The sequence below is a fragment of the Balearica regulorum genome, chromosome 1 (assembly GCF_011004875.1).
Source record: "Balearica regulorum gibbericeps isolate bBalReg1 chromosome 1, bBalReg1.pri, whole genome shotgun sequence".
NCBI classification, from domain to species: domain Eukaryota; kingdom Metazoa; phylum Chordata; class Aves; order Gruiformes; family Gruidae; genus Balearica; species Balearica regulorum.
In genome coordinates, this window is record NC_046184.1 from 29,491,492 (window position 1) to 29,563,580 (window position 72,089).

The following is a 72,089-nucleotide window of genomic DNA, read 5'->3' on the forward strand; positions in this document are numbered from 1 at the left end:
GGTCACAGGTCTGACAGGCTGTGACGTTATCTAATAGATAGCTTTTCCTTTAAAGCTGCAGACAACCATTTTGTGAGCCAGTAGTTTTTCTGAGCACTGTCCCCCAGTTCCCTGACTCACACCGTTGACATGATGGACCCAAAGTAGTGATGAAACTTTGTGAGAATGCAGTAGCTCAGCTGCTGCTTGTGCCAGGTCACTGCCACTCTTCTCCTTTTTCCTGTCCTCCTGACTGAACAAGGTTTTTGAGAGGCAGCTGGAGCCTGTGATAAACCAGAGTGTGCAAGCTCATTGATTTGGGAACGGACAGATTTTCAGCTCCAGCCTAACCCTCTTCACCCCATTTTCTGTCTTTTCCCCACTGAGTAAGTGTCCCTGTCCCTGCCACAGGCTCAGTGCAGTGGCTCCATCTGTATAAAGCTTGTTTGTCAGAAGTCCTGTTCTTGGTTCCCCCAATTCCCCTTACGCTGACCATGCTGTGCACCCATCTGATAACTGCAAAATATTAAAAAAGAAAAAACAATAGAAGCTTGTGAAGCCTTTTGAATCTAAGTCCAAAGTGAAGAGAAATTCTCAAAGACAACAATTCAAAGGACATAGAAGGAGGAGGAAGGGCTTTTCCCCTTTCCAGGGCCTCTTTGCGGGCAGGTAGCTGCAGGGAAAGGATGTGCTGCAACCAGGACTGGAGTCCTGCCATGGCATGGGAAAATGCCGCAAATGGCCAGAAAGATGCTAAGGTAGCTGATGAGATAAAATACAGGGAAACTTTTCTGAGGAACATGCACCCACGTGCTGCTGTTGTCCTCTGCATCTCTTCACTTCAGCATCCCTGGAAAGTCACATCAACCTTGACTGTCACTGGCTCCATGCTACAAACTTGAGAGCATTTCTTTTGTTATCAGCCTTCAGTGCAGATGCTGTCCTTCTCTTTCCCTCATGATGTGCCTCCTCTTGACTCCTCCAACCAATCAGTGTCATTCGGTGCCATTTCAAGATTCTGGCCAGATCTGAAATATCTCCAAGAGGCCGGGACAATAAACATCTGTGAGATGTTCTACACTGAACCAAGGCTAAAGCATTTTGAATCCTTCTTTTATTCAAAATTACGGTGTTGGCACTTTTAGGAAAATGGAGATTGTTTGTTTCAAGTGTCAGATCATATGTTTGATACTCTGCCACACAGTTAAGAAAACATACAGTTCTACATAGCAGGTACAGTAAACTCTTCATTTAGTCTGTCTCCTCTTGTAAGTCACAGAACACAAAAATTCCTATAAGTGTATTTGAAACAAATGTCTCACATAGCCACGGAGGGCCAGACTTTGTGTGATCACTGGCATACACCCTGCAGTAAAATCCTGGACACCATTATTTTACAATAGGTTTGCTTATGTCCTTTGCCTGGAAGAGTCAATCCCTAATGTAGATAAGTCTTTGGTATTTTGTTAAGATACTATATATACGTCTGCCATCCTGTAGACAAAGGGGTAATTTTGCTTTTCAGAGCAGCTGCTGTAATAGTTTTCAGAAAAAAAAATCTTTTAAAAAACAAAGTTCTGTTTTCAATTAGAATTAACATTTTGCTTTTTCTTTTAGTATTTGTCCCTTGTAAGGTACTGTTTAAATCACAGCATAAATTCACAGCAACATCCGCTGGCCATGTTAAGCCATATTTCTTCATTGGTCTTTCAAGTGAGAATTCTATTGAAGTACAGGTAGAAAAATTACCCTTTCCAGTTGCTTTTCACATGTATACATCAAGCTGCCGTTCTAGGAAACAATTCGTTGGCCTGGCACGCTGGATCTTGGAAACTTGTCTTAGCTTTTGTTTGCTAACAGATTGCTTTGTTAATTCCAAAGGTTTAGCAAGCACCTTGTTTTTCCCAGCAGAGTTTCATTCATCTGTTCTTGTTCTATATGAATAGTCTCTCTCTCTTCTGGTCACTGAGAGATAGGACTTTGCTTTCACATTCATACATTTTCCCCTGGCTAATTGTTTGCAATGTTTGATACCTCGGATGTACAATCATTGTTCTCTGCGGAGTTTGTCAGACTGCACATTGGTGATGTATTTAAAAAAATACATTTAGACACATTTTGAATCTGTAAAACAGTGTGTTCACTGTAATGCATTGGGCCTGTTCTCTACTGCCCTTCACAGTCATTCACATTAGCACAAAAACCAGAGCTGACTTCCATGAGTTAAGGATCAGGCTATTAAGGAAAAAAACTAAACCATAATATATATTTGACAAATGGAGTCCCAGGTTGTTTTCTCATAGTTATCATGACCAAAGTGTTTTGTTTTTTAATTTTCTATTGCTTAGATTCTTTTCTTACCAAGCTACAGTGCTACCAGCAATCTCAAACACTCACAAGTCAGGTCCCCAGAAGACCAGAAGATTGTCTTGAATATGGTCCATTTTGAATATAGTCTGAAACAAAGAAGAAAGAGAATCAGAGAAAGGACAAGAATGAGTGAGAATCTGGCTTTGTGAGTATGTTGATGAAACTCCTTCAACAGGCAGAGAAGAAACTCTTCTCCAGATCCTGACCTACTGTGTATTTGTGGTAATGGATGTGCTGCTGCAGGGGCTGCATCTCAGACTTGCAGGAAGCTGCCCCTTGCCACTGGGCTGTGGGACCGTATAATATCTAGTTAAGCTCTGACTGATTGTGTGTTGTGTCGCTTTGCAATGCAGAGAGGAACAGCTTCACCAGGAAGATCAATGTGCCTGGGAAATATCGCATGACCTGTTGGGTGGTGCGTGTTTCTCTAAACTGAGGTTCAAATCTTCTGGACATACAAGGAATGCAGTTATATGCTTTGAAATTGGTAGAACCCAAATTTTTATTTTTAATTTAAATAAATACACACCAAAAAATAACATTGTTTTCAGCTTTAAGATACAGCAGGTTTAGCTGAGTCTCTATGCTTGTGGTGCACAATAGTCATCAAGCTGGCGGCTGAATTATTTCCCTATAAGATCATTTAACTTCAAAACTTGGTATTATACAGGTCACATGTTCTGGTGATATTCAGAAGGGAATTGTCACTTTCAGACAACTAATATCAGTCATTCTTCTATCTATATTTGGATTGCAGGCTCAGGAAAGTGTGATGGCAGTTATTAACTGCTCTCAAGAAATCCACTTGCAAGATGGATTTATTTCTTGATTAATGATGGAGATTATTCAAGTATTAATTCCAGTTTTTTATATCGCAAACTTGATATCATCCTTGTTCTCTCCACCCTTAAAATTACTATGATTACTCTAATTGTTAGAAAGCTATTATTTGATTCAGATTTGCAAAGTAATTATCAGCTAGTAGCACATCTGCCATTTCTTACTAAATTTTGGTATGTATTGTTGTATCTCAATTAACAAAAGATCGACTAACTGAAGCATTGCTGCATGAATTCTAGTAAGGCTTTCAAGCATGACATAAATTTTGTCCTGATTGATTCTGACTCTTACTGTGTGCTCTTTAATTTGTTGCTTTGCATTTCAGAATTGTTCTGTGAACCCAGTGCTTGATGTTTTATACAATGATTTCTTCGTCTGCAGCAATCAGATGTACATCTAGAGGTTTTAACTGACGGAGCATCCTTTATGACATTATTTTTACTTCTGATTTGCAAGTTGTATTCTCATTACCTTTTTTCTTTGATTGTGTCACAGGCTACAGGGATTAAACAGAATTACAGTTTTTAATCTGATCTTTGAGATGGTACTACTAACATGATGGGATAATTATCTCCACATGTCTGGCTTCTCCTTCATGAATATGAGGAGCAGTGAAGGCAGAAAACATACCAGCTATTAATACTGGAGCATCAGTGATTTGCTTTTTACACCAGCTGTACTTCATATATAAAGTTCTTCAACTTGTTGCAAAATTATAAACCATTTAAGAATGAGATTTTGAGCATTCATAAATATGCACACGTGCTTATGTACACAGCAGCGTGCGTGCATGTGTGCACGCGCACACGCACACACTCTGCAAATGCCTTTGAACATTTCTGTATTAGATAAACAATTTCAACAGCTTACTACTGAGCTGTTTAAAATGTGCCTTGTACAGAAAATATACTAAGAGTTCAGTTTATGTACAACATTACTTTCTTAACACTGTAAACTATTCTGCATTATGAAGCTCATCTTATGTATGTTTTCTGTAAAAATACTTTCACAACCTTTTTTAGAAGCTATTATCAGACAAAATCCATTTCAAAGTGTCTGCAGTTTTTCCTCAAACTCCTTCTACAGGCTCCAGATTTAGAACGATCTCTGAATACAATGGTTTTCCTTTACAACTTCTTATTTCAGTAAATTTACTTACTGGTTTTACACACAATGATAGCCATGAAAATATTGATTTAAAGTGCAAAGTTAGAAAGGAAATTGATTTAATATGTGGAATCTGTATGTAGGTTGGGAAGAGTGGAATATATGCTGTTTCAGTTGTATTAATGGCTGCTTTACTTGCTTATTTAGATAATTTTATTGTCCTTAGTATTTACATGTATTACTGTCATACCAGGAACCCTAGCATCTAGCTTGTGTATTAGAATGACTAAACAATTCTGAAACCCTTGAACAGACTGGATTGTGATCCACAGTTTTAGAATTTTTATGGAAGAGGAGCAAAGAAGGATAATAACATTTTCTCCTACAGTGGTGCTGTATATCCCAGGCTACAGAGACACTGCTTTTTTGAACCAGTATCTAACCTGTTTATAATTATAAGGTTTTGAAACAGTACAGTATTCTAAGTTATATATTTTGATTTTTAATATACTTATTTTAAAATTTGAATTGCATATTCTATTATTAAAAAAATCCAGTCTGCGCATATACAGTTAAGTCTGATCTGTTTACGGTACAGAAATACATACATATCTGTCAACATCAACCCTGGAAGAGCAGAGTATTTGAATTGCTTGGAGTAGAATGCTCTAACACTAGTTATTTCCTTTTAGACTTGCTGTGGAATTGGTTTCTGCCACAGCAAAATGCTTGAATTATGTGTTAAATCAGGTTGTTTAGGGTGAAATTCACTTATAATCACATTGCTGTTTCTCATGTCCAAAATTCTGGTGTCTAGCTGTTTGGAACTGTGCATGGAGAGCTGGGCTCTCCTAGGGAAAGCCAGCACGGGGGGAGGCGCTGAGGGTCAGGAGTCTTCGATTTCATAGTCCTGCACGACATTCAAGAGCTGCAGCTTCTGTTACAAGTTAAGTGGCCCCCTATTCTCTTCTCTCTCACAAGTTGGAAAATCAAGTATGTGCTACCTGATAGAAAGGGGGGGTGTTATTATTATTTTTATTATTTTTTTATTCTGGCTTTGTTAAGTGTCTTATCTTTAGTAAAGCTTTCTCTTACACCCATTTGGACAGCAAGGAAGCATGAAGACATTTTTCCAGTAGGCAGATTAATGTCTTTTTTCTTACTAATGAAAGTGGGGAAGCTGTTCTGTTGCAACGCATTGCTTAAAAAGGCAAATGTCTCCTTCTCCAAAACAAAGCCAGTATTCTCTAAATGAAGGCTATTCTCAGGTTATTTTTCACTACAAGTTCAAATTTATCTGATGTTTTTTTCCTGGTGCTGAGGTTTCACCCATTATTTTTCTACTCCTTCACTTGGAGAGAGGCAGCCATTTAAAAGTCCAGCAGGCCTGGCACTTTGTCTGGTTTCTACCTGATCAGATCTTCATTCACAGCTCCAGACATACCAGACCTTAGATGCACTAACATTTCACAAGTGTAGTGTAAACTATGCACTGTCTTCAAAGAGCACAAGTAGGTAAGATCTATGTGCTGAAAACACAGTACTAAAATGAATCTTAAAACAGTTAAATAAAAATGCTAAGTGTTGAAAGCTCCGACGGGTTTTTGAATAGTTGACAGGTCTATCTGGAGACAAGAACTTCCCAGGAGCAAGTCCTTTAACTGAGACTTTGCTTGCTGAGCTATCAGGTTGAGTCAAGTCTACTAGAGATTGTGCTGAGAAATCTGTCGGGTGCACAGGAAAATTAGTAAAGTATGGTCTTATGCTAGAAATAAAATCTGCAAGTCTGAGTTTTACTAACTTTATGCTCTGTTGCTGCCAATGAAATTAGGTTTTGTTTCCATGATTGTTGGTAGGATGAGAATCAGGCTCTATATCATCTTTCTACACTGTTCTTATAGTAGTTGTTGCAGTCTTATTCCAGTATGTTGACCTAAGCTTCGTTCTATCTGGGAATATTGGGATTCAGGGTTCTGCTTTGACAGTGTTGGCTGAGCCATACAGAAGCAGCTAACAGAGTAGGGCCACAGGAAAACTTGAAGTGGGAAATTAAAATTGGAACTGGAAGACAGTAAAGTGAATGCAGGCACAGAAGGATGGAGTAAACATTGGAGGAGGAGGAAGAGAGGATGAAATGATTAATGCAGCTGGCCAGGTCCTCAGTTGTACTAGGAACAGGTAAGATGCAGAGGAGCTATTCATGGACGTTATATCCAATTTCCTACCTAAACATAGTGTAAGCGTAGACTAAACTAGCCTTAAAGATCACAGGAGCGTCTGACCTCCAACTTCTTTCAGCCACATCCTCCATGCCAAACTACTGTTGAGGCAAGGTGGTATGTGGGTGCTGTGGTGGTTTTCAGTCATTTGAGGTGGCCCTTCCAAGGCATTTCTCCGGTGCTTGGATGCACCTGGTCAGGAGTTTGTGTTGGCAAAAAGGCTCAAAATTTGGTTTATGGTAAAAAAATTATGTAGTTTGAACCATGTCCACACGATCCATTTCGCTCAGTACTACACCTTATTAACACAGATTAAATTATTTTGTAAGTAATTATCACTATTTGGCATATAATATAGATTAGAGATGGTACAATTGTTCAATAGTTTTAACATGCACAGGCCAGATAATACAAACCTGGGAATCATAGAATCATAGAATGGTTTGTGTTGGAAGGGACCTCAAAGATCATCTAGTTCCAACCCCCCTGCCATGGGCAGGGACACCCTCCACTAGACCACATTGCCCAAAGCCCCATCCAACCTGGCCTTGAACAATTCCAGGGAGGGGGCATCCACAACTTCTCTGGACAACCTGTTCCAGTGCCTCACCACCCTCACAGTGAAGAATTTCTTCCTAATATCTAATCTAAATCAACCCTCCTTCAGTTTAAAACCATTACCCTTCACCCTATCACTACATGCCCTTGTAAAAAGTCCCTCTCCAGCTTTCTTGTAGGCCCCTTCAGGTACTGGAAGGCTTGCAATAAGGTCTCCTCAGGGCATTCTCTTCTCCAGGCTGAACAACCCCAACTCTCTCAGCCTGTCTTCACAGGAGAGGTGCTCCAGCCCTCTGATCCTCTTCATGGCCCTCCTCTGCACTTGCTCCAACAGCTCCACGTCCTTCTTATGCTGGGGCCCCCAGAGCTGGACGCAGTACTCCAGGTGGGGTCTCACGAGAGCAGAGTAGAGGGGCAGGATCACCTCCCTCGACCTGCTGGTCACATCTCTTTTGATGCAGCCCAGGACACGGTTGGCTTTCTGGGCTGCAAGTGCACATTGCTGGGTCGTGTTGAGCTTCTCATCAATCAATACCCCCAAGTCCTTCTCCTCAAGGCTTCTCTCAATCCATTTTCCTCCCAGCCTGTAGTTGTGCTTGGGATTCCACTTACCCCCATGCAGGACCTTGCACTTGGCCTTGTTGGACTTCATGTGGTTCACACAGGCCCACCTCTCCAGCCTGTCAAGGTCCCTCTGGATGGCATCCCTTCCCTCCAGCATGTCAACTGCACCACACAGCTTGGTGTCATTGGCAAACTTGCTGAGATTTGCCTCAGCAAACCCACTCAATCCCACTGTCCTCAATCCCATTGGGAAGATCCTAGTTAAAATTACAAAGGCTTAGTATGCATAGATTTGAGTGGTTATACAGCTTGGAGGCTTCTTTTTCTACAAAGTTTTCATTTGTGCCCATCAACAATGGTTATTTTCAATATGAAAGAAGTCAAGTCTCAAAGTCAACAGTTGTGCTGGGCAGCAAATGTATCAGAAATTAAACTGTATACTAACTTTCTGGGCTTTATAGGCTGAGACATTTAATTGAACTTTTAGAATAAATATTTGTATAAACTGGTGAAGGTCAGCTGTAAAGGCAATGTTATTATCTGGCTTAAAATGATTACCTGCAAAGTGTTGCTAATAAAAGGTTCTCATGTTCAGGCCTAGTTCTCTTACTGCTCATCATTAAGATACAGTTTACTGAAAGTGTAAGCAAGTGTATGGTTTAAACATAATTTCATTATGCAGAAGTCATTTTCTTTACTGCAAAAAAAAAAAGAGGAGAGCAATTGGCAGCATTTATTTATGAGAGCATATGTGACCTCCATTCCAGCTATTTATGTCATACACTGGCATTTCATCTGTGTACTCCCAAAGTAGATCTGCTGTAGAAAGATGACCTCTGTCTTATTTATGGGCAGAACAGAGCTGACGATGGTCAAAATGCTGAGATTCTGACTTCCTGATGTTTTTATCAACCCTCGTAATGTATTTCAGCTGGAAAATGCTGAAGTTGTCAACATGCAGTTTTTGGATGTTGTGTTTATGTTAGATTTTCTGTAATGCAGCATTTGTAACTGTTGTTTTTACTTCTAAGGGAGTCTCTTACATCACATGCACTGCCTCAGACATTCCTGTACAAGCACGTAATTCATCCGTTTAATTTTCAAGAACCTTTCTGTCTTCTCATTAAATGGTAATTTCCTGTATCAGAAATTTAATGTCCTCTCTAATTGTAGGATGATATTTCAAGATCAGATTTTTTTTTTTTTTTTTAATATGCTAAGTGGATTTGGGGGGTTGGAATTCAGGTAAAATACGTAATTTGATTTTTTCCTTATTGCTTTTAAATTTTTACTTCAGGTTGTTTGCAAATTAGTACTTTGACATTTTCATCACAAAATGACATACTAACCCTACCCCTTCAGCTGTGATGAAAAACATTATTAAGATTGCAATGTCAAGCTTTCAGAAGCTAGGGGGAAAAGAAATGGCATCTTGTCTAAATTGTGCATTCCTAACTTGGCCCTTACTTCAGTTGAAGTCGTTACAATATTGCCTCCAATTATATGAGAAGGTCTATTTTTTCCCTTGCCTTATTTAATATCCAAAGTAGACCTGTGTTGTAGATTAATTAGAATCACATAATGAAGAAATGTTGGGGTTTGGTGCAGAAGTTGGAAGGTATTTAGTGAACTCAGTTGGGGATTACAGGAAGAAAAAGGTTTGTCTATATTATGTTGGTTGAAGTTCGCTTTAAAGAGATGGATTCCTTTCTTTCACCTGCTGCAGTATTTCTGGATAAGTTATTGAAATCAAACTTTTCACAGATGGTCACTGGTTTCCTTGTTGCTCGGGGTCATTGCAAATGTTCTGAACACTCAGCGCTGAAAGCCGGGGCAAGGGGAGCACATAAAACGCTACACAATGATTTCGCAAATGTGATGTCCAAAGTGAGCGTGTACATTTGACCTCAGTCTGTTTAAGCCTATGCTTCAAGATGTTCCTCATCTCTCAGGATATTTTGAAAGTAAATTATCTTAATTTTCAATAAGATAAATAATAAAATAGTGGTTGGGTAATTTTGTGTTCAGAGCAGTGTTTGAACTACAGATACCCACTGAATGATGAGGACAAAATAAATAGCTGCTCATGACATGAAAAGAATCCTCCTCCACCGTGGCATGCAGGTGCTGTACAAACAAACAAAAAGTTAAAACACATTGAAAAAGAAAAACCATAAGAAAGCATGCTGACAGCTACATAATCAGACTGGAAATATCTAAGATGGGAGTTCTCAGGCTATGGTATGTGTACCACTAGTGGTATGAAAACTATTTCAAAGTGGTTTTCAAATAAAATCTGAGCATCTGAGCAGAGGAATGTCTCCTCTGGTGTGTGAGTTCCTCTTACCGCATTCCCACAGGAAACTGGACGAAGATCTGGAAGAATGCGTGTGGCTTGGTACACACGACATTTCCACCGCCATCACTAATCTGGTAAAATGCAATTCTTTTTCCAGAGCAAAATAAATGGTTACTCCAGGCTTAAAGGATGTCCAGTTAAGTGATAGGTCACATATTACCTCAAACAAAGTGCCATGTTATACACTTACTCCCCTCCTCCAATTCTTATTTAACATGGAAGATTAAGTCAAATGGCATTGTGTCCTTCTAGGAATATCCTCAGGTGCGCTTCATGAGCTTTTGCCAAGTAAGCTAATGGAGCCAGTGAGAACACGGGTAACTTGTCTTGTGTAATTTTAAAGTAATTTGCTGACAGCTAAAGAACGGTGAGTATTAAATTACATCCCAGGCATTCTAGTAGAAAACTATAGCAGGTAGAGACTTTTCCCACCTGCTACTCCTTAAACCTGCCCTGACTCTTCTTATCCTTAGCTTTCATTCTCATCTGATTATAATTGCCTAGCATTCAAAGTTTGTATTCCTCAGGCTTCTCAAGCTCCTTGCTCAGCACGTCTGGGCTCCTTGTCCCAACCCCAGTTATCGCTGTCATTTCCTCAGCCCGTTCTCCCCATCCAGAAGCCCACCTTCCCCCATCTTTGCCTGAGTCTCAAGTTTTGTCCACACACTAGGGCTCTTCGAGACTAAGGCACTGCAGAGGCTTTAAGGCTTTGCTACTCAAATTTGTATTTTCAGTGAGCAAATATTTCCAAGAAAGTTTTTCTGAAAGTTTGTAACTTAGCAAAAGCTGGATGTTTTCACTGGAATGCTTGCTACACAATTCCTGATTAAAAGTTCCTGTTACAATGAGGTTGTTGAATAGATACATACATTTAACAAGTATATTTGAGTACTTTATATCATTGTGTGTACTTTATATCGCTGTATACTCTTTTAACTATGTAAGCAACCATGTACATACATATGACTATGTAAACTAAAAGTATAGATATAAGCTTAAGCAATTTTGTGCAGGTGACATTATCTGAAAAATGAAAATTTCTTGAATGGATTATATGCAACTAATGGGTAAACTTGTAATTAGTCATGCTGTCATTAACTAATAATTTAAGTAGGTTAAATAATATGTGTCCATGCATTTAAGAACCAGATTTGAAATTTAAAAACATATTAAATATAATATTGCAATCTATTTCACTTGAAATATTTATTCAACTTAACATTTATTCAAACAGAAGCAAGTATCCACTTAACTGTTAAAGATACATAAATGCACAGTGATTGTTGGATCAATACAATGCATCAAATTTAATAGTGCCAACTGAGTCCTAGCCAATGTATAAAATTAAATGATTAGAAGAATAAGTCATTTTTAGTGTTTCCAACAGTATGGGAGGTGAAAAGATGCATTTCCAAGACATTCACAACTGACAAAGGAAAAATGTATTATCGCTTCCTACTCCCTGTCGTATAGAAGTAAATATATGGGTGTACGTGTTTGAATATATAGTTATAAATACACATACATGTGTATTAATTTGAATTTAATACAGCAGTAATATACAGTAATATGATTAATACAGGAAAATTTAAAAATAATTTTATTGGGCAATTAGCGCTAATGGATTTACTCTTATACTAAATAATCTATGCACTGCCATTGACCAGTAGCATTATTAAAACCAGTACTCATTGTTATCATTTCAAAGCTAATACACTTAGGAATCATTGGGAATCACTGGCTTACATAAGTAAGCAAGCTTGCTTGCTGTCTTTAAACATATAAAACCATTCAAAACTGTGCAATATATATTAATATTTTCTGTCTTGACAGAGTCCCAAACAGAGCTGCCTGCGAAGTTACTGCACTTCAGGTACTTTCTAGTACTTACAGATGTGTCTGAGTGCTTCACTTTGCTGCTGCTTCGGAGAAGAGGAAAAAAGGGAATTAGGGAATGCCTGTTGAATGTTTAGGAAAATATTCTGCTGCATAACTGAAGTAGCAGGAGGTCCATAAAACCAGTCCACAGAAATGCTGTGTGGTTTATCACTCTGCAGTGAAGGTGAAAACTTCCCCATGATTAAATCACTGTTTACATTCCATTTTTGAGATTCATGCACAAACTGCAGTCTGTCAGCATACAGCATTTTCCACAGAGGATCCAGAAAATAGTGTGTTTGGTAAAGCCAGTTTGGTGCTGGGTAGGAAGGATAGCGTCCCCATGGCATGAAATAATTCACAGCAAGGCAATGCTCTAGCCCGTTTTGACGCCCTCGCTTTCGTGACCTTCGGTGTTGCCTGAAGTCCCCGTGAACAAAGTCATTTAAGTTTGATGGGTGGATACTCCAGTAGTTTCCTTTGCCATCCTCACATCTCCCCACCTTGATGAAACAATCATTTAGTGAAAGGTTGTGCCTCACGCTGTTTCTCCAGCCTCGACCTTTGTTCCTGTAGAAAGGAAAATTATCTTCAATATATTTGTAGATAGCAGCTAAATTCAGTTTATTTGTAGGGGAAGAAAGAATTGCCTTTGCAATTAAGGCTATGTAAGATAGGGGTGGTTTCTCCAGAAATCTTGCTTCATCCACACTCACAGAAAGACCATTTTTGGTGTGTATGTGAGAGCTGGGAATCTGGGGTGGAATCCTTTGAAGCAGATTTCCTTCTTCTCCTCTTACAGCACGGATGTCTGGACTTCCTTCATTGTTTTCAGAGAAGTCTTCACTCATTATAGCAGCATGAAGTCTAGCATTTATTTTAAGCGTCCTGATATTTTACTGCAAGTATTCAGTTGAATAATTGGTTCGCTGAATATAACCAGCAGGAGGAATGAAAGTTGGACTTTAAGTGTGCTGCTCTCACGTACCTAGATTCCTATTTTATACTCTGTTAAGTCAACATCCTTAACAATGAAAACTGAACTGCCTATGTTTACAAAAGTCGAGGTGCGAGTCCTAGCTGAATGAAAAAAAATACAAAATAATTATACTATGTTAAGTATGAAGATAAACAGTCCGTGACGTTAGCCTCTCACTTCATTACAATCTGAGAAAACACCCTTCAGTGTTCCCCATTGAAACATAATGATTAATGAAAAATTGATGGTGGCTAGATAGAATTGTGAAAGGATTAGACACTCCAGTGATATGCAGAACAAATTGAAACCAACATGTTGGTTCCTGTGTCCTACACTTAATCAAACATGTTGTATTTAGTACAATAAACATTTATTTTACGCGCTAAAAGAAAGTACTGTGTGAAATGAAACTTGCTATCAAATTTTGTAGCTGCAGGGTATCTGTTCTTGGTGAAATTGAATTAAAGCACAAAACCCCCTCAAATTGTTCCCCTTTTGTCTTATTAACTCTCTGATCCCAACTGTGCAACTAGTTTTCATGCCAAATATGCATGTGACTGGTCCTGCTGACCCAGGAAACCACTTGAGGGAGCAAGTACCACTCAGAGCAGGGGAGCGCTGTGCACTGGGACCCTCAAAGCATGAACGGTCGCTTGGGCTTTGACATTGCCCTCGGCCTCCTCAGGTCTGACAGTGTTGAGGGCAAGATACTCATCTCATGTGATTAGTCAAGGAAAGTAATTAAGTATGTTTAAATATGTTCTAAAGCAAACCAAAACAATATGGTAGAAGCTTTGAAGCTTTTTCAGTCCCTTTTGATGTTCAACATATGTATTCCAAAATGAGATCTGTATTTCAAGGTATCAACAACAGCCTTGAGGATTCAGTCTTATGAGGCTGAAGTTGATGTTGTTGTTCAGGCTCTGAGGGATTCTGAAAATAACCCTTGGTTGCTTCCTTCAGATGCTAATTCTGGCAAAGAGAGAGAGAGAGGGAGGGACTAGGGCACCCATTAAACTGATCCCTTTCCCTCTGAGCTTGAAGTTCACGTTCCAGGTGATCATCTTGATTCGGCACTTGCAAGCTTTTTCTCAGGCTTTCAAGTCCACTAGCCTACATTTGAGCTGGTAGCCACAATGTTTTTAGATCAGAAACAAGGCTCATAATTAAAGCTGTTGTTCACCTGGGTAGGTTGTTAGTTACCCAGCATTTCTGTGTCAGAGCAGAATTGCCATCTACTTGCTTGCAAGATTTAAGAGGACTTTTCCACTAACCATCGTGAATGGGATGTACCTGGTATTGTATCAGCGACGTCTGTTCAAAAATTCTAGTGATTACATGATGAGCTACTACTAGTTTTTCCTGGGTCTAAAGTCTCAGCAAGGGCTTCTTTTGAAGGCATTCATTTGACCTGCTCTATCCCTACCAGAAATTCTCTGCCTGGCACATCCCAAAGTTACCATCATCTTTCAAGCACTGATGGCTTTTCATAACCTTCTGGTGACTAATTTACCCAGTTTGTTCTCCTCCTCTCTTATTTGCAGCTGAACAGTTGCCAAATCATAGCAGAAATTGTTGAGATTAGCTCTGAAGTGTGTGATCTGGCACTTTATTTATTACAAATCATCCCATTTCTGTTGCTGCAACTGTAAGCAGGTCATGCCTACAGGGGTTCCTACAATAGTAACATCAAAAGTTTGATTTCAATTCAAAAAAATGGATTCGCTATAGATTATTAGGTTATTTCTACTGAGATTTGTGTTTTTATGGAACAATGCAGTTGCAGACTGGAGAACAAATGTCACTTACTGTGACAAGAACTATATACTCCTTCCCCCATGTCTCCAACAAAGTAACACAGAATCAACCATATATTCTGCTATTTTAATACCGACTTTGTAAATGGAGAGGAATTTAAAGAAGGACTAGGCACACAGACTAGACTTTGAATGCCTACAAATACCTACAAATGCCTACAAATTAAATTAAGAATAAGCAAAACTATCTTATTAAGATTAAGGCTTTCAGTTTTAAGGGCAAGTTTTCAGAAACTGAGGCAACTGAGGTTTTTAAAGGGAACCAGACTGAAGAGTTTAGAAATTTAAATGTAGTAAAGCCCCAAAAGTTGAAAGCACAAAACTTGATGCAAGAAGAAAAAAATGTGTAGGAAAAGGCTCCATACTTGAACAGATGAACAATCCTTTCAGTAAAGGAGGTTTCTACAGGGAATAAAAGATAAAAGGGTGAGCAAAAGAGCTGCATTTGGAAGGACTGAAAGCCCTGATCTCTGAGATGAAGATAATTTTTTTTTTTTTTTTTTTTCAGATATGCCCTCAAGGAAAATATTCATCCCATGCTTCTGGGTATCTTGCTTGTTCCTCCTTTCTCCACATTATTTCTGGAATTACCTTTGTTTTCATCTGAGTCCTATCTTTAAAAGTGAAAGGGTGAAAATCTCTCTCCGCAAATCAAGGTTCCTTCTAAAACATATAAGGGAAATTCTCTGTTTTATCCTTATTCTTTGTGGGAATCTTCTTGTCACTGCATGAAAAGTCTGCAAAGCTTTGGCATTAGAGGGAGAACCACTTTCGCTGGCTCAGTGTCCAGTTTTATCTGAAAAGAAGAATCAGAGGCAGGGAAAGCATACTGTCTACTCTCACTATACAGACTTTTTCAAACCCGGGGAAGAAGATTCTTCTTCAAATATCCACACGTACCTTATTAAAGCAGATTTTTGTTACTGCATTTTCTACAGTGCTGCTAAACCATCAAATTGTTAGAAATCTGAGATTTCCCACAAAACACCACAACAAAGAAGGGGCTAGCTTTATCAGCCAGACTAGTTAAATTGGTTTTCATTTTGATTTGTCAATGAATGAAATGTTCTTGAAAAGCTGAATGGGGAAACCAGAGTGTTTGGAAAATCTGTTACTGTAATATAGTCTGTTCTGAATTTTCACTGTGCGATTTGTCTTTTCCTCTGTCAGTGTTTGGTGCTCTGTCATCAGTTTAGGTTAAAGAGAGTTTTGTCAGTGACTTAGCTGTAATTGTATGAATGCAGGCTATCCCCTTGCAATAATACTAATGTTTCAATTTTTTTATATTTACAGACTGCAATTTTTCCACTTGACACTATGAAAACAGCCCAAATTTTAAAGAATGAGCTGGTTTCTACTCTGGGTCGCAGAATAGACCAGTTGCAGCCATAGGACAAAGTTTCATAAAAAAAATAATCTAACAGTGCATACAATCTGTAACTAAAAGCAGAAAACAACTGCGGGCAGCTTTTGTCCTCACTCAGTCTTTATTACTGATATTTAACTTAAATCATGTGTAATTTAGAAAGAATATCTTCCTTTAGTGAAATGCTGTGCTATCTTCCTTAGCTCTGCATACTTTAAGAATGAACTGATGTTTCAAAATACCTCTTGCAATATGCCAACAATGTTTTTTTCTGAAGGATATAACCTTTAAAATCTTTCTTCTACCTCTTGTTCAGCACTTTTGACCATTCAAGAGTCAGCTAGAATAGTGTTCTCTGCAAGGAGAAAATGTTTTTATGCTTTATACTAATAGATTTATTTAATAGTAGTGAAGTTAGTAATACATCTCATACTCTCAGCTGAAGAAGTACAGTTTTCTAGGGCCCTAGGGAATACACTGTTAGGAAGCCAAGTGGAACCAGATTTTATACTGTTCATCTTTAGTTCATGCTTAAGACATAATTGTTTTTCAGTTGACACAGAAAGGTATATTCTCTCTCCTTCCAGTTAAGACCAAGAAAGATCAGCTGGTCAGTGCCAATAATAGATATGCCGAAAACATAGGCAGGTGCAAGTATTTTTTAATTAAAGGTCTATTTGACTATTGCTTTTGTTGCTCTGCTGTCTGTTTAATTAAGTCCCAACCTTGCTAACTCTGTGTCATTCTTCCCTGTGATGTTTACTGTGCTGTTCAATAGAGAAGCTATCCCATATAGAGCTGTCTAATTTTCTACACAGTCTTCCTCCATTCCACCTGTTGTTTCCACTGTCACTTAAACAGTGTTTAAGAACACCTGGAAACCATTTGCCTTGACCCAACATTTGAATTTGGTGTGTTCAAAAACAGTAAGGCTTTAGAAAAGAAGCAGTTGGAGAAGTTGTCCCATTAAAATATTCTAGTATTACCTGTTGCTTTTACAGTCTGAAAGGAAATAGTTACTCTGTCGTCTCATTTAGGTATTTCTGGGCACTGTTTTGCAAGATGCAGAGAACAAACGATATTATTTTTCATTACAATATTTTCACAGTGTTAATGAAATTCTTATATGTATAGCTATGCTTGCATAGGTGTAACTTTATATACACTTTTGATAAAATACTTGCACTGCCATGAAAAGTTTAACCCAGTACAAACTGTCCAGACAAGTCCTAAATCAGGTGGAGAACAGACATAAACCTCTACTCCTCACCACTGAAGAAGACGAAGTTTATGGGTAGGAAATTGCTTTCCACAAGAGTGTAGCCTTTGTTCTTGTTGGTTTCCACTTTTATAACAATTGGTATTTCTTTCTTATGCAAAGGCAGAATTTTTTCCCTCTTTTATATGGTTTATTTCTTACATAGCGTTTTTCCGTTTCTTATTTTAAATGACCTTACTAAGTACATGCTGCTTCTCTCTAGATAATGGCGTGAGACTGAAGACTTTGTCACTTAGTGGTAGCACTTATGCTAAACAGCTAAATAACCCCTTGGTTCCCAGCTCCCATGTTTCTTTACATCCAGTAGAGAAGCAAAGGATTTGAACTCAGTGAATGGCAAGACGGTTACAGGTGCACAGAATAATCTGAGTCAATTAAAGTCACTGATATTACTTGGTTTAAAATAATAAATATTTGAATATATCCTTGTTTTCAGAATATCGTGCAGCCCTGGTCATGGCATGTAGTGATTTGTTTATGGCTTGGGCAGAATGTGTATCCTAGTACCTCCTGAAGCCAATGGAAAGGGTCTCCTTGACGGAACTGGTGCTGGACTGGGCCAAGACAAAACACTATTTGGTTTCAGCAATCATTAAGAAAACTAAAATTTCAACAAAAATAATCAACAGATCAAAACCCTCTTCAACTGAACTTTATTTTCATACAGTCTAGCAGAAATACTAGGTTCCATGGTTTTTCTTTTTCTGCTTTTCTCCTTCCATTTTCAACTAGAAATTAACCCATTCTCAAAGCATGCCTTGGTCTGAGATACATCCTTCCTTCTGCTGAACGCAGTCAGTGGGCATCCCTCCTCCTTCCTGCACCTCTTACCTCCATGACCTACCAGAGTCCACCAGGGAAGACCTTCCCTTTTGCATTTGTCTACACAGCTTTTTGTAAAGAAACATACAGAATGAAAAAGGGGAATTGGCTTTTCACAGAAATAGGTGTAACTATTACAGTAACAGTGTCATAAATAAGTTCTCCTTGTTTGCATAACTACCACAGCAATATTTTCTTAGATTGTGTTGACAGAAGAAATTGAGTTGCCATTATAGCAAGAAGCCTCATTTCCCAAACTGTACCTAATTCACTTGATACAAAGCCAAAACATGCATGCATCCAATCAGTTCTGCAGCTGTGTAATGCAGAGCAGCAAGTGGGAGCGGGCAGAAGTAATGCTTCTGGGATCCCACTGAGAAAAACTTTGGACTCTTCTGTTGGTGGAGCTCTGGAGATCTCACTCCTTTCTTAGACACTCATGAATACATGACTGGGTAGCACTACCATCTAGCTTTAAACAAGAAATCTTGAGTGCTTTTACTGTTGGCCCATGTTGAAAAATACAGCATCGTACAGCACTGTTCAAAATCAGCAATATCCCAGAAGTTTATAGGTTATGGTAGGGGTTATGTATTTTATGGTAGAAAGCTATTTTTTAAATCTCTCCTTATATGCCATTGCCTCAAAGTATGATGGTGCTAGGGAAGTATGAATATTTGTGCAATAGCAGGTGGGATGGCTATTGAGAAGTTAGGACGGAAAAGCACTGGAAAGACCTGAAGATGCTCTCATGGAGTGGGAGGATGCCTCATCAGAAAAGGGGATGCATGGTAATGTGTGATTTATCTTGTTGTCTGGTAACAGACATACCCAAGTCAGCTTTAAATTACCAGTGACACTGTAACAAGAGGGAGAAGAATTCAAAGTGGCCTGCAAGACCTGAGCCATTTGAAAATGTGAATGAATAATTAGGTTTCTAGCTTGTGCTGAGATCTGTGATGATGCCACTATTGCTGTCAGTCTCTGACGTGGCTAATTCCAACTAAGTCCTGTTATATACTGCACCATTAGATTATAGGGTAGGCTTACCCTTTGAGACAGACACATGAAAAATAAGAGAGGTTAAATAATATGAAGGTGACATTTTGAGTTCATGATCTTCGTCTCATAAAGACTGCATCTTTCCACACGTGGAATGCCATAAAAGTAAAAGCCAAATGCTAACTGATTAAGTTGATTGAGAAGCCATCATTTCATTTCATATCATGGGAAGATGTCTTGCACAAAGGTTGAAAACCCTTTAAACAGTGCTTCTTCCTCCTGTTTATAGCTGTGTGGCACAGGGTTTGTGTTTCAGGGTTGGCTGCATGAGTTAATTCTGCAAGTTGCTTTTCTCTCCATTTCTCTCCATTTGGCTGGATGACACTAAATGCAGTCTAGCACTAGATGATTTCATAATCTAATTAGTGGTGAATCCAGTCATATTTACAATGGTGCATTACAAGTTCATCTTCAGTGTACTCACTTCAATGTTTTATAGCATCCCTGGTTCATCTAAGTTGTGATGGCTAATCCTCACCTAGAAAAAGCTGGCATAGTCCTAGGATCTGTCCCACTGAGTTAGCATGGTATAAAGCCAGGGCAGAATGTGACATTGCGCTTTTACATATGAAAACATTGTAAAAAAAATTGGCTTTGAAAATATATGCAGGAATGGTTTACAATATAGAAACTATTTACCTGATGCAGTGTACATCCTAATCAGAGATGAATAGCTCCTCCTCATTTGTGCAACGTAATGAATTTGTTGTGCAACGTAATTCGATCATCTAAAAATAGACCCATTTGTGCAGTTTAACAATGCAAAGAAGTTAGGTTTTAAATACTATTTTTCTTCTTAGCACATAGAGCCACATAAAAATAGGAATGCAATATTTGAAATGTATCATTGAAATTATAACACCTAATACTGTCAGATGGACAACAGGCCAACATAGCTCACACACCATAGCATCTATTAATAGGCCTGACTCCCTTTTGCAATGTCAGCTGTAACATTAATCCTTGTTTTAAATCACAGTGTCTCAAATATCAGCTGCTACTAGTTGTACAGTTCTCTTTCAGTTTGTATCAGAGAGCCCAATGGAGTCTTTTGAAAGACCTAGTCAGGTTAGCACAGCTAACTTATTAGAAGTCCCCAGTGTAATTGATTTCTCTTCAGAGGACGAAGATGTTAAACCTGACATTAAACATCGTTTCTCTCCACTTCCCCGAAGGCGGAATTCTGCTTCTTCAGACGAAGAGGAGGCAGATATCCCCACCACCATTGCAAGAAAAGTTTCATTTGCTGATGCATTTGGGTTTGATCTTGTGTCCGTTAAAGAGTTCGATACCTGGGAAGTTCCAAATACAGGACAAAACGATGACATAGAAGATGAAGTTTTCCCTCAGGAGGAATATTTTTTCTCTCAACTGTTTACACTACCTGCTTCGCAAGAAGAACTTTTGCAAAAAGTGCGAGAGCAGAAAGTACTATTGGAGTCAATCGTGTTCTTGCCTGGGATTACCTGCATGAACGGTATTATACGAGTCCTCAATGTATCCTTTGAAAAACTGGTGTATGTTCGAATGACACTGAATGACTGGGTCAGTTATTATGACATCCTTGCAGAGTTCATGCCTAATTCTTGTGGTAGTGAAACCGATCAGTTCTGCTTTAAGATTTCTTTGGTGCCTCCTTATCAGAGAGATGGAGCTAAGGTGGAGTTCTGTATACGCTATGAGACATCGGTTGGTACCTTCTGGGCAAACAATGACGACAAAAATTACACACTGATTTGTCACAAGAAAGAAACTGTGCCCAGGGTGGATAATAAACCACACAAAGAGGTTACTGATAGACATCTTAAAGGCTGCTTAAAGATGACACAAAGCAGGTATGATTACACTTTAACTTTTGGTAATTTCCAGTATAGCTGGCTGATTCTAACGTTCTATGTGTGCTTACTGGAGCTAACACTGTCCGTACTGTTTTCTTCTATTGTTTTTTTTTTTTTTAACAATAAATTAGACCAAGATTGTTTTCAGTAAAGCTCTTGTATGTATCAGCCAGTAGTTTTCTGCAGACAGATTGGTTTGGATCATAGTTTTAATATATGGCGTACATGCCACTCATTGGAAAAGTAGTGTGAGCATCTGTAAATTATGGGCTGCGTACTGATTTTGATCTCTGTAGGATATAAATTGATCTGATATCAGTGAGAGCTTTGCTCCAGACTGAGGTAGCTGTACAGTTAAAACACTTTACATCCGCTTCCTTGGTAAGTCAACAAAAATTTTAAAGCAAAACAAGTCCTGGGTTTTTACATGATTTATTTCATGGTTCATTCTCTACATGCAATTATTAAAACAGAAATGCCACTGGTGGTTCAGGAAGCTGATAACTCAGGGAAGGATTCTATAGTGCTTAGACTAGCTGGTACAAACTTTTCTGCAAGTGGTTTGGTTATTCTGCAAGTTGTGTATTAGGGTAACAACTCATTTTTCCTGCCACTGGTTGATGTTTTCATTTCACAAATGGTGAAGTGAATAATGATTTATAAGGCAGAAGTGATAATATATTAAAGAAAAAAGATATATAGAATTTATCTCATATATATTATTCTAATTATATGTAGGCAAGAACTATGTTAATTATAAAGTAGCAGTGGTTAACTTATAACTTAACCCCACATAAAGAGAGACACTCAGGAGTAGTAACTTTTGGCTTCTTGCTCTGTTTTTAACTTCTTTCTGTAAGCAAAACAATGTTGCCCATGAAAATCTGATTCTCAATTTTTTGCTCACCAAATTTGTAACCAAACCTGTATTTTATCTGCAGTGTCTTTTGCAAAGCTTAGATCTCAGAACTGAATTCATGTTGAGATTTTAGTTCCTATACTCTTTCCAAGTAAGGCAGCACCATTTGATTTCCCTGGTGCTCTTCCACTGGACTGAACGGATGGGGAAGGGGGAACAAAACTGCAGCAGTGGTGGGAGCTTAAGGAGAAGGGAGACAACCAGGGCTTCCCCTGTGCAGAACCTCCCTTCCCAAAACTTGTGTACTGAGAGCTTCTGCCAGCCCTAATCGCACGTCAGCCCTGTGAGGAGAAGTGTGCAATATGGCTTGGTGCCTGCATCAACACCATGGTGTAAGAGCAGCCCTGGGGCTAACCTGAGGCCCGATTCATAGCCAGTCCCCAAAGCTCTCCTCCTAAGTGTCCCTTGGGTCAGGTCTGGGAACCACGATGATGCTTCCATGGGGGAACATCTCGGTACGTCAGAGCAGAGGGAACGATACCTTTACCTACCGTGTGGTCAGATCCTGACATTTGTGGCTGGTTCTGTACGTTGTATCTGTCCTTCAAGAAGTGTCACACGATCCATTCTGGGTAAATAAGATAGCCTAAGGTCCCCTGCAGAAGGGCCGTGATATCAAATACCACAGGCATATGCAGGCAGTGTGACTTCAGCCTGAGTTCAGGTAGCCCACATGGAGCAGATGAGGGACACAGTGAGCCCTGGGCTTCCAGGACTGACCTGCAAATTTAGATGCAATTAAGCATCTGAGGTCGAATGACTCCGAAGAGTTTAATTCCCTGAAGTGTCCTGTGACATACCTAGTGCTAGCATAAGTTGTAGAAGTGTTTCTTCTGGAGGATCCTCTTTTACATGTATATGCTAAATATATTATACATGGCAGACAGAGAGGCATTTTAAAAAATTGGAAAGGAGATGTCTACTCCTTAACATAAAATTAACTTGTCTCTAATTAGAGTGTAAAGTTGTGTCCCTCCATATCAGGCTGCAGCAGAATGTATGTATGTATATGTGTGTGTGTATACATATATATATGTGTATATACATATATGTGTGTATTTGTTCATTTATACATATATGTATGTTTGTGATATTAAAACCAAAGTGGTCAGATTCTTGTTTGCATTAAGATCTGTTACACATTTTTGGCAAACAGTTAACTACTGCACTTCTGAGACCCTCTTTAGTGGCAGAAGGAGGTAAAGAGACCTTACAGTCAATGCGAAAAAGAGCTGAAAGTATGTTTGGAATACAGTTTCAGTGGTTGTGAAGGCTTCTGAAAGACAGTTCTGGCAGATTGTAATCCAGGACCAATTTTATGCTACAGGGACTTCATTGACTTCACAGGAGTTACAGCTTTCACCAGTGTAAATGAGGTCAGCATCAGGGCCTTTCGTTTCAAAAGAACGAAGATGCCAACCTCCGTTGCTCACTTGTTTTTCAAAGTGTCTTTGTACATGTTGCCCCTTTGAGTGAGGAGGAACACCTTGCAGACATCTGCAAAAGTACCTCATTATTCTCCTTCAGACCCTCATTAAAACTCCTTTGCTTTGATGTCTAGAAAAAAGTGCAAGAAAAACAAACCCCCCAAAATTGGCAAAGTGAGGCTGCTGGTGTGCTATGACTCCTTCATATCACGTTGAACAGCGCTGCCTGTTTCCCTGCTCTCCTCCACCAGCCCGTCTCTCTCTCTCTCACTTCTTGTTTTATATTCACATGATAAACTCTGCAGCATTTATATATACTGTGCTGGATGTATATAGAACATATAGCAAAGTGGGGGTCCTGGACCATAACTAACTTTTCTTAGGAGCTGCAGCAATGCAAACAGATAAACACAGAAGTAATGACAGTTTTACCTACGGTTCACACAATAAATATGCAGGTAAGGAATATTACTATCCATGCCCACAAGCCGGACATCTTAAAGATTTCTTTATAGCAATCTGAATAGAAGGATATTTTAACAGGACACTTATTTAGGCCCCTATTTCAAATTTAGAAACCTGTTATACCTTTTTTTTAAAAAAGAATCTTGGATCTGAGATATTTATGCTTTCTCTTAAAATGTGCAATTTACCTCTTCAGTTAAAAAATAAGACTGTTAAAGAATTATGTTTTTTAAGCAGAGAGTCTGATCCACTCTAGGGCATACTTGTGTGGCTCATTAAATGTCATTAGTGAGGATTAGTTGCGTTAGTTAAGTGAAAGGAATAATATGCACTTTCAGAGGATGTTACTGAGGAAACGCAGTAAGACTTTATCATGTTTCCCGTAAGAATATGAGCCAAGACAAAGTTGTGTGAATGAGGGCAACGAGGTGGCTTCTGACAGCATTATTAAGAAATAAAATAAAAATGGACTTAACCCTCAAAAGTTGCACCTGAAAAAAATGTTTGTGAAAAGCAAAACTGCATGGAGTAATTAATGCTGAAAACTGTCTAGATTTGGATATTCAGAACCACATGTCTTAAAATCCTGCCTGTTCATTACATGTTTCATTTGCTTTTGCTTCTATGTCTAGGCATGAACACACAGTCTCCTCTTAATGTTTCTTAACGTATTTGCTTCTAACTGTATTTTTCCAAGCTACAATTCTTTCCAACATAAATTTTAACAACTTTTGTGTTTTTCAAAAATCTTGAAAGGTTTCACAGGTACAAAATGTGGTTTGAAAAAATAGCATTAGAATGAATTTGTTTATGTTTTAGTCTGTCTGGAAGTATGCACTTAACTCATAAATATACTTTGGGGAAAAAAATTAACTCCTAAAATTTGAAGGCTGTCACTCAAAAAGAGACAGCTTCTGTCAGTAAACAACCCTGATTTCTATTATGTATATACATCTAAACATTCAGAAAAATGTAAATTAATTCTATCATCAGCTCCACTTTTTTGTCTTTTTGTTTGATTTTCATGCTTTTGGGACATGGATAATGATGCTGAACACAAATTTCTCCTGGTCCTCAGGTTTGGACCACATGATTTTGTTGTGGACCTAGGCTCCTACATCCATCTGATCAGACAGGGACTAGTTGTGTGTTGCATGAGACAAACTCCTGTAGATCATGCTGCACAGCGCAGTGATAACCATCTGCAAACCATTTTCCCTGTCACTGGTGAGGCTGCGCCCCATTTCTGTGCTTGGTCCTGGTTTGCCATCTGTCGAGAGAGCGGTGGGAGCAAGAGCACAAGGAAAATGGCTGATAAGCATGAGAATTGTTTTACTGAAGAGTAAAACGTGTATTTTTGACTCCTGTCCTCTGACAAGGAAAGGGGAGGCTAGTATTTTTATCATAACTGTTAGTGTTATTGCCCTCTTACCTCTCTGAGCCCACAAGTGTATCACTCTGAACTGATGTTGGTCCTGTGTTTTTTTTCATAATTGCCAGACTGTACGTTTCTTTGAACGGTAGTACATCAATTCACTTCCCTCCATGCCACCTTAAAACAGAACACAAAATAGGGCGATGTCTCCTACAAGAGCTGCTCTATGTACAATGAGCAGTGAGAATGAAGAGATTAGAAGCCCTGTGTCTGTGGGCCGCCAATGCCAACTTCAGCAGCATAAATACTGAATGGTTTTAAAGCAATTGCCAGTGAGAAAACTTCTTCTGTGCATGAGTACTACCCCATCTTCAGCTGCAGTCTCATCCCCTTTCTGATGGAAGGCAAAGGAAGTAAGCTGCTGAAGATCCTGGCTGGCAGGACGGCACTGTGCTCGGTCAGTGTTCCCCGGGCAGATGGCAGACCAGTGCCTAGGTTGCCTTGAGAAATGCAGTTCTGCATCAGCTCCTCTCGGCCTTTCCCACAAACCAACGATGTGATTAAAAAATCAAAGACTTCTGAGGAAGATGTTTGGAAATAGCTTCACATGTACTTTGCTATGAGGAACAACTGTATTATTCCCAGCTGGTCCATTTAAAATATGGCATTTAAATTATGTTCCCTTTTAATCCTTGTTCTTTTGATTATTGCACATCATAATCAGAAAGGGAAAAGGAGAGCAGAAAAGGTGTTATAACACACGTCTTCTTTGTGTACTGCTATTTAATCTCAAGGTTGTTTCTGGCATCTCAAGTCACAAGTTACACCTTGATCAGCATACAGATATGGGATTTGACTAAAGTTTCTTACTATTATTAGGAAGTGACTGCAGTCACCGTTTTTACCAGGAGAGCAGCTGCTAGAGAAGCTATCCATTCACAGGGAGCCAGCTAAAAGCAGCGCTCCTCTGCTGTTCAATCTGACCTAGTATTCCCAGCCCTTCTCTTGCCTCCTGGTCATTGCCAGTCTTTGCCACCTGTAGAAGTAGGTAGCACTGGCACCAAAGTAAGACTTCTCCAGGTACTCGAAGACCGTGATTATCAGGGGCACGGGTTAATTATTTAAGGTGGTCTAAAATATATTGTTCAGACAAGTAGGGTAAAAGCAAGCTGTGGAACTGAGGCTGAGTATTAGGACATGCTTCTCAATAGTGACTGGAGTTATCTTTTAAGGAAATTGCTGCAGCCTTACCCTCCAAAGTAATTTAAAGTAAGTTAAGATAATCCAGTTGAAAAATGTTCTACAGGGAACATTCCTACTTGGCCAGGAACTACGCTCAATGGTCTTTTTTCTATCTGTCTAATCATAATATTTCAAAATCCTGGCATACTTACTATTTGAATTATGAAATACATTAAAGACCCTAAAGATAGATATCTAAGTTAATGGCATAAGGCTTTGAATGCTGTCACAGAAAAGCTGAAGAAGCAGGTGGAAGTTACGGATGAGAATGGCATGCACAGAGCAAATAGACACTTGCTAACCGTATCTATGTTCTCCTAACTGGCGAGTACCTGCAGACTAAAAAACTGTCTCATTTTTGCTTTTGGTTATCGTGAACTGTGCTACCCATGTGCCAGCCATTTATTGCACTGGAAATATTAAAATAAGCTTCTAAACTTTTAAGTAACAACATATGAAAATAACACGTTGCTTTGCTGGCAATCTTAGTGTAGTATTTACTCTGGATCTAATTAGTATCAGTGGTTTCTCACTCACTTCCATAATCTACTGTAGAAACTGCTCTCACTAACATTACAGAAAAGAAAATTGTGCTCTAACGTATGGGAAATATTGGTTGCTATAAAGCTTTTTTGCTTGTTTGCATAAAAACATATAAAACTGATGCTTTGTAATCTGAGTATCATTTCTCAACCATATGATAAGTAAGTACTTGTAATTATACATGCATTGCTTGGCTTTACACTTGTAAGATTTTTTTTGCAGTTGCTACAATTTCATCAGTTTATTTAAATATGCCAATACTGTAACACTATTACAACTGACTCGGAGCTCTTTAATGCAGCAACTGGCTTGATCCTGCAATAGGCACAATAAATAATTTAATGGACATCAGGATTCTCACTGAACTTTATAGAACTCTACATGTGTAAAACTATCCTTGAATGTTAATATTTACAGGACCAGAACTTATTTCTACGCTCTTTCAGATCATTGATTAAGGACCTTTGGACAAATAGAAATATATTGTTCAAGAAACCCCTGTATTCCATTGTTCAATGACTCTTTCTTTTAGTGAGATATCTGTTTTGCAAATTGAACCAGGCTGGTAATGACCATTTCAATACTCTGTCTCCTGTCCACTGTTCAGGTATCACAGTTCATAAATGTTCAGCTGGAAAAAAAATTATTCCATTACATTCACCTTGACTTGGCTAAATGTTAGTCCTAAAAAAATGTTTAAAGTCAGTGAAACATTAACTGAGAGCACTGGAGTCATATTTAATCAATGCATTCACTACCAGTGTCATTTGAGCTGTTTATTCTGATTATGAACTTTAAGCCATGATCCAGCCACAGCACTGCGGCTCTGAAATTGAAGCAATTGATTCAGCTACAGTGTGAGTCCAGAGAACCAACCGCCCATCATATTTTTAAGATAAAATATATATTATCTTCTCATTTACAAAAGGTAGAGAAAATGGTCCAAACAAATACTTTGCAAGCTAAATGCAGTCCCTGCCTTAGTGGAAAGGAAGGCGTAAGAACTTTTAAACACCTTGGGAGCATGTTAGAAGTGGCTATTTGATCCCTAGGCCTTCAGTGACACACAAGAAAATATTAGTTGATATGCCAAAGCATAATGGGGGGCTTGGTTTTCTGACTGTCCCTCCACTCTCCTCCTGATCTGTGGAACCACCTGATACTCTGACACTAAACCCAAAGATTTATTACCGCTGGTAACTAATACTGGTCCTAAAGAACACAGAAGAGCACTGAGCTACACAATTGAATGTGAACTAGGTAAAGCTGGCAGGTTTTTCTTACCTTGCACTTAGGTGCGCCAAGTAGAATTGAATTTACATTTTGCTTTGATGCATAATAATTGTCCCTGCAATACTGTTTATGGCTGCTGGACATTAAGCATAAGATGTTCAAGCCTGGAAGACCTCATGTTGTGGTAGAGGGTTGGGGAATTAGTCAGTCTTTCTCTTTCCCCAGCTACCCTAGTAAATCTGCACCAGTGTCTCCTAGGTTGTATTCCAGGCCACCTTGGTAGAAATACTGATACGTATCGCACAGCTGCCTTCTTGCTGTGTGGCAGTAAGACAGCATGTGGGAAAAAAAAAAAGTTATAAAAGTCTCTTCTTGTCATGACAAAACCTGGGAATTTTATCCTTTTGAGATACTTATTGAATTTACAATTGCTTTCCAAGATTTATATCATAGTTGTCCTCTCTCAAGAATGACTGGCTAAGGCTTTTTGTGGTCACCCATTCTGTTCTCCTCCCCAAGGGTGGTATCTTTGTCTCACCTGACTGCCATCTGTCTGTCTACAGTCTCTCTAAGGCATCTGTCACCTTCTTGCATACGTGCCTCAGCATACTGCAGTCAGCCCCTAGGAAATGACACCCTTCTGACATGCCAGTAGGGGACTACTCCTCTATTTTTTTCCGTGTGAGATCCAGGAAAATACCAGGTGCCACATAAGCTAAGGTCTTTTTCCTCTCAGATATGTCCAAAATAGATACAAACCGAGAGAACTTCAAGACCTGTTGATGGTACTTGGCTTACTCTCCTTCAATCTTTTAAAACAGTGGGAGAAAGAAGCAAAAGAAGAGCAGAGGCTCTACCCCCAACTCCTTTCTACAACACCATTTTGATATTTGGTCATGGGCCTTCCAGACTAAATAGCAACCTAAGAAGTGTCTCATCTGACCTCGGGCCAAGCTTAGCCCTTAGGAAACTTGGCTCCTAACTCATGTTTTCCTCTTTTTCAGTAGCCTGGCCCTGGAGATAGGCATCCCAATAGTAAGGTGCTGTATTAGTAATTCACAATGGAGCTGGCAATAGATCTTCTGACCTTGTCCAGGGAAGTCTTTCCTAAAGAATTTCCTCGTTTCTCAAATAGCCCATTCTGTTGTGGGATTTATGCAATATTCTGACCAATCTGCATACAAAACAGCTATGTAAAAAGACTTCTGAACTGGTTTCTTTTCAACATTGTTATGAGTATATCATAATACGGTACAACAATCATAACAGAGCTATAAAAGGGTCTGATAAAAGTTGCAATCTTCCTGCTCATAGTTTCTGTAGCTTAATTTGAGATATAACTGACTTATTATGCATGGGTTTTTCTGCAATCTTCATACGTGTAGTCATGAGAATTGGGGATAGACAGGGCTATATTAAAAATTCAGGCCTGGCACCAAATTGATGATGGGCTCCTGGTTCAGACTGTATGGAACTAAAATCTTCAAATGGGCAGATATACATCTATATTTTCAAAAAAATTGTTCGAATGTTTTGCCATTAGAAGTCAAGGTCTTTTTTAATGAGCTAGAAAATAAAGACTAATTTCTTGGGACTCTGTTTGCTTTGAGGCTATGATTATTCTCATCCCAAACCAGGCCAATGCATTTTGTTCTGTGCCACCTATGTCCCTGCTTCAATCATAAACTAAGACTGAAAAATGAAAATATTAGTAATTGGAAAATATAATCCCCTGGATACCACCAATCCAATAATCTTAATAAAAATAGGTTTATTACAAACATTGCCTGAAGCCTACTGGGAATTATCTTTTCAGAAAAAAACACTTAAATTCCCTTACAGATACTCTCTTGATCAATTGTGCCCCTCGATACTATTAATCATCATACTATATACCTCTTATTCTGAGCATCTTTTTCCACTTTGCTTCCTTTCCCATTTCTCCTTGCTTAGAAGCTACTGATGGTCCTTCATTGTCCTTTTGCAGGCCCTTTTCTGGTGTCAGCCCCTTTCTTAGATGAGATGACCAAAACTAAGAGGTATTTCCTCAAGGTGGGGAAATACCACAGATTAACATTCTCTTCCTCAGATTTCAAATATTTAAGTAGGGGTTCTTTGTGGCTCTGTTTTTCTGCACAATGGTTGCTGGACTGTCTCTCCTGATAATAGAGTCTTCTATTCACATCATAGTCTCAAAATGGTAGCTGCAGTACAAACCTCCATTGCCATGCCAGCGTGCAATATCCTCACCTACTGCTCTAATGATGTGTGGGTCACTCCGTCGCCATGTCTCTATCCTCTTCGTCCTGACTATCAACAAGGGACCTAATTAGTGTCAGTCCTGTTTGTTTCGTGACACCTATTTACTAAGAACTAGATTGAGCCTTCTCTAACACCACTGGTAGTTGAAGGTCATATAAGAAAATCAATCATCTTGCCTAGATTTGTAATAAGGGCTCTGATTTTATGTACAGGTTCATTCTAATAGGATCACTTGCAATGACACAATATTTTAAGATATTATATAGTAATTTCTACTTAATATTCACACAGCTATTCATTTATGGCTGTTGATTTTCTTTGCTTTAATTTCTGAATCTTTTCCTGTGTGCTCTCAATTGGTTTGGAATCTAACAATGTAATTTAAATTATTGTTTTCTACATTGTTTAAATTATTTTTCTGTTGTGCTTCTATTTTTTAAATACCTCCTGAAAAAGTTAAATGTATAAACAGAAGGCAATGATGCTGACACACGTGACATGGAATAGCAGTGTCACCATTCAGGCACACATAACATGACATCTCCCAAGGAGGGATCATTTGAAGCCGAAATGCTCTTTTAGGTAGGAATTGGCCATATTTTCAGGTAAAGCCATGTGGCAAGTAGAAATTTGGGTGTGTGCGTTAGGAGCCCAGAACTGAGGAACGGTGCTGGCTGAGCTTCAGTCGCCCTCCGCTTTGTTGTTGGCACGGACAGCAGTGCTCCACGCCGTGCTCACACCGCTCTCCCCAGTCTTTGTCTGTAATTTGTGCAGCTGTTGGTTTCTGCTCTAGCTAAGGTCTAGCTCCCTGGACTCGAGCTTGTGTAGGAGGCAGTTATTTCAGCCTGAGGATGCAGCCAGCTGCCCAGGCCCTCAGCCCAGCCACCTCCCGAGCTCTGATCCCTAACACCTCCCTGAACTTCGGTCCGGCGCCATGGGTTTCCAGCACAGCTGTGACGCCCCTACCTAGCATTAAGATCAGCTTCTCTTAACAGTATGTAAAAGCCTGAAAACGACTCAGAGCATTTCCCTGAAAGGTGGCACAGCTGAGTACTTAGTTTCCTTGCAACTTTCTTTCAAAGCCACTTTACTGCTTTTTTTTTTTTTTTTTTTTTTTTTTTTCCCCCACTAATGGATTTGGTACTTCAGAGCTCACACATGCTGCAGCGTTGACACTGACTGCCTTTTGCTGATTGCCATCTTTGCTCTGCTGTTTACTTTGTCCTGTCCTCGCAAACCCTGGGCAGGCTCTCCACAGTTCTGATTTTATGTGCCCAGCACCCCTACCTTCTCGGCCAGTCATAATTCTGTGTCCAGTTGTTTAGTGCTCTCCCTAGAGTCTAATATTTGCATTTTATTTCATTGGGTTTTATCCCTCTGTCCTATCTTAAAAGGACTGTTTAATTTTCTCATTCAGTAATGTCACTTTTCTTGTGTTTTCTTCCTATCTACCATAGTCTATCTCAACATGTCTTCTAGTAAGGCTGCACACTAATCTTCATATGCTGGAAATCTAGTTTGAATGATTGAAATTCTTTAGCAATCATAAAATACCTTATTCTGTATTTAGATGATTCCTAAGGAAAAAAAATGTATTCCCTTAATTTCTCGCAAATTCTTATCAATACCTTTATATACAAATTGTTATAAAGATAAGCTATTCTTATCTAATGGTTTCTAGGAGTTTAAGACTGTCTCAGCAGGAGTTGCTGAGGGATGAAACTTCTAATGATGATTTAAAGCAGTGAAGTGTGTAGGCTGAAACTGAAATAATTATTGCTGTAACCCTCTAAGCACTCTAAGTTCCTCAAGAGAAAATACTTTGTTCAGAACAGACCCTGAACAACAAAATGCCAAAAAAGTAAAATAATAATAAAAAAAAAACCCTTGGAGCAGGATGATAATTTAGAACTAGAATCAGTATAATGTGAGGATGTTCTCAACAACTGCTCACAAATGCATCAGACATCACAATTAAAAAGGAATAATAATTATGGCCCCATTCTAAAGTATGTAATATTCTATTCCATTCAATAAGCCATGAACACTTTAAAACCATCAGTGTAATCCACAAACCTATATTTACAACATTAAACTGGATGTTCTGCCTTTTCAATAACTGTCATCTCATCTCTATTATTTTCACCTCAGACTCTAATTGTTTCTTTTATAGGAGCTAACCTACCAGTGTCCTTGGCAGTACAGTTTATGGCTCATGCATTTACAGTAATTGTTTGGGCAATTTGCCACACAGTATAACAATCTTCACATCACAATCAGTTTTTATAATAAACAGCATTAGTTGTGAAAAATACAAGTGATGCATGATTCTTATGGTAGATAAAGGGCACTGAAGATGCCCTTTAGAAAAAGAAAGGAAAATGCTCAAGCCTTGAACTGCTTGAGAAAAATACTGATGTCACAATAGAGCTAATTAATTTGATGGTACAAACAAGAGGGGGAAAGGGCCTTGCATTCATTAGTGTCAATTCCAAATGAGAGCATACCGTTCATAAAAATAATATTCTGCCTTCGTTTAGACAAAATGGGCAGGTAAACAAATCAGAAATAAGCACCAGTTCCTGCAATAACGATGATTTCGCTCCTTAGCTTTATGAAGGCTCTTTCTCTTCTTTAGCTGGAGGGAGCTCAAATTCTGGGTTGGTACGATTTGCAGGTAGACCTCTGGACGAGGTCAGATCCTGTTGTGCACCAGCCTGGCTGGCTCCAGTGTGCCCAGCACTGCCAGGCTACTGGGTACTGGAGCCTTTGTGCATAGTACTGGTCTGCTGCTGGGAAGCTGAGCACTTGCTTAATGGCTTCTCTACACAAGCCATAGGTGGCTGCACATAAAGATGACCCCACCACATGTGGCTCTGCTGAAGACATTTTGTGGCCTCTCAATCTTTAACTGCCCAGAAATAACAGGTCAAGCTTGGTGGGGAGGCTGTTTGACACACCTCCAGCAGGCACAGTGTCCTGCATTAGAAATTCTCCAGAGGACAAGAAGGTATGTATCCTCTTAGGTATATGGTCTCTGAGCAACTGATATCATCTACTTGGAGTTGTGCAAACATTCGACACTGTCCTGCACGACATCCTTGTCTCTAAATTGGAGAGACATGGATTTGATGGATGGACCATTCAGTGGATAAGGAATTGGCTGCATGGCAACACTCATTGTGGTCAATGACTCGATGTCCAAGTGGAGATCAGTGACGAGTGGTGTTCCTCAGGGGTTGGTACTGGGACAAGCACTGTTTAACATATTTGTTGGTGACATGGACAGTGGGATTAAGTGTGCCCCTAGCAAGTTTGCTGACGACACCAAGCTGTGTGGTGTGGTTGACACGCTGGAGGGAAGGGATGCCATCCAGAGGGACCTTGACAAGCTGGAGACGTGGGCCTGTGTGAACCACATGAAGTCCAACAAGGCCAAGTGCAAGGTTGTGCATGCACATGGGTTGAGGCGGTCCCAAGCACAACTACAGGCTGGGAGGAAAATGGATTGAGAGCAGCCTTGAGGAGAAGGACTTGGGGGTATTGATTGATGGGAAGCTCAACATGACCCAGCAATGTGCACTTGCAGCCCAGAAAGCCAACCGGGTCCTGGGCTGCATCAAAAGAGGTGTGACCAGCAGGTCGAGGGAGGTGATCTTGACCATCTACTCCACTCTGGTGAGACCTCACCTGGAGTACTGTGTCCAGCTACGGGGGCCCCAGTACAGGAGAGACATGGAGCTGTTGGAGAGAGCCCAGAGGAGGGCCATGAAGCTGATCAGAGGGCTGGAGCACCTCTCCTATGAGGACAGGCTGAGAGAGTTGGGGTTGTTCAGCCTGGAGAAAAGGTGGCTCCAGGGAGATCTAATTGCGGCTTACCCAGTACCTGAAGGGGCCTACAGGAAAGATGGTGAGGGACTGTTTATCAGGGAGTGTAGTGACAGGACAAGGGGTAATGGGTTTAAGCTGAAGGAGGGTCAATTTAGATTAGATGTTAGAAAGAAATTCTTCACTGTGAGGGTGGTGAGGCACTGGAACAGGTTGTCCAGAGAAGTTGTGGATGCCCCATCCCTGGAAGTGTTTAAGACCAGGTTGAATGAGGCTTTGGGCAATGTGGTCTAGTGGAGGGTGTCCCTGCCCATGGCAGGGGGGTTGGAACTAGATGATCTTTGAGGTTCCTTCCAATCCAAATCATTCTATGACTCTACAGTTATGCTGGTGCACAAGCAAGTAATCCTCAGCCTCCTTGTCATCTCCACGCCACCTGACAGCCCTGGCTTGTTGCTGAGGCACAGTGAAGCGAGGCCCCAGGAAGCACAAGGTTGGCTTCAGACCAAGGTTGTACCTCCTGTTCTTGAGTTAGGCTGTGAATTCTCTGGCAGCACCAGGGCTTGAGACTAATATTTATAGCGTGCTAGAACCACGTGCGATAAGAAATCGTGGAGTGGTTGTATTACAAGACTATAACCTCAGCAGCTGATAACATGGGCATCAATTTAAATCAGTAGGAGACTTGTCCCTATAGTAAGTTTTGGGATGAGCCTTATGGAGGCAAGGAATGAGTTTATCTTTACTTGTTAAATATTTAGTTCATATATTCAGCGAGAGAGATTAACTATGGACAACCAATTACAAGAGAAGTCAAAGTCTGCACTTTCGAGACCCATACCAGGATCCTTGGAGGCTCCTGAACCCCTTTTGTGAGCTGTCGTACAAAGACAAAGAGGCCAGGATACAATTTGGATCTAGACCCCAGAGGGTAGGTGGGATGTATTTTCAGTTGTAGTCTCACCATGATAATGAGACCAGAATCAAGCTTATGTTTTTAACATTTTTTTTTTTATATATAGTACTAGCTTTTTTTCCCTCCTTGCATTTTCTTCTCTCCATGAACTGGTTTTACTAATATTTTTTCCCCTATCCCACTGGTACTTTAAGACCAGTACAAATAGAGCAATATTTTAAATGTAATTTTCCCATAAGCCAACTGTTTAGGGGGGGGTTATGTTAGTAAAGAAATCGGTTGAATTCTTACTCTACTGTGTCTTACAAAGAATTTAATAGGACTTTAAAGCTCTGTTTAGAACTTTACACATACACAACCTTTCCTATTGATTTCCAAAATTCCTTCTTCCTTAGAAATTTTTTTTGTTGTGTGTTCATGAGTTTTGAATGACATTACATACAATACTACTGAAGTTCAGAATTACATGTGGAAAATCCTTTATTTAGTTTCTCATAAATGTTCTTTTAACCCAACTCCTCCAACCCTGTTGTAGGCTTTCTGCTTCCAAAGTGCATGTAAATTTTTAAAAATAATTTTTGTTGTTGCTTTTTAAAAAAATGCATGTAGTTATTTCCTTTTCTACTTCCTTTTGACATGACATCTGCTGCTAATGATACAAAAATAACCAAAACAAACTACCAGCCCTTCCCACATGCCCCTCCTCTCCCTAGCTGCATGGGGTTACAGGTCTGTGCAGGATGCCTGTTGGCTCCAGTAACATCTCAAACCTGAGCACTTACCTGCACTAATTTACTTTTTGCTCTTCTGCTTCTCACTAAAACATTGCTGACACATTTAACTACTTCTTTTCAAGGATCTCATATGTTATTTACATCCCAGTGGCATCATTCTTCAGTAAGGCTAGCTATTTTCAGCACTAGATCCAAAAGCACTAGTTGTATTGAAGGTTGCTGTCTGTATTAGGCTCCTCTTAGGTTTAGAAATCTGACCTGAAATTAAAATAGAGTTACTGTTTAGTTAGCAACTTCAATCTTGCGAGCTCCTTTCATGAGGACATTTGAGCTTCATCTCACCTTCAGGGTAGAACAGCATTGTTTTGATTTTCAATCTACCTTGAAGTAAAAACTAGAAGCATGGAAGATTTTGTGAGAGCCTAAGCCTATCTGGATTTTTACATAAAATTGTATGGAAAATTTTTTTCCCCTCTTACTTATTTTTAACTAAATATTTGAGAAATATATTCTTTAAATAGTTTAACGTCCCCATACCTCTTTACATTTCAGACTAAATAATACATTCCTACATTCTCTTTTAAATATGAGATAGTATAAAATTGTTCAAGTTGCATTAATTTCAAGAGTTTTACAGGTACATTTTAATCTTTCTGTACTCTGCACTACAACAATTTTAACCTTTTCCCACATTCTGTAAAACAAATATCTTGTGATTTAGGTATTAAGATCTACCATAAGTGGATATAACACAGAACAATGTGAATGGTGCTTTGGGTTATACAAACATACAGACACAACTTCTGCCAAATATTGGTGTGTGAATTAAAACCACAACAACCTATAAGAACCGTTATGAAGAGATTAGTGACTCCTGGCTATAGTCCCAAACCTATTTCAGGCCAGACCAAAGCACCTGCTGTTCCACAGTGAAATGTGTGCTCCTGAAAGCATAACTCTCAGGGCATATAGCTGCTTAGGAGCATTTGAAATAGGGTTGGACTGGGACTATGGGACCATGAAGTCTTATCCCTTGGGAAATGTGTTGCATAATCCCGTTCACAAAAATATATCCATGTTTCCATACCGAGACCTTCTCAGTTTCTTGCCCCTGGTACTTGCACTGAAATATCGCAGGATATATTTTTCTAGTGCTTACAGATCTTTTTTTAAGTTTCCACAACTTTAAAAAAACCAAATGTTTTTGTGAACTCTTTCCATTAATACATTAACAGAGTCTTGCACCTTAATATCTTTTCTGTCTTCTCAGTATTTACCTCTTTGCTATATTAAAGACGATATTTATTTCTCCTCTCAGACTTTATTTTGCTAGGCTGGAAATAGAAATACTCAGTTTATCTCCTTGGTTAATACAGATTTTTCATCCTGCCAGCCTTCTTGTAGTTCTCTTCTGCACCTGTTCCAGTTTGAATTAATCTTTCTTGAACATTATATACAAATGTTCCAGAGGAGTTCTTACTAGTGCCTTATGATGTGACATGAATATTTCTTGGAAATCTTTCATTACTGGGAATACCTTCTCCAAGACATTACTGCAGAACTCTGTTTTCCTTCTTGTGACAGCCATTTCACGCTGATGGCTTGCAAATGTTTTTCTGCCAAGAACAAACTCAGATTTTTCTTGTTTGCCTATTTCTTCCAATTTCTGAGCCCTCATTTTGTAGCAGAAACTCCTTGTAGTCCCTAAATGTATAACCTTATAATTTTGAATCTCATCCCTTATCTATTATTCCGATCCTCCAGGCCACCCATTTCTTTCAATCCTCCTCTGTGTTGGTGATGTCTCCCAACTTCCTATCTGCCACGGATTTAATTTAACTTTGACTTTTTGTGCCTTGGTCTGTAATAACGTGACTGAGTAAGTCTGATCACACGACCGGTCCTCTCTAATTCCCCAGCGACATCTGCCAGCTCCGTGCAGCCCAGCTTGCGGGGTCCCGCTTGGCACCGAGCCCCTCTCCCACCGCCCAGCTCTTGTACTCATCTCCCTCCTCTCCAGTTTAATTAATAAATTTCCCATGTGGCTGCACAACAAATGCTTTAATGAAGTCCAGATAGATTAGATAGATAACTGATTTTTAGACAAGGGAAATACAGTAATCTTATCAAAGACAGAAATTATCAGGTGACTCTGGCATTTTTATGCCATTTTCCATTTATCTGTATTTCTTCTCTCATTTAAGTTTTGTTCTAAATCTATTGTGAGAAATTTTTGAAGACGCCTGGGTCTGTAGTTGCCCTGACACTACTTCTCTTCTTTTCCCTAAATATAGCTATTACTTTTCCCACTCTTCTGATAACATTACAGTAGTATCATGACCAATTTGATAGATTTGAATAGCACAGATTTTAAACCAATGTGTGATTTCCTTTGTTGGGTCTCTCAGTATTTTGGGTTGTAGATTATCTGCTCCTCTTAATTAGAACATGTTTAAATACCAAGTTCTGCTCCCAGACTGGATGAATAATATCATTTTTTAAATCTCTGTTCCTATCAGTTACACCCTGTAAGATCTCTGTTCCTATAAGATTCTGCCCCATTACTAGCACTGTGGTAGAAAAGTTTAGAAGTCTTTTGATTGTGGGATTATACACAGATTATCTGAAATCTTGATCAAATCTCACTTCTAAACCAAATTCCTATTTAACTTAAAAAGACTAATTCCAAAGCCTTGACATGTCTTACTTTATCCCAATCCCTTCCGAAGTCAAAGAAATATTGTTTATTGGCTAATTAATTCTTTTTTTCTCATCACTTATACATTGTCTATCTGCTCCTCACATCTTTAGGGTTCAAGATTAAAATTTTTTCTCTGCTTGGGATGCCAATTCCACATAACTTTGAGACTTCTGAACTCCTTCACATAATGTCCATCAAATTTTCAGTCCTCTCTGTCCTACTAACTAGTCCCTGAACTTCCCTTGTTCTTTCTAAATGAAAAATTATAGTGATAACCTGTTTTCATTCCTGCTTTCTTTTTGTCACTCAGTCCAAGTGAATGATAATTCCATCAAGAAAGAATCATATGAAACATAAGTATTTTTTTTGAAGCTGGTAGAAATTCTTAAGTTCCTGATGTACTTTATGAAGATGTGCCCCATTCAGCTGAAGGAGAAAAAACAACTGAGCTTCTGCAGGTATACAGGTACTTATGCTGGAGGGGAACTGCATCAGCTGATATCATGGATTTTTTTTCTAGATCTCATTGTTGCCAGAATGCCTGGATCTTAAAAATAAAAAGTAAACATTTTTAAACAGAACACAAATATTCTCTCTCTCACTACACAGTGTAGGCACATTTAGACTACCCTCCATGACACAGTGAGATAATTAATTTATAAAACAAAAGCTTAATTAATATTATAATTAAAAAATCTGCTCATGGAATTCTGATAGGGAGCTAGGAAATTTCAGAGAAATATGATGAAAAAATAATCGGTCAAAACCCATACTAACTAGACAAACACCTTCTAATTGCCATTGTTTGATGAAAGGCCTAATTTTTATTGGCTTTTGGGAAGTATTTCAGTCTTTAGGGTGTACATATATGTTTGAGATTGTTCTGTAGTTGTACGCACCCGTAGTCTCAGCATCTTCATATCACTTCTTAGACTGAAGGAGTGCTGTTAAATGACTATTGTTTTATGCTCCTTGTGATCCTCAAAGACTGCGGTATCAATATCGTCAATTTAGGTTAATTTTAGATTTCCCACTAGAATAATTATATGAGGACAGATATTTCTGATGCAGAAGTAACATAAGGAAAATAACTGTTACACTGATTTTCCCAGTACTCAGGTATTTGCAGGACAAGTGTACACAAATAACAGGCTATAAACCAGTAATCTTTATAATGTTCAGTGCAACATGCAAGAAGTTATGTTACAAGCTCTGCAATGTGGATCCAGTCTGTGAGGCTGTATTATCATTGCTATTTATTTTCTATGTTCTGGTTGTGAAAAGAAACTTGTGAACCACGGCTGCAGATGCTACTAGAACAAGAGTTAAGGACAAATTCAGCTCTAATCACAACAAAAGTAAAACTGGGGGGCTCGGGTCACACACTGTGTGTTACAGCCCCAGACACTAAAACTCAATAGCTATGTTCCAGTTCAAATTTGGAGTTGCAAGGTGAGATTCCCTCACCTAATTTCAGTTATCTAAAATGTATGGTTTCAGCCTAAGGCAGTCACTGTAGGTTCCCTTTATGGCCGGTCTCTTCCAGAGGCAGAGAAGCTCCTTTGAAGGATATGTCACTCCTCACTTGTGATGTCCATGACAGAGGGAACGAATCTCCCTTTGGAAGAGTTAATCTCTCACTGCTGATGATAGGGATGATGTACACAACTGCCTGAGCGTAGGTGCTTAGAAAACTAAGGCTAGATAAGGTAAACCCCATCCTGCCACATGCCCATAAGCATCCACCTTGAAGCAGATTTATACTTGTTCATTTAAAGATATAGAAAATAGGTACTCCTCCTCAGCATCCTTATTCAGACTGTGTCTATATTTTACACTGAAAAGTTGTTAAAGCCAAAAGTAGTCACTGGATAGAGAACACTGGGAACAGGAGGCAGAATCCAGTTTCTCTTTTCTCCAAGGAATGAAGAGTAAGCTAAAGAGTAAGGATCCTGCTTGTATATCCAACTTGAAGAGCAGTAGGCAAATCTGCCCTCCAGTTTCTCCCTAAATGTTCTGCATACTGATAATTTGAGTGGTTTTGGATGTGTGTGCAGTGGGAATTTTAATCTCATCAGGGTGTGACAAGAAGCTGAAAGTACCACTGCATCTTGGATGCGAGCTCTGGCTGCCAGTAGACTATTATGTTAGACACGGGTATGAACATCTCTCCTTCTTCTGGGAATGCTTCTTGAAAGGAAAAAATGTGTCAGACTCCATTCCTTTAACAAGTAGATGAGGGCTGCCTCTAGCAGCAAAGGATGCCACCCTTGCTTCCTCAGAGTTGCATCCACATGGCTGAATGCTGCAGGTGGCCAGCTACATTCAAAGAAAAGCTTTGAGGCACTCTTTCCCCCCTCCCCTGGATAGCAGTAGGAGGTTTCCTGCTGTGCCCATGTGGTTTTGGGATCATTATTTTGGGGTGACTGACTCAGTTCATGCGTAATATATGTCTTAGTTCCTAATTCGGGGTTTTTGCAGACACCCTGTTAGCACCTAAATGCTTTAATGCCTCATGGTTAAGCCCCAATCTACACAGTGGAAGCAGGTGGGTGAAAAAGATGCAAAAGGGCAGAAGAATACTGGGAACTAGATGTAACACTAAGACAAGCATTTGAACAGTAAAGTGAAAAAGAATAATGATATATAAATAATAAGCAGTAATGACTTACCTTAAACCCCCCACAGATCTACTGAAAAATAAAGGCCTGGCTCTGCCGGCCTTTTCAGGATGAAATGCAGATTATAGCAAGTGCTGGCAGGGGAAAGTACATCTCAGTGTGAGTAGGAGAGTGAGAAACATATGGAGGCTATGCATGTACCAGAATTCAAGAGTGACATGACATTCATATAGATAGCAAGAATATTCAGCATTATTGCAATTAATGGTGAAAAAGAACTGTTGAGAGAGAGTTAAATCTTGTGCTTCAAGGACAGCTTCTAACAACAAAAGGCCAAGAGGAAATTTATTAGGGCAGTGCAAATTACTCCAAGTATTTTCCTAAAAGAACTGAAGTATCTGATGGTGGCCAGTGTCAGAGATCAGATGCTAGACTGGCAGGATCTTCTGTCTGCTTTAGTCTGGCAATCCCTATAAAGGCTGGATTTTAAGAAGTTGGTGACAGTCGATGTCTAGGTTCTTTTAACAAAGTATAAATTTAGCATCCTCCTTCTGAATTAAGCATTTAGGTGGCAGAGTTAATGTTATATCAATTCAAATGAAGGATGCTAGGTGAAAATAGAAGGGGAAAAGATTAATATTTAAAAATTAGAAAGTAATTTTCAGTAACAGGGGTGGACGGCTGGTTGAAAAACGCATAAATTAAGACCTACAGAAAAAAATTGCTCCTCATAGAGAAGTCATTAGGAGTGATATAATAATTTACATTTTACATAAGTGACATTCTTTTTAGAATTTTTTTTCCCTTTTCCACTAAAGGTTACATCCCTATAAGCACACAATTCAAACTGCTATCACTTTGCATTGATATTGATGAGGACTGCACGAACTCAGCATCTCTCTGTAGGTGTTTGTCGTGTTGGACCTGGCCTTTGTTTTCACAGCCAGCAAAGCAACAGAAAAAATTGCACCGGCTGCAGGGAAGCAGAATTCGTTCCTGCCGACCAGGCATAGCTTAGCAACAGGATTTATACTGTATACATGCAGGGAGAATCTTTTGATATATTTCAGGTAACAAAGGTGTTTTTCCAGCAATCTCTGTATACATACAAAAATTTGAAAAATATTAGCAATAGAGAGGCCCAGTCTCCTGAACACATATATCCTTCCAGACCCTTGCCTGACCCCAAAGTTACGCTCTCCTGTCACTGACCCATCTAATCACCTTTGTGCTGCTTTCTCAGAAAAGGCCTGGGAAAACCCATCAGCTTTGCAATGTAATCTGAAGGTCAACACATTTTCATTTTCTTGGCCAATTCTTTCTTTGATCAAGACTTAATATCAGGTCACTCAAAAAAAGCTACATTTTATAAAGAATTTCAAACAGCATTCAAAATTTTGTGTAATTAATTAGCAGTCTTTAGAGCTGAGTCTAAGAGGAATTAGAACAATAATTTTTGCAGAATAAACCAGGAAGTTTCTTTTTGTTTAACAGCAAAGAAGAAATATTGGCAACGTCTGACGATGATACACGGAATAATTCAAGGACTTCAGGTACAACACCCAGTTTAATTAGTTCTTCCTTACTGCACACGTTAATTAAAAATGATAGTGTAACAAACAACCTCATGGAGATTATTCAAGTATGTTTTTGTTAACTCTTCAGACACAAACATCCCAGAGATTGTTTATTCACAAGCAGAAGACAAAGACACCAAACCAGCTAATGAAAATATAAAAGATAAAAATGCAGAATACAACCAGGGTGATCACGAAGATGATGAAAAAGAATTAGAATTGCTGGTAAGTGTTATACAATTATATCTACAGTATTAAATATGAATCCATTTACGCTTCAAAGCTGGTGAAATGCCCCCTTTTAACAGAGCTGACTGATGTACTAATTTACAAACGTAAAGCCCTGGTCTGTACTTTCATTGAATCTCTAACTGATTCAACAATAGAAGGTGCTTTGATTTCAGTATAGTGCATCAACTTTTTCTGGTCTTAAATTAATGACTTCTCCCTTTTACTTCTTTACCAGAGGCTCTAAATGATAGTTTGAAGGAATTAGAAGAGTGGCATTTCAAAAATCTCTCCTCCTAGTTTCTAGGATGGTAATATTCTTAAATAAATGCTTTATATTTGGTAAAATTCTTATATTTATGGTACTGTTTGCTTTCAGACATTTTCCAAAGGATAGCTATGTAACATGCTCTATGAACAAAATAAATATATATATATTTATATTAGCAGATTTTTCTATATCAGTATTTGACATTAAATTTGTTATAATAAATTTCACACTCAGTGAACATTCAATCTATTTGGATTTGTGTGTGTGCATGTGTGTGTGTGGTTTGGCTTGCATTTTTCAGTATGAAGGAAAAAATGGCAATAAATGAGACACGTACAACAATCTATTATTCTCAGTGTCTGTTCTCAGCTCATATCATTTGGGTGCATAGATTCATAATCATAGATTATAATAGCTATTACCTGTGAAAATGTGAATGCTGAATCAGACAGGAGAGGAAGATGAGAACCATTCTTTTTTTCCCCTTATTGATAGAGAGAGAACAAATTCCTCTTATTTGAATATAAATTTTTCTTGTCTTCTACTTAAAAAAAGTTGAAAATTGTTGCCTATTGTGGGACCTTTCACTGCCTGAAAGTCAACATCTCCTTTTTCTTTTTTTTTTTTTTTTAATTGTGAAACATAAAAAAGGAGGACCTCTCAAATCCCTTGTTGTTCTCAGTCCACCCTGTTACAAAAAGCAGGATCAAATATAACCGTTTGTTTATCAATTGCCAGGATTGTCCGTACAATAAATGAAGGGGGAGCTATAATTTAGATGTTAATTTGCACTATGCGCTCTTTAATGAATTAAACAATGAAGGCTTATAATAGATGGAAATACAACCAAATCTTTGAAACGCACAGGCATTGGCTCACAAGACAGCTGTGCAGTTGACAAGTAACATGAGCCTTATGTGAGAAGAAGGGGAAATCGTAAGATTTGCATATAATTATTGAGATCATGCAAATGTCAGTTATGAGGAGGGGAAAAAAACACAGGCATCTCACTGTTAAATCCTGACAGTTGGCATCACCGAAGAACTCAAATACACTTGAGCACTGGTTGGCAGAGGGTCATTAAAACAGAATTTGCAGAGACATTAGCTCCCTCACTTTTCTTTGAGTGACGTTTTACTATTAATAGTTTGCAGAGGCTTTGCAGAAAACATATTAATAAGAGAAACTGTAATGGGGGTATCTACAGCAAGTGCAAATGCATAAAGGGGTGCCCAAGAAGCTAGCCTCTAATTGATTAGCTGGTGCTATCACTGTGACTATGCTAAAGTGAGAAGAGAGTGCAATGACAAGCAGGCATAGCTGAATAATACAATATGATATTTGGGAGCTAGGAGGGAGAGTGATTAGTTTCTGGCCTTTTACTTCACTAATCTCATTTCCAACTCATGTCTTACCAGATTGTCTAAAAACAGTCTGGTTTGAAGCCTGTAAAATGGTCCCCGAGAGAAATGAAGCACAGATAATCCTTACAGTATTTGTCAGTGTGAAAAGTGTCTTTGTTTTACTGGACAATACTGTACATTACCAGGCTTTGATGTACTGTATCAATGCCCTCGTTTAAGCGCCAATCCTCCCCCCTCGCCCCACGCCTGCCTCTCTCCAAACCTAGAACCAAACGTATAGAGAATGAATTAGCCTCCCTTTAAGGGAATATTCTCTTCAGATTTAATTTGTATAAAATGCACTAGCAGCTTACTGAACTCATGAATAAAGAGAGAGGGTTCTGAATGCTATTTTATTTCCTGCTCCTTTCAGCACCACCATAAAGCTCATTACCTATGTTAAAAAATACATACAATGCAAATTTTGCAAATGGTTTGGAACACGTTTCCGTAAAAGCTTTGTTACTGAAAACAAAACTTTCCATAACGAAATCCTGCCTCCTTTATTTGGCATATTTTTTGCAAAGTGCTTTTTGATCATTCTTTTCTATTCTATTGTTTCAGCTAAATCAGCACTTCACAGGAGCTAGAGGTACCTCTTCCAGAGATGAAAGGAATTTATACACAACAGAACCAGTTAATTTTCCAAGTGAAACTGAAAGATTGGAGAAAAAGCTAACCTGTATAGAACGAAGCAGTGACTTGCTAAGGCACCCTGTGCCTATCAGTTCCTCATCTGAAAACACTTCACAAGAGATAGGAGGAGAATTAAAAGATAAAGTTAAGTATTCTCTAAGAGATTATAATAGTCAGCCATCAGGGAAGGAAGGCGCTGCTGGCTCAGTAAACAGCCGTGAGCGGTCTTTGGAACATACTGGTGCCAGTGAAAGCCTTTTATCGGCAAACTATTTTCCTGGGACAAAGCAGAATGAGGCTATCGATATTACGGCTACTGTCTCAAGCCGACAAAGAGAGCGCCACACAGATATTTCAAAAGGAGAAACAGATAGTGCCTCGGGAAGTAAGATGATGGAGAGGTTATTCATCAGTGAGGATGCTGCTGATACCTCGAAAGCGGCCTGTGAAATGAGACCAGAAACCATTCCTCCAGAGCATGATGAATCCATGCAATTAAATGCACACATAGCAGGAACGCTGGATGGCAATGCTAATCCAGCTCCGGAGCACCAGACGCCGCAAATGTCTCACCAAACTCTGGATTCATTGTTGTCAGATGCTGACAAAAAAGAAGGAAAAATCAAGATGATTGAAAGCAAAGTTCAGGTACATTTAAGAGGAGATTTATACGCCGACACTTTTGCACATTCTGATGTCTCAATAGATTCCACAAAGAGCCAATATACGCAAAAAAACCAAGTTGGTGAAATGTCAGGAAAGGACTATAACCCTGATGCAGGGAAGGAGAAGAAAGTCATCGAGATAGCAGACTTAGCGCTAATCGGCGAGGAGGAAGCACCCAAGCCTTTCGAGTACCATCAAAAACACGCCACCAAAGCGTTGAACACAACGCCTCTGTCAGCCAACGACCACAAACAGGTGCCCAGGCCCGCACAGGCAGATGCCCCGGCATCCTCTCTGGGGGATGAAAGGAGAGCAGAAGACACTTGGGAACACAGAGGATTCACGAGGTTAAAAGACAGAGGAAAGTCAGGCAACACAAATAAAGGAAGACTGATAGGAAAGGAAAGCAGAGCAAGCCCCGCGGAGCCGGGGTGGCAGGAATTGGGTAGCGAGGTGCGGTGGGGAGCAAAGGGGAACACGGGGCCTGGGAGTACGGCTTCCACCGAGGAGTTGTTTACCTGCCAGGAGGCAGAGAGTTGTGAAAAGTCTTCTGTCTCCAAGCAGGGTATTACAGAGGAAGCAGAGGCAGGTACAGCTTATATAATTAAAACAACATCAGAAAGTGCTCCAGAAAAAATGTCTGCCAGTGAAAAAGCAGTAATTGCTAAGCTACCTCAAGAGACTGCACTAAGTGACAGGCCCACAGAGGAAAAGGAAACAGCGTTTGATACACATGAAGGGAGAAATGATGGTTCACATTATGCTCTTTGTCAACTCAACACAGTGGGTGTATTATATGACACTGAATTTGAAAAGGAATCAGTTTTAGATATTTATAATGCACACGTACATGAAACACTGCAAGGAGAAACGATGTCTGTATGCAATAGCAGGGAAAAACGTGCCAAAGCACAACCAGACATTGGTGATATTCTACCTGTAGGAGAAGCAGTAAATGCTTCTGCTGCAGGAAAGAAAGAAGATTTGCAGCAGGGTTTATATTCAGAAGTATCTAAATGTCCCCTGAATGCCCAGAAGCACCTATCCAGTGAGGAAGCAGAAGCACTCTGTAGGGAAGAAAGCCATGTCGGTACACTCTCCTATTTACGTGCTGAAGCTGAAACAAAAATGCCACCTTCTGGTACAAATGCTATGTCCAGTTACCATTCTAAAAGCTCTTTAGTGGCATCTTCTGTGGCAGGAGATATGGAACATCTGTATGGACACTTTGAATTCAAAGCCATTGACAAGGTTGCTGCTGAGTCAGGGTACGATTTAAGTCTACCAAATAAAATGACATGTATTAATAAAAACCTCTCTCCTGAAGCTGAAAAAAAAGAAGTACCTTCCACTTCAGACACAGTGATTTCTAGAGAAGGAAGAGGAAGGAATGTAGGTCAATGTTTCTATCAGGCAGAGTTCAAACAAGAGAAGCCATCAAGGCCAGAGGTTTTAATTAGTAAGCCTACTGAAGAAGTTGGAGGGACACGCTCTCAATCTGACCGTTTAGTAACTGAGGGGAAAACGATAAACTGGCTTGATGACTCACAGAAGGAAAGCCAGCACATTTCTGATTTTGCAGATATTTCTAATGAGAAGAGTGAAGCACTTAAGTTACCTAGTGAGTCTCCAGCTTTAAAACATATTGCTTGCAAAATCTTTTATTTCTTCTTCTTTCTTTTATTTGCTGCAACACTCTACCACTATGATTTGATGGTTTGTCTTGCACTTTACCTGTTCTCCTTATATTGGCTATACTGCGAAGGAGCAAGAAACAAGGAGTCTGTCAAGAAAGAATAACACTGATTGTCAACTGTGCTCAAGATCCATGGTCAATAGTCTCCAACCCCTCCAAAGCATTTTCAGTGTTAAAGAGCTTATTCATTGTTAGAACCAAAGCAAGTTTTCCATTGAAGCATCTTTTTTTAAAAGATTACATATGAAGTTGAGCCTTCATATAAGTAATTATACTATATAGGACCATTATGTTTGGATCATTAAATACCTATATGAATATGAGTTCTGAAGCACGTCAAGTTAAAATGAAGTACAGCTGTTGCTCCTTAGCAGGATATGAAGCAGCAATGCTTCATATCTCTTTAGTACTTAAACCCACCGTTTTCTTGCATTAATTTCTTTTGCAGTAAAGCTTGATATTTTTCTGGGAGTTTTTTCTAAGTTTTTGTGTAGTTCTTAACACAAGGAACGGTATAAAAACTAACTCAGTATTTTGGTACTGATTTTGCAGTTGATAATCTGCTAGTCTAATTAGCCAATGCTCTAAGATATATGACATCCATTGGTAGGTTAATATTTTTTTCCAAATTTTTATTTCATTGTTTTGACTTAGAGCTCCAATGCTACCCTTGTTTGAAAAATGTAAGGCTTTGACTTCAGTAACGTCATGTAACTTTCAGGATGTAACTGTGTAGCAGAATAGGTGTGCTATTTCCACCCTGAAGAGATTGAAGGCCACAGCCACAGGCCTCTTACCATTCACTCACATACATGAATGTTTTTGTTTTTTGTAAATGAGGACTGTGTAACATGATTGAGAATTTCACTGAATTAAGTATTATTCCAGACAAAGCCTTTGAATAACATTTTTTCATCAGCGTTGCTTGAGCATATCTACAAAGCATTAAATAAATTTTACAAAGGAGTGCTATGACTGTGTGGAGCATGTCTGAATTAGGTTTACTGCTTTTTTCTATGGCTTGCTACCTAAAACTTATCAGACATCAAGAAAAAACACAGGGCATAGCCCTGGCATTCAGTGAGGCTGCTTTGTGTGGTTTGGGTGAGGCAGAAAAGCCTGGTATCTGCCCTGAGGAGAGCCCAGACTGATCCCACGCAGCAGGAGCCCCACAGGGCAGGCACACTGGTGGCTCTGCTGCTCCAGCATCGTGGGTCTTCCACGTAGGGTCGTGCCCAAATTTTGCCTGGAAAGAAAAGGATGGAGAGATTATGTTGTGCTTCAGCCATTTTCCAGATGATGGTCACAAATGCCATCATAGGTTAAAAGAAGCACCAACACTATGTAATGTTACTGGAACCCTAGAATGTAAGAAGGAAAAAGAGTTGGTTTTAAGCTGTGTTTGTTTCCCTCTCCTCACTGCCACTGTGAAATACTGCATCAACTGTGAAAGCCTTGGATGCAATACATGGCTGAAGCTACAGAACAATGAAGTTATGTAGTTGTTAGCTTAGCTCTGAAATAAATCTTTTAAAGTCCATTTAAAACTTATTCACATGTTTCAGGATATTAGGAGACTCTGCTACAGGAGGCACCTTGGCATTCCTGTTCTATAGGGGACAAAACTTTGGAGCATTGTGGGAGGGGTGCATTCAGTGGGGTGAGCAAATGTGCGGGTGATCTATTGCTGATGTGCGTGCTGACGGCTGGATACCTTGACAACTTTTGACAGCAATTCATGAATGAGTTATAGTGATGGGCTAGACACATTGATGAGCAACACGGAAGGCTGTGATACTGGTCCAGATGTTCAAAGGTATATAGGAGCTAAATGCTCATTGAGATAAAGAAATTAATTCAACAGGCATTAGGAGCTCGATCCAATAAAAAGCTTAGGCTTAGACTTAAAGCAGGATTGGGGTTGAATCTGTGTAAGTCCAAAGTAATGATCACAAACCCTTCTTTACCCAGCAGACTACGAATGCTGAAAGAACATAGCCTTTTTGTGATGTTTATAGGCACTTTTTAAAAGATCATGACACTCCCTTACTTTTGGTGGTTTGCTGTCTGCAGTATGAAAAGTTCCTGGTCTAAAAGTGGTTCAGAATTTCAGCCTCACTGGGATAGACACGTCAAGTATGGCTTCCCTTCCCAATACGGTGGGAGCTATTGAGTAGCGTGATATATTCTGACAGGATCAAGGTCCTCAGTTAGAGGGCTAAAAAGGTGGAGGAATCACCCTGCATCTGTCCTGCTGAAACTGTCGCTGTGCAGTCAAGTACCAGAGCCCTGGGGCCAGAGAGAACAAGCACATAAGACACATTTTAGTCTAATTGTTAAAACCACCATGCCAGAAAGAAGAATCTTTAGATTCGATTCCCAATTCAAAGTCTTCTTCAATCTAATTTACCCTATAACAGTTTAAAGCAAAATTCTAAAAAGACCAAAACCCAGGTTCCTGTCCTGTTAGGTAAATGCCCTATTCACTAAACCACAGGATTCAAACCCATGTTTGTATATCTCCAGCTTTACCAAACCTGGGCCTTCCATCCAGCAGGAGGTACTTTAACCATTGGACTACTATTGTCAGGAGGATTCTGGTCCCCAGGGTGTGGAAGTACCTCTGTGCATAGATGGGTTCCTACTTTCTCAACTGGGTTAAGCTGAAAGTGATTCTCTGCTCAAAATAATAGCTACTTTCCTTTTCCATTTGAAGGCGGAGACTTTCATTTGCAGCTCACATCCCAGGGGAGTTTTCTTCTCCCAGAGATTTGGTCCTAAAAGAGACATATAATGTCTATTTCCTAGAGAAATCTAAAACATATGTAGTCCAAATGCGTAAGCATCTGAGATGATAGCTGAATAACTTTACATATCTTGGTGAGGGGTCTTATTGCAAGTTGAACAGTTCAGCCACCATGCAAGTGGGAAAGCCTGGCTGTGTGTTTTTGATTTAATCTTTGGGAATGCAAGGAGAGTGCACTTTGGGAAATCATTTGGTCTTTTACCTGGGAGACATGACATCCTGGAGCCATGGGAACCTCTGTGTGATGGTCTTGTCTATGTAATGTGCAAGTTGAAAGTAGTTTCTCTCATTTATTTCAACCTAAAATACTTGGTCAGTTGTCAAAGATCCAGCTCAGCTGGTTGGACAGCAAGAAAAGGGGTCAGGGATAATTGATGGGCCCAGGACTATGGGTGGGAGAAAGTTGTTGGACTCAGTCTCTGTAGAACGGCAGAAAAGTGTTACGGAAAGTCCAGGAAAGTCAATATGACCTCCAAAAAGAATGCAGGGGATAGAGAGGATCTATTAATACAGACATTCATTAAAAATTAGTGGGCTTTTAGTATATGTCATAATATATTTAAACCAGTTGCTAAATATCAGCTAAAATTTAGCTAAAATACTTCAATCTCTACAGAAAACTAGCTTCAAACAGCTGTATTCCTGTGTCTAACAGGTTAATCATCTGGGTCTGCCATTTTAACATGTACAATCATTCAGAGTTGAAATTTAGGGTAAATATTTGAATGTTAAAATAAGCATATTTCATCTACATGCAAGTGGAATACTGTTAGCATTTCTCAGATTTGGAATGGGATTTTATGTTCTATATTTAAGATATTTAGTCAGTGTATGACTATGATTGACCCTATGATTGCAAAACAGGGCTCTAGACTGATCTGTGAACACAGGTGCCCAAACTTTTAAGTACTTATGTACTTAAAACAACAAAGCAAGTAATTTTATCTTTTATATTTATCATTTGATAAGCTATCTTTTCCAAATCCTCTTATTTTTGTTTGTAGTAAGAAAACGACACCTTTATAACATTGACAAAATATTCAGCTTTTACTTATTTCAGGGAATAAGTGATGTGTTGCATTTTTGCAATGATTCATATTTAGCTTGCCTACTAGGCCTCAGTATTTCTAGCTAATACTTACATTTCTAGTAGTTTGGAGTCACTACACTAAAATTTAGGTGCCTAGTGGTATCTGCACCCCTGAATAAAACACCTAAGCTCTCTAGTCATCAAACGTATGAATGAGAATCAAAATAGACATTATGTGTTGAATAGGGAGGTGCCAAAGTTATCTAATAGGAAACTGATGGCAGAGTTGGGTCTTATACTCTTATGCTGTCAGAGGGATTAGATACTTAATGCTGGGTTGCAGGGACACATTTCTACCAGATCAGATTTCATATCCTGCAGCCCTCTTGTACACTGAGGTACCTAAGCTGCTGCTTTCAGAAACAGAACACTTTGCAGAAAACAATCCCAGAGTTTTGGGACTGGCAAAAGGAAAAATTTAACCCCTTAAAGCATGAACTGAGACATTCATCTAAGAGGGCATATTTGGATATAATCCCTGTTCCAAGAACAATTTGTGCACTTTATGTGAAATTGTAGTTAGATGAAATACAAAACCGACACCAAGACCTTCATGCCTCCTCAGTGAGGTCAACTTCTTCCTCAGCCTACAAAGTCGCTCTTCCAGGCCTACACCAGTGCCTCACGAATCAGGACTGGAGAATTGTTGTAGTCATGAAGGTATCATAGGAAAAGGGGTAACATCTCCAATGGCCAAGCCCACTGTGCTTTTTGAAGAGCTTGATCTTATAACTGTACCTTAAGATCAAGCTCCTCCTGATCAAGCACAGTCAGGATTGTTCCACTCAGTTACATAGACTGAACCAAAGAACTGAACTGGTAAAATGTGCAAATGTCTAAAGATAGCTGGAATTTCTGGATTTCTCTCTTAGAACTACAGTTGTGCTTAAATCCCAACACAGTCCCACTTCAGGCAACTATGTCCTTTAGTGAGTCTCAGCTGAGCTTTCCGAGACTTGCAGCTCTTCCCAAGAGCAAGGTCTGCAAAGAAGACCATAGAGGTACATGGAGAATGATGAGACTCAGGATGCTTTGCTGATCTAGGAGGTCTTAATGCTACTGAAGATTCAGAGTTGAGGTGGTAATCCAGAGCTCTGGTATTCTTTGGGTGTCAGGGGAGATTCTTTGACCAAACCCACATAAGCCTGAGTGAGGACAATATTTGTGAAACAGGGTGAGTAGGTTGATGGAGACTGATAATTTCTGTGTTCTGAGCAGGCATGAACTAGGTGAGATGATTCATTTAACATGTGAGGTATGTATGACTTGGTGGTACATATGAGGGGGGTGTGTGCATATGTGTGTGGGTGGCACTAGGACAAGTGTGTGGAAAGGTGAGAACTAGATTTCATGGATGAATGGAGAAGAAATAATAAACAGAATGGCTAATTGGAAAGTTTCTCTAGAGACATGAAAGCTTAATAAGTTCTGAGTAGGTTGGACAGATAACACAAATATGCTATTTGCTATATAAAGTAGTAAAAATTAAAGTATAAGCTAACTTCTTTTTGTAACTTATCAATTACCACTTGGTGGATCTATAGTGGAGAATATCTTGCCCTTGACCTTAATAGTCAATGACTCAATATTAGAGCATAGCTCCGAGGACCAGAAACACAAGCTCCTTCTCAGGATGCTGTAGCCCTCCAGGGAGGGACAGCCTCCAGCTGGAGCCACGAACCTGGCTTGTGGCCATTTACTCAGGTCAGTCCCCAATGACATGGAGCTATGTGCATCAGGAGAAAACAAGAGTACATGTCAGCCTGTGGTTATTAGCGCAGAAATTATAAAACTATCTGTAAAAAAATATAAAAAATATAAAAGCTCCTGCAGTCTCTGTGTTGTCTAGTGTAGTTCAGAGCCACCTAGAAGCTTCCTTTTTTTTTTTTTTTTTGTATACATGGCTGCAGGAGAACATTCAGGGACTACAGGGCATGAGCATGCTTCATATATGTGTGATGGCAGGGAGATCATAGGACACCTAGACTCACATGAGCCACAGTACTGGTTGTATTTATATGGAAATTTCCACCAGGGATCCACCAGGGGATCTTTCTGCTTGTGCTCCTGGCACTGCCTTTTCCGGGGAAAGACAGAAGACAGCTCAATACTGCCATACTTCCCTGGTGTCTCTGAAGGGGGAATGAGAACTGCCAAGGGATAGACAGTGAAAGAACCAGCTTACTAGTTAAGGCCCCTTTACTAGGGAGGAATGCCTTCTACTCCCAGGGCAACCAGGGACAATTAGGAGCAGCCTGAACTCTTTAGATACAACAACAGTGACCTGTTGGGGGGAAAGTCCTGACAAAGCTCCTCAGAAACTCTTTATTTCTTCGTACAAGCTGCATGCCTGTCTGTTCCTCTGTGTTATGAATGAGTTGAGATCCATGACTGACAGATGGCAAGGGTAGGAGGCCTCTCTCGTGTAGGTTTCTTACCTTCTTGAATGGTCTAGGTTGTTGAATGCCTTGAGGCAGTTAGAAACACTAAACAATACTTTGACCATCCTCAGAACTAGTCAAATCTATGGGAAATGAACCATCAATCATAGGGACATTTGGCTTGTACCCATGGTAATTTCATGTTATGGCAGACAGAAGTCAGGCTTTTATATGAGATTATGTGTGAAAGAGAAATACTGGTTGATAAACTACTGGTTTATATATAGTAAAGTATTTGCCTAATAAAAGGACCTTTTAAGTACTAACTAGAGCTCTTTTACACAACTTTGTGATGTCATTTTACTGTATAATCCTTTTATATAATGCAGTATTTTTGTAGAATTCTGGCAGAATTATTAACAAACCTTTAAAAACCAGAGGGAAGAGAGAGAGAGAGCCAGAAAAGAGAGAGAAAAAGCAAGCAAGCATATGTCTGCATTGTTCCATAGCAGGCAAGAGATTCAGAAATCAGATAATTTTATTCTTCTACGTTCAGGTTGAGCTTGTGGTCAACACATCACTGTTCTCTAAGACATGCTGCACTCCAGAAAAGGTTGCAAACCCAGACGAGCCTTTTCAATGCCCCCCCCGTTGTATGTTAGTAATAGCAACAGCATCAGTGATAGCAAGCTGATTGATGAAGGTTGTGTTCCTGGGGACAAAAGCAATGCCTCTGGTAGCCTTGCAGGCAAGGTGGGCAGGCTGCTGTAAATGCAGACTGTTGGCTGGTGTGGCTGGGACGTGCTAGCAGCCCACTTTGCTGGGACTCTGCTTCCACGTTTCACTCACGTACACCTACTCATGTGACCATTATCAATCATTTAAGCCACTTTTGTCCTGGAGCACGGACACTTGCCTTCAATCTTATGCTAATATGTATGGTAAACTGCACATACAGTAATCCACTGTTTTATTCATTACATGATATATAATTTGGTATAAAGAAATATTTAAACATGCTGTTCATTATCTTAAAATTATCAAACATTGCAAGACATAAAGTGCAAGAAACTCAACACTAGCAACTGCGGCTGCGACCTTTTAGACTAGCTGATCTGGACAGACTTACACCTGCAGCTGTACATCATCTTTTAGTGTAGACATACCAAGTGAGAAGCAAACATGAGTTTTCAAAAGTGTGTTGTCTGATACTGCAATAGCATGACCTGCCATGTACTTTCCGTTTAATTCTACAAAATTCAAGAACTTACGAACTCAATAAACCTTGATTATAAATTAGATTAATGACAACTGTGATCTCATTAATTGTATTTTTAATAAACTAGTGCTAAACCATGTCTATTGTGTGGATACAAAGCTACATTTTTTGCTGTGCACTCGGCAATGCAATTTTCATGTTTATTTGATTTGTGGGATATTTAAACCCGTTGTACTGCTGTGGGAAAGTTTTCTTCACAGTCCACAGGGCTTGTCCCAGTGGAGGGCTCAGGTGCCCACCAGCTGGGAGTGCAACCCAGAGCCCCGAGTAAGGTCTCTGTGCTCGCTATCCAATGCAATGGAAAATTAGCTATTTCGGAATGACATCTCAGAAACCCACTGAATATGGTCTCATCTCTCTTTTGAACAGAAAGGCACCTGGTGAGGCTAAACAAATCCAGAATTAGGTAGAAGTCACAGCTGAGTGTACACAGTGGGGAAGAGGTGCCAATAGTCTGGAGAGTCTTACCATCAGAGAGTTCCTGCTCCAAACTCCGGGTTGGGGAAGACTGGGCTGTCCCACCACTCCTCTGCACAACTGCATTTCCTTCTCTGGGGTCCCTGAGAGGAAGGACATCAGGTATATGTCAGGTATCCTGATGAGGATGACCTGGAGACCATAAGTTGAGGCACACTGTGGACCCTGTCTTACAATGAAAAGTCACTGGATTACAGTTTTGGCTTTACATAATTAATCTCCACCTAATTCTTGTTTTAAGCACCTGAGACCTTTATTGAATATAGGCTAATGTTATCCAGCCTCTTCGCTGCATGAGAAGAGACAGTGTTTTGGAATAGAATTTAATGTTACTCTTAATTAAACTAGTAATAAAAACTTGCAGTTACCCTTCAATACCTACCTTGTTTCTTTCTTGAAAATATTTTGCCTCCTGTCTAGCATCATAGCTATAATTAAGAGAACTTCCTTTTCAGGTGCCCAGTTCTTTAATACTTATGTCCTTTAAAATGTTCATATTCTTCAAGTACTTCCATTCAATTCAACATTACAGAGATGGCAGTTGGCTTTTCATACTTGTGCTTAGCACAAAGGCATATTTATGCAAAGATATTGCAGGTATTTTACTCATATGCAAATAAAAACCATAGGACTATTTAATTTATTACCATTACATTAGTGATAGCAAATCACGGCCCAAAAGAGACTGATGCCAGATAGGCTGACAGTTAAGCAGACAGAGCTCTGCTATGGCAAGTCTAGAGAGAAGTGACTGCAAAAGCAAAGAAATAAAACTTCTGATCCTGCAATGTCAATTGAACGGCTTCTCTTCTAAAAGGACAGGAGCTCTTCCAGTACTACAGATGCTGAAAACTGCAGGGAGAATCTCTCTAACTGCATTGTTAAAAGCTGCAATCCCCCTTCAAATACCCACCTTACTGTCTTCATAATATTTTCCCTCCTTTTTGGCATCAATGGCAAAGATGTTTGTTAATTATCTTATAATTCCCCCTCCTGGCATGAAGGCTCCTGCAGAAGCTGTGCTGTGACTGCAGATATCTCTAAATGGTGCATTGTGGGCAGGCAGAGTCTTGGTCAGCTTGTACTCTGGGTCGGCATGGGGCTGCTCTTCTCCTGGGCAAAAATGCTTAAGCACACTGCCAAGTGTGACTGGTGAGCTCTCCCTGGGATGAACTACTCTGAACTCCTGAGATGGTGAAATGGTCTTTGGTTGGTGCTAAGTGTGGCACAATGAGCCCACATCGGCTTGGAGGAAAGGAAGAAATAGCTCACATATCGACTGAGCAATGTCAAAGTTGCTGAGGAAATGAATGTGGCTGGAAAAGCTTAAAGTCATCCCAAGGAAACTATTCCACCAGCGATCTGAAATATATGAACTTTAGACAAATTCTTCACCTAGTTTTGCTCATGAAATCTTACTGATATCATATAAATAAATAAAAAGGATAAATTACAAGTTTCATTGTGTCATTTTGCAATGACACAATTGCGATTTCAAGAATCTGATGGAAATTTCACATTGATACTTAGAATTAATTTGCTCAAAGTATTAGTGGAAAGCAGTATTAGAGCAGCTGGGGTGGGAAATACTGACAGTAGAAATGGGAAAAAGTCTGTGTTGGAGTGGAATTTGGCTGACTGCTTTGCGGCAGGTATGTAAGCCATTCATGCCTGGGACAGCATTTAATTCAGTGTTTGAACACCTCTTGGCACAACAAGGTCCAAATATTTAAGTCTAAGAAGTAACAGCTGTGTTTTTAGGGTAGTGAAATCAATGAAAGATGGCTAAAACACCTCTTAATTGGGCTCTCACATCTTAATAAAAGGTGTGGGATAACTTTTTCTTTTGTAAAACATTTTCAGAGCAATTACTATATTATTTTTATTCTAACCGGTAAAGAGATTTCAAGGCCAGGTGGAGAGATGTAATAAGGGCAATGTGAGAGGTGCAGACCAAGTGGAGACAAATATCTCTAAAACTTGCTGGCTGTTTCATCTACAGGAAAGAGGGATTGCAGGCTGATGGCAGCTGACAGGAGCCAGAGCTCAGGGATGTGGTATGTGAGTGTCCCAGGAGTCAAAAAGTTCTTTGACATCTCTGGCGAAAAATGACCATCATTATTATGATCTCCTGCATAGCACAGATCATGGAACTTCAAATAACAATCGCAGGATAAGAGACGGTGTCTTTTAAAAATGGACCTACTCTTGATTTAAAGAGGGTGAATGAGAATGCATTGTATCCTTTGATAGTCTGTTCCAGTGGTTAATTATTCTCACTGTCAAAAATACATGTCTTTTTTTCTTGTTTGGATGTATGCTAATTTCAAACAGGTTTTTGGTTTTGATTGTGCAATTAAAAAAATGGAGAAATCTACAAGGTACTTTAGACAAATGGAAATTCTGAAATACTTCTTTATTATAAAACTTCACAATTATATAATTATGATAAAACTGTTTTTTACCTCTCCCTTTAGCTGGCTTGTAAGGATTTTTGAAAGAATTTGGCACTTTAAAGCTATAATTAGGAAGTAAAGATGTAAGACATTTTTATTTCTATAAAACAAATGTAGATTTTATTTTAATTGGGAAAAACACTTTAAGTTAGTAGTTTATTACCAGCTTAACTGCAAGCCACAGCTTTTGCCATTCAAAATGGGACTGCACTAAGTGTGAGATAAATCATTCTGAGCTAGCCCCAGAATAAAGCTAGTCTCAGAGCCTCACTTCTCAAAGAATGAAATGGGGAAAACATGAAGTTACAACATGAAGACCCATGTGCTGTTGTTGCACCAAGTACAGAGTCATAGTACGTGCCTGACCCACCTCTTTATAGCCCACCATACCCTTTCCCCACATCCATGATCCTACAGCAGATCTCTGGCCATCTGAGAGTGTGCTCTGTGAGCTCTTGGCAGCGACGCTGCTGCCTGCCAGCACATGGCACACACAGCCTGTGGCAACACGTGTGGCTGCATCCTGCCCTAGGAAACACCAGTTCTTAGGGGCACTACTTAGGGGTCAGAAGAAGGTGTGGAAATCAGCCATGCAGAGTGGTAATGGTGGTGGTTCAAACTAGAGCCTGCACAAAGCTGGAGTAACGTGAGCCCACGTGATGGGAAACACATGGCACGGCATCGGCCTCTCCCTTCTGCAGGTTGTGGCTGAGGAGATGTTGGTTTGATGTGCTGTTTGGTGTCTGTTGATTATTATGGCTTCTCTCACCAAAGCCCAGCCTTATGACCTCAAGCGTATGTCCTAGCATATCTCGTCTGAAAGGTCCGTGTATTTCCTTTGCTCTTCACACACATTATTAGCAATGAGAGCTTCCACCATCTCAGAGCAGAGCAGAACTCTGTGAATGTAGCATGATCTTCCTCTCTGGATTAAAATAAGTTCTGGACATATAGGACACGTAGTTTGGTCCAAATACAGTTTGTACTGCTCACCTCTTTCCTTGCAGTTGCTCATGAGGTAGCAGAGAAACAACCAGCAGAATGGGAAGCAAAAATCTACTTGGATGGATGTATTTCTTAAGTTTGCATGGCTGCTTAGACACGGTGCAGCGCAAGCTCTTCCAGTAAGCTGCCAGGTCAAGATGCAACTTTAAGCTGGCCAGCGGGAAAAAAACGGTAGAGGAACTCACAAGTGAAATGTCAGGAAAGAGGCATAGCATTTGGCACATTTGTGAAGGTGCCTTGTGATTTTGGGTGCTCGGCTGAAATAGAATATGGGCCAGGCATCTTCGATGGGCACAGGAGCTGCTTTTGGAAATATTAGCTGTTATGCCTCACACATGATATAGTCACGCCGTAATCAACAGGACACTGTGGGTCATGACATAGCACAGAATTTGCACCTGCAGTGTTCACACAGAAGGGCCCGCTGCTGTTCTCACACCTGTGTAAATCAAGATCCTTTTCAAGAGTTGGGATGTTGACTTGTATAAAATTAGGACAAATAAGATCATGTATTGAATAGCAATTCTAAAATTCTTGAGTTATTTCAGTTTACACTAAGACATAAAGAGCATAAATTGAAGTTTGCATCACTGTTTTCAAAGCGGTTTGATCCTAGATATTGTAATTGCCACCAATTCCACAGTAAGCCAAGCTAAATGAGAATGAGATTTACAGATAGTTACTTAATATTTTAAATTTATTTTTCATTTATTGTTATTTTTATTTCACAAATTTTCATTGCATCCTGCAGTGCTCAGAAACTTTTTTTATAAAAGTATTATCTTGTTACTGTGAGATGTGCTTGTGAGTCACACCGCAGTGAGAAAAACAATGTTATATTAGTCAGCCCAGCAGCACTGAGGTAGCTATAGAACAGAACTGTGGCCCAGGTACTGCATGAATCTTTAACAAGGCTATCAGTACTCCACCTAGATGCTATAGTTATGGTCACATTAGGAATAACAGCTAAAACTGTACTGATATGTGGCTTCCAAATCATTATTGCTGATGCTTATGTACTAGATTTGGCAGAAAGAACACAAATTGAATTTTAAATGTCCAACACGGTCAAGCTGAGTTGTCAGTGAAAAAAAATATGCTTTTGACCTGGTAAAGTGAGCGCATAATTTTCTTATGTGAATTTATTCACATGCTGCATTTTAAAATAGCACATGTACACCTATAGTTGCAAAGAGTAAAAATAAGAATGCAAGGGCAAACTAAGAATGCCTGGTATGTTAAATGACACAAGTTTCTTTAGTCTCATATATTACTTTCACAGTCTCACTACCATTAGCCTCAATCCTTTTTAGTCCAGCACACCAGAGAAGTGAGCTAGACAAAGTGACTAAGTGAATTCTCCATCATTCACTTCTTTATGTTATTGTGAGGATCAATAAATGCCCATTCAGAGGAACTAAGGTTAAGCCACTCATTAATCCTGCCTCCCAGAGATTCTAAAATATGATTTTCTTTTCTTTCTCATCACCTTTAAAGCATGCAAAATGCAGTTTATGGAAAGTGGGAATAATATAGAAAAGAACTTGATGGAAGATTAAGCAGGTATTTGTATGGGGAAAACTCAGTGTTCATTGAACAGGTTCTCTTGTAATCTGTGGTTGGGCCACTTGCAACACATTTTTTCTTTGCAATTTCTTTGCCCAGGACCTGATTTCTCTCTGTGCTTAGGGTTTTGGGGGTTTGGGGTTTTGAGTTTTTTTCCCCAAAAAAGATTTGTGTTGCTTAACAGAGAAAAAAGTGTGGTTTTGAATGTAAACAGCATTTGACAACATTTTTTAAATAATAAACTTGGAATATAAACAAAGGAATTGTCAATGCATCAGACTAAATTCAATTAAAGGCCACTCAGAACTGTGGGACAACTCAGAATGACTTTGCTTCTCTTTTTCATGCTAATATTTTTTCAATCTATAATTTTTATCTTCTTTCAGCTGTCTTTTCAGTAAAGAGGGCATCCCTGCCACTCACATTAGGCTCTAAGGTCCTTGAAACACCAGGGCACGGAAGGGTTGTTGCAACTCTTTTGTCGCCTGTAACCAAAATGCTTTACCTTGCGATGTGTATTGCAATCCATTTATGCTTTCCCACCCGGACTTTCAGCGCTGGGACTCGCAGCAGCAGGTGCTCCAGATGTTTGAACAGTACTGTACAGAGTGGCTATCAGGAAGGTCTACTTCTGTCTGATTTCGTGTTTATTTTGGCAAAACCCCTAGAGTTAATGTTTGTTACTCTAAAACAACTTTAAAACTTGCTTGGGAGTGAACCATTCAAGGTATGTACAAACATATATGTCTGTGCTGGAATACAATTCTGGCTTGGAAACAGGGTAACAACATATGCCTGAGCTAATCACCTACCTTGGAATACGAATAAAGCAAACTTGATATGGTTCGCACCCATCTACTTAGATGTGACATAGATTGTTACTCAGATCGGGGTCCACCTGGAATGGCAGAAACATAAATAAGTTGCTAACTGAACCTACCTCACTGCGCAAAAAGATGCTCCAGTGTGAAGAGAGGAAGGAAGCATGCAGCTGGGGCTGCGGGAAGAAGGCAACCAGCCTTTCCAGCAGCAGTTTGCTCTAAAGTAAGCTGTCAGCATGCATCCCAACAATCTAATAAAAAGTGAGAGGTTTAGTGCAATGTAATATTATAAACCAAACATTTCAAAATAAATGCATAAAAGTCTTAATGAGAAATTATTTTACTTTTTTGAAAATTGGTATTCTTAAAACGTTCAGGATTCTAGCTTTCCTAGAGAAAGAATTTACAGGAGTAGCCACGTTTTATTTCTGTGAAAAGTTGGTGAATTTGTATGGAAGTCTAGTCACATACCCTGCATGAGTGATAGAGAAGTATGTATAGAGTTTCTTGTCTAGATAATTCATTGCAGTACCAATCCTATTCTGTAATGTTAATGGGATACTGTACACGACTACCACTGTATAGGAAACCACTCTTAAATCCATCCATCTCCTCTCCATCACAACCACAGGAAGAGAAAGACAATGGCAGGATGGATTTTATGTCTATTCAGTTACATTTCGTACACAAAGAGAATACAAATATATTGTTAGTCTTGCTCTTTATTAATTGCTTTACTGGCTATTGACTCAAGCTCAGGTGGCATATTTTTCAAAAGCATTAATAACCTCTTTGTGTTCTAGGCCAGTGTTCCTAAGTCTTTTCAGGATGATGATTCCTTATTTCAAGTCAATGTTACAACCACCCTTCCAACATATATTGTAGAGTAAGAGTAAAGAATGTTTACACACGGTAATAGCAATGAGCTGGTTTAATCCAGTGTGTTTTGAAAGAATGACTCCATCCATGTCTAAAAATCAACCTTAAATGGCATGCCTGGGGCCTCTCTGCCCCAACTGCCCACATCTGGGATGTGACCCGCCTGGACCCTAGTAGGTGCCCAGCTTCTCTACACACACAGGAGACCAAGACAGATGCCATGCACCCAGCTCTTATCCCAGCTGAGACAAAAGAAGGGATTTGCACCCAGACTGGAGAGCTAGGGAGCGCTACACAAGCCAACATTATGGTTTTAACCAGAAAACACTGGTATTTTAAAGCTGAACTCCTATGGGGACTAAAATACCAAGGAAGGGTCATTTGTGGTGGTTGAAAGGAGCAGATCTCAGGTACTTCAATGGTTTTGACATCCTGAGCGTTATTTTGGGAGTTCTTTTCTTTGACATGGATTCTACTCATACCTTCAGCTCTTTGCAAACCCATGAATTTTGCAGTCACAAAATATGACAGGGTAACTGTGATCCAGCACTGCTGCTCCAGGCAGATGGTGGCTGCTGGCTGAGAATGTGTCTGATGTCTGATTCCACAGTTCTCCCCCTACTCAGAGAGTCCAGCATTTTCTTTGGAAACCACACACACATGCAGGTTCAGTCACAACCACAGTGCCTCATTTATTTGCACCTCAGGCTTCAGCTGGCCTTTTGATTTTGTGGAACCCCATAAATTCTTTTCCTCCAGGCCAATACTTCTGGCAGCAATTCACTGCAGTCACCTCAGCAAGCCAGAATGTATTTCTGCACTCGAATCCTTCTCTCCTTGAAGCCATTACAGGGCAGTTCACTCACCTGCCAGCCTTTTAAAAGCACGGTAGCATTAATTCAACACAAAGGCATATCAGTGAAGTAACAGCTTTCCATATCTGAATTCATGGGCAGCCAGTGCTCGAGGTTGTATTAAAACTCAGATAAAACAGCTGAAGAGACTACAGGGACCCTGCTGTCTATTCAAGAAGGCAGTTGGGTCCAGCTGGGCTTACTGGTTTTCTTCATGTTTCTGGACCTTCTCTGGTTCCCACAGAGCTAGGAAGGAGCTCTGTGCTGTCATTGTGCATTCAGCAAAACTCTCCAGGCTGGGCAAACTGCTGGTCCTGAGATGGTTCCTGTGTCCTAATAGTACTGGACCCAAATTAAAAGTGTCCTTGCAGGGTAAGTAGAAAGTACTATGGAGCATGAGAGTAGTTAGTGGAGCGACACGGAATCAGTTCAGGTCCTACCTGGCCAGAGCAAATAAGCGTGGTAGGAGCCAGCTTGATTCCAGAGGGATTGGCTGGGTGTTGCTGTGACGTTTCTAAGTGCTTCCAGCTCTGACAGTGCCTTGCAGGTTTGCAATGAGCTCATTCTCTGTGGAGCCAGCTGGGTTTGTTCACTCCATCTCCGAGCCATATGGAAAGGAGTCAAACCCTTCCCTGCAAGCCAGGGCTGGGAAGGGATGCTCTCACACACCTGCCTGACCTAAACTGTCATCTGCATCTGGGGCATGGACAACCCACAGACAAAATCCTATCATCATGAATACAACTCTCTCAAAACAATTTATACAGAAACACAATTTGCTAAGTTGTCTTTTATCTTTCATGTTCTGATATGTTGAAAGTGTGACTGGATGGCCTGTTTCAATCCAGTGTTTGCTAGTTTTCATGCAGCCTGTCTGTGGGGCAGAATATAACTGAATGTCTGCTTGGGCCCTTCACCTTGGTAAATGTAGGTGCTTCCTCTTCAGGAAGGTGAGTTTCTGTGACCTTTAAAAACGCCCGCTATCATCCATCTTTGGCTGCTGGAGATTTGCCTTTATTTACCTCCTGCTGCCTTTAGATACTGCAGTAAGTGCTCCTGGTTGTGGCCACTCAGACAGCAGTGTTAGAATTTGCAAGGCTCTAAAGGTACGTTTATAATGCTGTACTCATGGTGTGTGTTTAAGTAGTCTTGGATTCTGTAACAGAGGTTTCACACGTACTCAGGAACATTTCACCCAGGCATCCACGTACTTCAGATGTCTGCTTTAAACTGGAAATATAACTCATGGGGTGTGGCTTTGAAGGTAATTCCAGTTTTTATCAAGTCAGATGTTTAGTTTAGCACTGTATTGCACTCTGTAAGGGAAACCTAATATGGCACTGTGTAAAACAAATTCAGATATGGTGGAAAAGTATATCAGTGTTCCCAAGATAAGGAGAAGTACAGTTTCACGTGCAGTATTTGTACTCAGACTTATTTTCTGCAGTGGGTCAAAAGACAGATAAAATCACTAGAAGTGGGTAAGTCACAGTTCCCTTGTGATTGTTATCTTCTGTGCAGAAACACCACCTAAAGTTCATGGTATAATGTTACATTATTGTAGTGGTTTTGCATGAAAATTGTGCTGCATTATACTGAACAAAAATTCTGAAAATATCCCTTATTGAATTTCTTGCTCACTGTAACTAGTACCTACTGAAGAATGGAGTACTAAAAAATAAAATAGAATTGTATGCTACAAAAAATTGCTTGTCTGAAACCAGTTTGCTACTATAAAGTGTATTATTCCAGCAGAGTTTGCATAGCTTCCATGTCAGTGTGACACATTTTGAAAAAAACATAAACCAAGCTGGAGTTTGCATTATGTCTCTAAGGGAGTTTAGAAAAGGCAAATAAAAGTAGATACATGGGTGTGTTTGGGTTTGTTTTTTTTTTTATTTGATAGGCTTCTTCACCTTAGTTGATTGAAGCACTTGGAAATAAAGGTGAAAAAACCCCAAAATTATTTTTATTTGTCAGTAATCTTTAAGGATCTTTGCCTTAATTAGGCTAGTAGAAGCTTTATCATGACATGTTTTCTGTATTCAAAAGGCCTTCAGAATATTTGAAGTCATAGTGTAACAAAATAAGAAACTGGGCCATAAAATATAAATACAGTATGTACAGATGAAACAGTAACATATACGAATAGAGAGGACATAAAATTTGCCATAAAATAATCCAGTTCCAAGGAAAGACTCACAAGTGGTGATTTCATTAGTGAGTCATAGGGGTTTCCACATGAGTGAGAAAATCATGTATAATGGTTGCTCGTTACAAACCCTATTTATTCATAGGGCATCTTTAGAAAAAGTTTTGTTCCCAATTAGGTTGGGACTATTAAATAATAATAATAATAAAAAAAAGACAAACAGAAGATTCCCCAGAACTTCAGTTTCTTTGATTATATGAGTTCTTTTCACTAAAATTAAAGTTTGTCAATGCAAAAGTAAGAAAACAACAAAAATCCCCAAACATCAAACTCTTGTCATGTTTAACAGATAAATAGACCAAAAGTATGCTGATTTTAGAAGTTATTTGGTAAGGACAAAAGCAACATGTCTGCATAATGTCTCTGCAAGCTTTTTCAGCATCAAGGTTTCAACTTCAAAGATAGGCATTTATGGCAGTAAGACCAGGGTATGAATCTACAGTATCATTACATAGGCAAACCTGAAAAACCGCTCTATTTTATATATACTAAGAAATATTTTCCAATCAGTAAAACTAAATAATAATTAGATCTATTATTACTTTGAAACTGAAGAACAAGACTGTCCAAAATTCCTAGGAAGAGTTGGAAAACGTCTCCCAGCTGTCCTCAAACTCTGCTGAGTAAGGGCTGCTGAGTATCAACACCACAAATGTTGAGTTTACAAATAACAAGATGCTGTGAGATATTGCATTAACCTACTCTCATCAGATTAACACCTAGCATCTGAAGTTGATTTTCCACCCCTTAGGTTTAGTGGGAATATTTACAACAAAAAGGGGAATCTTTTTTTTTTTTTCCTTTACATTTCCATTCCATGGCATTTTTGTGCCATGAAAAGTGTTAAATGAAGCTAGTCAAATGTGGAAACTTGCACTCTTTTAATAGACTAAAAATGGAATGTCAAGAGCTGAATTAGCATTTTTGGTAAAATTTAGAGCAAGAGACTATGCAAGAAACAGTGAGATTCTTTTTGGAAACACATAGGTTTGAACATTGCTGATGTTCCATGTTTCATTGTTCTAAGAATTCCTAAAAAATGTCAGCGTACCTTTATAATATGTATGCTGGGGCAATTTTTCTTCGTGTATAGTTTTCCTTTTACTAATAATAGAAGTTAAATGAATATTTTCAAACAATTTTCACTGCATTATTATTTTGTTTTCCCTCAGTGTGAGTTCTAACAAAAGGTACGGTGTTTTGATAATGTTGTTTAAACATGAAAAACAGAGAAACTTCTCATAATAAATCTCAAATTATACCCTCAGCAGACAAGATACAGTTTGGGCTAGCTTGCTCTACTCCTAATGGAGGGAAATGCTTTTTCTGTGTAGTCCCTCTTCTCACGTATCTGTCTTAAAAATAACAGCAGTAAAGATGTGATGTGCCAGTAATACTCATTAGGCCAGACCCGGAGCAATTCATAGTGTGGATTAAATGCCTAGATATTGAAAATTAATCTAAAATTCTGAGGCTAAGTAACAGCCACAGTAGCATCATAATATTTGTATCTGAAATGACCCAACTAGAAGCAGTGATGTGATTCACCGCTTGATCCCCATCCTGATGGACAATACATAAGTCTTTCTGGTCAGTGAAACAGGGAACTCAGCTACTTGCTTCAGAGAATGTGGCTGGCTGCTTACATTTCACATTTTCCAGGCATGGAAAGCCAAAAACTTGATGAAGAAATTAATTCCTAAGTGGGGGAAAAAAAAAAAAATAAATAAAGAAAAAGAACATGCCTGTTTTCTGCATGCCACTTTATATGAACAGTCTGGCACATTTTTTAAATTTTAGTGACATTTTCTGCAATACAGCATGTACTACAGGGAAAGTAACAGCCTTTTTCATATATAATCGATACTGTACCAAGTTGGTTCAAAGACAAGTCAGACTAACAATACTTTGAGATGGCTGGCACATTATGCATTCTGGAAATTCTAATTTTATGTAAATTTGGGAAATGTATGCATGTGCCAGAGTTGCTCTTTGTTCATGCACTGTTTTAGCATGTCTAAGTAGGAGAGGCTGCCATACAACATGGGTTGCAAAACAGCAGATGGGGGTGATTTAGTCTCTGAGGAACTCTAATTTCCTCTGAAAAAGTACTCAGGTTTGTTATTTTATTACTATGGGGAAATATATATTTTAAAATATATTAACAGTTAGTGCTTGTCTAGTTGGAAAATATCTCAGAATACCTTTAAGAAATAGTTCTCTGTATGGACGCTAATTCCTGTGTCGGAGTCCACTGTGAAAATGGATTAAGTTAAACTGGAAAAAAAACCCAAAGTCTTAGTGTTGAAGAGCATCTACATAGAGACTTAGAGCACAGCAGTTATTGTGCTTGAAATTCATGCCCTGACATATTTTGTGGTAACTTCCCCACACAGACAGACCCATACTTTATTACCTCCAGATGGAGTTATGAAAGGCTACCATTTCTTTCTGCGTTTACTGATAAAATTCTACACTGAAGACTGGTTAAGAGTGACAAAACTTAGCAGTCAGAAGTTGAATAGTGCATCCCTGAAATACTCATTTTATGCAGATTTAGAAAATAAATACATTTACAATGGTTTCCTCTTTGTTCTGCCACTGTTCTGGCATGTCAGATTAGTGGTAGATGCCACACAGCAGGAGCTAGGAAATTCTGTCTGGAAAAAGAGATGAGGTTTAGAGTCATTTTAGTCCCTGTCAAGACCAGAGTTCCCAAGTAAAGGGACACATTTAATACTGTTGTAATCGGGATATTTTAAACATTAAAGGGTTCATGTTTGTGTTGTCAGATTATTTGCTGGAGTTTCATCCCCAAGCAACTGTGTGCATGTGGCGGGGGCGTAGGAAGAAAGGAGGCTTGTATTTACCAGGCTCTTTTACATTACTTCAGCCTCAAAAAGATTTGCAGCTAACTCTGATGTAGAATGTCAAATTAATATTCCTGAAATCCTTATTTTGGTTATCACCTTTCAGATACAAAATGCAAAGGTGGTTCTAAGTCATGTTGGCAGTAGGATGATCCACCACTTGTCTGAGTTTGTGTGAAAGTTCCCACTGATTTTAACTGTACAGAATCAGGATACTTATGACAAATTTATGGTGTTTGGGAAAAGTGTGGTTAGATTATGGTGTCTACAGCCTGTGACTTTTCTAGAATTCCAAGCTATATTTGCATCTAGAAATGCTAGAAAATCCATGATTTTTCTGTATTCAACTTGAATCTTTTAAACTTTGTTTAGTTTCCCCATTCAGCATTTATTGGACTTCCAAGTTTGAATCCATGTATTCACTTGAACACTTTTTAGGTCCATTTGCTCAGGGCAGCATTACAGGATTGTCCTTTTCCTTGGCCTCTGGCTTATATCTAAGCCTAGAGTGTCTCCAAGGTACATCATCTTCAAAATAAAACCCAAATATACTGGAGGCTGAGGCCCTAGGAACAGACCTGCTAAGTTTCCCTGGTGACAAAAGCATTTATTCTTCAGAGTAACCCTTTCATACAGGTTTAAGTAAATAAGTTTTAAGGAAATTCATTTTACTTTGCAGACCTCTAGGAACCCACATATGGAGTCAGCTACTACATTTCAAACAAGCCACTGCATTTCAAAGGAGAGTATCACACTTAGCAACTATGGAAGCATATGGGATTATTTTTATCTTTCTTTTTATGTATTGCAGGATTCTGATCTTGGATCTTACATTCTGGTGGGCACAAGGACCCAATTACCGTTATTCTGTTCAACTATGAAGAAATAAGTAGCATATATTGGATCAGAGAGAGAGAGAGGGATTCAGCTTGTGGGCTGGGATATGGAAGTCTCTTCATTTTTAGTTTTCATTGGAGAGGATTCTGTTTCATCCTATCTGTCGCTCTGTATAAATCATAACACAAATTTGAAATCTGAAGCGTGCTGTTGTTGGCATTTGAGCCTAATGTCAAAATGCTTTTGCTGCTTTACCTGTGAAGTAGACAATCTATATTGAATGTCCTTGAAATAGTCGCTTTGGTAGACTGATCTTTTTCATGCAGAGCAGTCTGGGTTCAGAAGCACAGATAAACCAAATATTGTTAACATTCACTAGCACACTTTCTCACCCATGAAGTGAGAGTTACAAGTATTCACTATTAAAATACCCGCGGGAGAAAAATGGAATAGCCTGACTACCCTTTCACAATCTGGCAGTCTTGGGCCCAAAAAGGAAGAAGCAGAGAAGCTTTACTTGTGTAGAGGCAGCACCAGCAACCCCTACGTCTGCCCCATAAGGAAAAGCACCATCTATCCCATGACTGCTTCACTAACTACATCTTCCATGACACTTAGAATGCTGGTTTTACATAGTCAGTAAATTATATTTTCATATTTTTACAGTTGAGATGCTCTCGGATCCAGTCTTGAGTCTAAACCTGATAAGTTTACCAGTGTGTAACTTCACTGTGTAGCTTTGCATAACTAAATATTTTCAATAAGTTCAGTGGAGCTGTGGTTCACATTAATTCAGGAACATGCATGATCCAAATAGGCCCTGGAGAGCATGACATTTGACTCTCCAGAATATGCAGATTATATTAAAATCAAAAATATATCCCAGTACACAGATACAAGCTAAGAAGTTAGTATATTGATATAACTGAAGCAATGTGAGTATATATAAATAATCTTCCCATTTTAATAAAATATTTAGTTCAACTCAAATTAATAATATATGTTTCCACAATGGATTAGTGAATATAAAACAATTCTAATTTAATCTTGCCACTTATACATATTTACATCTTGTATTAGTTGTACATTCTTTTTTTCCTTTGCATTTCCTTTTTCTGATGTATTACAATTACATTCTAGCACTTACTTCTTTCAGGCTACTTCTACAGCTCACCTCTTCCCTTGATCCACTTATGAATGGTGTATCCTTCACTACCAAAACTTGATACAGTTTTGCCTTTGATAGTTCAGCCTCAAAGATTCACACAATCACTGTATGTCCTATCCATGCAGTAAAAGATACACTTTTTTAAAATGTATGCATTTAAAATTGTAATGTATATTAGGGTTCAGCTGAGGTTTTAGGCTGCATTTGCACAAGGAAAAACCTAGATTATGAGGAGATGGACTGTGCGAGAGTTTTTGCACCCAGCACCAAAACATGCTGTATTCAAGCTCTGCTTGTCTTCTCAGATGAAAATTGCAAAGAGAGGGTGACGAGGATGTGTGGGTGTAATTGTATAATTAGACACATACTGCTGTATTTTAGCACATACTGTCCCCTGCTGGGAATAATCTGGTAAAAATAATCTTTAAGTGTAGGTATGTGTTCATCCTTCCACCTACCATTCAAAAAGGTAGGCTGGTAAGGCCTCCTTCGCCTTTCCCTCTCAGACAAAGGTATGGCCTCCCTGACCCATTCCTTGGTCACCAAGACACCAAGAATGGAAGCATTTTCATTTGTTGAGGTTTTTACCCCATCAGATGGGATTTCTGTACACAAGATGCAGTTGAAGGCACTGCAGAGGCTCCCACAGGAAGGGAATGGCATAATTTGACCTTTCCATGGGATGGGCTGCCTCGTGCCCATCAGCATGTCTGATGTCCAGATTGATTGCCCTAGGGAAAATCTTCTCATGGTGTTAGTGATTGCCTGCTGGCTGCCCCACACAACTGTCACTGAGCTTCAGAACCATTTTATTTTTCCAGAAGATGTGAAATGGAAAGGAGTACTGTCTGCAACAATTCCCTAGTCTATTGCAGAAATGAGAGATGAACATTTACATTCCCCTCTTCTTCTTCCCAGAGGTCAAAAACTTCCCTCCCCACTACAATGCAGAGCAGCAGGATCAGTGGAAAACAAAGGTCTGGGGCAAGAAGGCAGCCTGATGGCCATGGACTGGGGTCTGAGAAATATGACGGGGCTTCTGGCCAGATCATGACTCTGTGCCCATCCCTGCTCTCACCCATCTCCAGGTAGCTGGAGCTTCCTGGCCAATGGTCTCCGAGGTTATTTCAGTGTTCATGCTCTCAGCAACTATATACCAATGCAGTTCTTCGGTGCCAACTATATATCAATGCAGGACTGGTGTCACTAGTACAAAGCTGACACTGGTGGGAGTCCCAGGTTTCTGTTTGCTTAGAAGAAATAGTGTTTTTTTGGGTGCATCTGGCTATTCAGTTTAAAATAGTTCTCTTGGTGCAGCTTTGCTAGGCTTCATTAATTTGTTTATGCTCCTCTTTTTCCTCTTTAAAATTTGACTTGTTGGATGTGAGATAAATTCTTGTCATTCATTTCTACCTGGGAGTGATAAGAAGTTTCAGGGACTGAAGTCCCATACATCCTTCATCGACAAATTTTCTATTTCAAAGTCTGAATTTCTGACTTTCATGTGGCGTTTTCTATAAAACTTAGCTATGCATCAAATATGATGACTGTCTGGTGAACGTCTTAACAAAATTATGTACATCTTGACAATTATGCAGCCTGTGTGTG

At 39.4% G+C, this 72,089-nt stretch overlaps 1 protein-coding gene across 1 annotated transcript; it reads left to right on the forward strand.

The window, feature by feature from the left end:
- Positions 1-20,240: 20,240 nt before the first annotated feature.
- PPP1R3A (protein phosphatase 1 regulatory subunit 3A) lies at positions 20,241-53,728 on the forward strand. The gene is made up of 4 exons (XM_010308452.2): positions 20,241-21,034; positions 42,798-42,856; positions 42,969-43,105; positions 45,347-53,728. The coding sequence occupies exons 1-4, from the start codon at positions 20,241-20,243 to the stop codon at positions 47,882-47,884; spliced, it is 3,528 nt and encodes a 1,175-aa protein (XP_010306754.2). The 3' UTR covers positions 47,885-53,728.
- Positions 53,729-72,089: the final 18,361 nt, after the last annotated feature.

Excerpts from the sequence above, each read along its gene's own strand:
- PPP1R3A (XM_010308452.2), top strand. The coding sequence starts at position 20,241 with ATGGAGTCTTTTGAAAGACCTAGTCAGGTTAGCACAGCTAACTTATTA. Across the intron at positions 21,035-42,797 it reads TTAAAGATGACACAAAGCAG|CAAAGAAGAAATATTGGCAA; the intron begins GTATGATTACAC and ends TTTGTTTAACAG. Across the intron at positions 42,857-42,968 it reads GAATAATTCAAGGACTTCAG|ACACAAACATCCCAGAGATT; the intron begins GTACAACACCCA and ends TTAACTCTTCAG.